Source organism: Lemur catta, chromosome 15, assembly GCF_020740605.2.
Source record: "Lemur catta isolate mLemCat1 chromosome 15, mLemCat1.pri, whole genome shotgun sequence".
Classification (NCBI taxonomy): domain Eukaryota; kingdom Metazoa; phylum Chordata; class Mammalia; order Primates; family Lemuridae; genus Lemur; species Lemur catta.
Genome location: NC_059142.1, coordinates 35,499,663 through 35,564,636, shown reverse-complemented (window position 1 = coordinate 35,564,636; position 64,974 = coordinate 35,499,663). Strand labels below are relative to the sequence as shown.

The window sequence follows — 64,974 nt, the reverse complement described above, 5'->3', positions numbered from 1 at the left end:
TCCTTTCTAGCGACACTAGAGCAAGAGGAGAATGAGTTGCGCTCAGTGGAACTGACAGATAAAGTCTGCGCCTTGTGAGTCAATTTTCCCCAGTGAACAGGCACATTCTTGGCAAAGTTCAAGAGAACTAAGGTATATGAAGTCTTGACCTTGGGCTGCTCCCTTCATTGCAGGTAAACGACCAGCTCCACCCTCCGAACTGCTCCTGTTTACCAAGCCCTCAAGGAGTGGCTCCATTTACCTAAAGGTTAATGTTAACTTGGGGAGAGAAAACTGACCCTGAATGTAACTTCTGGCGTTGCAGGTTGTCTTTGCCCTTTTTCTAGTCCTTGCCCAAGTGGTAAGAACAGGTTACAGCTGCTTATATTTGTCTGCCTCTAAGGAAAGATAAAAAGAAAAAAAACTGTCAAATTCTGTTTGTTCTTGCAAGAGAAGGCCTCAGGCACACAGAGCAAGGAACTGAGCCCATGCACTTTTAGGGGAACTGGTTAACCGTGGCATTCTTGCATACATTCCCTGGTATTCTAGGTTACCTATGACACGAGATCCCTTTGGGTGGCACCTAAGACAGGGGAAGATGACAGACAACTGTATTTGCCACATGTGACTATTTTTGCTTTGTCTTTGGTCCCCTTGCTTTCTCATCCCCCAGCCCTCCCCTCCCTGTTTAACCCCCAAGGCTGAATCCTGCTGACTTCTCGCCAAAGGACCCTGAGAGAGAATATATCCTTCAAAGTTTGTCTGTCGGGGACAAGCATACTGAGTCCAGCCTGCAAAATGTTCACGTGTTCCACAGTAGTGTGTGGTTATTGCTATGGTTGTTCAGTAGAAGTAGTTGCCAATAACTAGAAAACGCAGATTTCAAGCCGGGTGAGGTGGTTCATGCCTGTAATCCTAACAGTCTGGGAGGCCAGGGTGGGAGGAGACCTCAGCTCTACAAAAACTAGAAAAATTAGCCAGGTATGGTGGCATGAGCCTGTAGTCCCAGCTACTTGGGAGGCTGAGGCAGGAGGATTACTTGAGCCCAGGAGTTTGAGACTGCAGTGAGCTATGATGACACCATTGCACTGTACCCAGGGTGACAGAGTGAGATTCTATCTCAAAAAATAAAAGAAAAAGAAAAAGAAAATGCAGATTTCTCATAAAAATCTGGATTTCCATTTTTTGGGGGAAAGTAATTCTCCATTCCTTCATGCTGGCAATCAACCAGAGCTGAATAATGCCTTCTTTAGACATTTTTCAATCTGTCCCTATCTCTAACATTCCTTATTGCCTCCCTGACACAGGAGCCAAGTGACAGTTTACCTTGTGCTGTTATTTTTCTTATAGTAGCATTAAGAGAGAGGTGACATCTTCTTAAACCCAACCCACTTCTCTCATTTAAGCTACACACCTGACCCTGTAGACATCTGAATTGACCAGTTCTACTTCAGTGTATCTCTGGCCTCTAAATTGTCTCAGGTTAGAACAAAAGCTGCTTCCCTCACGGCTGAACGAAAAGCATTTTAACCTCCAATTTTCAGAACAAGAATTAGATCTGATCCACCTGAAGCTGGGACCCCCTAGGGCTTTTCAGATGCAGGCCTGATTGGGCTCTACTGAGACTTCTCTTACCCAGTCTTAGCGACCACTTTCCGCTCCCCTGGGAGTTCTCATGTCCTGCTTAACAATTTGGTCGGTGCCAGTTTTGTAGCCTTGAGGAGTAAAAGGAGGAAAGGCAAAAGATTCCAAGGACAAGGCCAAAGAGAAAACAAAAGAGTGAAGGGAGCTGCTGGCGGCATCCTGAGACACACGTACTTCACAGAGCAAGGCCCTCTGCAGTCAGCAGAGGTGACTTTAATTCACTTGTTAAGAGGCAGCTGTAGTGCAGTGGCTAAGAACGCAGATTCGGGAGTCTATCTGCCTGCATTTAAGTCCCAGCTCTGCCACTTCCTAGTTGTCTGACCTCTGACATTTTATTTAACCTCCGCCTGCTTTAGTTTCCTCATCTGTAAAGTGGCTTGTCCCAGTTATGGAAATTGACTTATTCATTTGACAAATTGAGTTCATTCATTTGACTTAATACAACACAAAGTTCTTAGAACTGAGCCTGGCACATAGTAGGTGCTCACAAAGTGCTAGCTATCATTATTAGCAGCGTGATCCTGGACTACAAGCTTGTTGATGGAAGAAGCTGTATCTGGCATTCTCAGCTGCTAGCATGGCTGCCATGGCACATGTTCATATGCTTCTTGAATTAATGGACTGGAAAAAAATGAATAAATGCACCAACTAATTTAGCCTCTCCAAGGTTCATTTTCCTTAGCTATATCATATAAGTGTTGTTGTGAGCATTAAGTAAAAATATTTGTTATTTACATTGTTAAAGCATCAACCTTGGGTCGTTTTCATATAGCAGGCACTTAAAATGGTTGGTTTCAGTCACTTACAACAATAGCTACTATTTACAACCGACTTACCAAGTAACAGGCATTATATAATACTAAAGCATTTATATACCCAATGTCTCATGCTCATAATATACTCTCTTTCCTCTATCACAGATGAGAGAACTGAGGCAGAGAAGTGAAAGTAAGAGGCACAGCTAGGATTAGAAGCATGTCTGTCTGACCCCACTGCCTGTCTGTCTTCCACACTCTGCTCACTGCCCTTTCCTCTCTGCTGATCACTCATAAACGGGGTGAACATAAAGTAACTGATCTCCTAATTCCCAAAACCAGTCTTGGTGACTTTAAACCCTTAAGAATCAGTTTGTCCAGCGGGTGTGGTGGCTCATGCCTATAATCCCAGCATTCTGGAAGGCAGAGGTGGGAGGACCACTTGAGCCCAGGAGTTTGAGACCAGTCTGGGCAACATATCGAGACCCTTTCTCTACAAAAAATTTAAAAAGCAGCTGGGTGCGGTGGCATACACCTGTAGTCCCAGCTACTCAGTAGGCAGAAGCGGGAGGATCACTTGAGCCTGAGAGTTTGAGGCTGCAGTGAACTATGATTGAGCCACTGCGCTCTGGGTGGCAGAGCAAGACCCTGTCGTGAAACCAAAAAGAAAAGAAAAAAAAATCAGTTGGTCCCACATCATTTTCATTAAAGTCAACTGCTTGTAAATTCCCATGTCCAACAAGGGGCTTGGATCTCCCCAGACTTGTCATAACTTGGGAACAGCTCTATTGCTCCTACTTTGTATTTATTTTTACCCTCTTTCTTTCCCTTCTTTTCCCCAATGTCCACATTATGCCAGGGCTCTTAGTAGGGAGATGCTTAGAACATTTTCTAAGCTCTTATGGAATTCCTGAATATTAGCGCCGGCAGGAATCTTGAATGTCTAATTCAACCAATTTACTTTTTAGAGGAGGTTTTGAATCCACACCCCGCTTCTCCCCCTCCACCAGTCTGGGCCAGGGGAGGGGACTTGCACATCTCCAGAGAGCAAGTCCTCAGAGCCACCACCAAAACCTGGGATTCCTGACCCCCTAATATCTGTCCGTTATGCCAGGTCAGTGGGCAGGCAAAGTGGCCTAAGTGCTTTGGAGAGTTTTAAAAAGAAGACTAAGAGTGGCACTACCAAAACAACAAACGCAGTAAATAGCATCTTCAGTTTTTCTTAAGAACACAAGAAACATTCAGTTCAGACGGGGCGGGGAGGAGGGGACGGGAAGAAAAATTAAAAAAAAAAAAAAAAGAAAAGAAAGAAACATTAATTTCATCTTTCCAAGAAGGATAGTTAAGACAGTGAAAAACCACTGGTGTTTCCTTCCATTTTAGTATGGGGTTTGATCTTGAGATCTTCCAAGCCAGAGGCTGTCAACCAAATCCTGATTAGACAGCATGAAAATGCCCTACACTGGCCACCAGAGGGAGGGAATGAGTGCAGGGATGGCTCCATGCAGACACATTGCCGGTTATTTAGAAAAATCTCAGAAGAGGGTCCATGTCTCATCTCCACTTCTAAAGGACTATACATGTTGACTATTCTTTTTTCCCCTGGAGGTGTTGCAAAGGGTGGAAAATGTTTGGTGCTTTCTTTTGCAAGACAATGAACATGGGTGTTCTATAAATGATAGGAAAGAATAATTTGGTGATTGATTAAGATAAGAACCATAGGGGAACATATTACAGGTTGTAGCCAACTTTTTTCATCCCTGACTTTCACGGCCTGGACTTTTCTTCCAGTCCATAGGAATACATACAGCACTAAAGGGCTTTCCCACTGTGTTTGCCTGTGACATCCTTCTTCTTCTCCAGGTAATAGGTTTTCCTTTACATATTCCCTTTTCTTCTTTTGGTCCTCATTTCCCTACTGGAAGCATCCCTCCAAAGGCCTCCAGGGAGTCTTGGAAAATGTCAAAGTGGATGAGGGAATAACAGATGCAGAGGTAAGATTTCTGGATCGTGCTTTCAGCTCTGCCCCTCTGACTTGGTGTGCCATCAGAAGCCAAGCAATTATTTCTTCTCCCACTCTTATCTTCTCTGTGATTACAGGACCATCAGGAAGATGAAAGCTTCACATCTAAAAAGTGCTTTGAGCTTTGATTCAGGCAGGATAAAATAAGATGCTTTGGGTGTTCTTTTGGCTTGTCATTCTAGTCACCCTTCAAATTTCAGCTCAGAGCTTGGCAGGATCCTTAGCAAAATATGGACTAACAGGGGAGGGGTGGGGACACCAAACTACTCAAGGGCTTTGCCAATAAGAAGTGCTGAGAATGACAGGCCACATTTAGTGGGAACAATGAGGATCTCGCTGACTCAGATGCCATCTGTTATTCTGCTAGAAATTGAGGAATTCTGCAAGATTGGAAGATGCAATTTTCAAGTTGGGCTCATGCCCAGCCATTTTCTCCAAAATACTCAGCGTATCACTAGCAAAGGCAGATGGATCTGGATCCAAATCCCTGCTCTACTAATTTCTAGATTGGTGACAGTGGGTAAGTAACTTAGTCTCTTTGTACCTCAGTTTCCTCGTAAATAAAATGGGTATGATAATATTAATCTCATGGGGCTGCTTAAAGATTAAATGGGTTAATATTTCTAATCCTCTTAAAGCACTGCTTTGTTCAAGATAAGGGCTACACTGTAAAATGAAAATATAATGGAAGGATTGCTGCCAATATCAATTAACTTTTTGGAGTGTCTGGCACATACCAGTGCTTAATAAACGTTAGCTCCTTTCCCACTTCAGGCTCAAATGTCAGCGATATTTTTCTTAGGGTTCAAATCCCAAAGGAAAACTTTCCTCAAACCTAGAAGAGCGTTCCTTCGGGAGGGGTGAGAAATAACAGCTGGACGTGAAGGAAAACGAGGCTGGAAAGAGTGTAGGGGCATCTGCAGAGGGCTGTGTCGACCGTAAAAAATGGGAAGTGTCTATCTGGAAGGTTTTCCAGACAAAGGAAGAAAAGTGATGAGGAGAAGGACCCAATGATGGGGAAGAAGGAGGTGAAGAGAGTTGTGAGTCCCAGGGATCGCTGGTATCTAAGTACAGCTCCTCGGTGGCACTGGGTTTAGGAAATCCGGGGAGGGCAGGGACTGAGCGTTAACAAGAGGGGCTGAGGAGAGACAAGCTCCAGAGCCGAGGGGCCGAGAGGGTGAGTGCTTGACGCTGTAGAAAGCCACTAGGGAGGGCAGAGGGGTGGCCCGGAGGAAGTGGGCGCCGTATGGGGTAAGGAGGCGCGTCGAGCCAGGTTTTCAGTGGGGAGGCAGCAGGAGGCTGCGGTCTGGGACCAGCACTGGCCTTTGGGGCGCTCTTACCCGCGGTTCCTACTCCCGCGTCTGGCCCCTGCTCTGCTGCCCGTATCGCTGGCAACCACACCTGCGGGCCCCCTCCTCGCAGGACTAAGGAGACACGGTCCCATCGTCTGCCAGACAACCCCAACCCCAACTCGCGCTCCTCCTAACTTCGGTCCGCCAGGCCCTCATATTTGCATATAGGGCCTTCTAGGCCTTCGATTGGCCCCTGCAGTGGCTGCCATGCCCCCTCCCTCCCGAATCCAATTAACCGCCCCGGCGCTCGGCGAGGGACGCGCCCAAGGTTGTCCCGGGAGACGCGCAGGACGCGCGGGCCGCGCTCCCGGGCGCGAGGGCCAGGCTACCGCTCGCCCTCCGCGCGACCCACGCCCGCCCCGCCCTACGCCGCTCCGGGCGAGCGGAGCGCCTGCTCTGGTCCACCCGGGCCGCGCCGTCGGGTCGCCGCGCGCAGGCGCGTCCGGAACATCTGGCTCCCAAGCTCCGGCTGTGCCGGGCTGCGGCGAGGGAGGGGCACCTTGAACTTAGACCCTGGAGTTGGGTAAATGTCCAAAACCAGAATCAGGAGGCGCCTTGGGAGAGCTTTGGATTGAGACCCAAGCCAGGATCTCAGGCATATTATTGCCTGTGTAACCTTGAGCAGTCCACATTGCCTCTCTGAGGCTTAGCTGCTTTAACAGTAAAAGGACTGTTGCAAACTCGTAATGAACCACTCAGGCTTATTGAATCGTGACTTCCCCTCCAGACAGTGAGGAATCATGGCCTACACTGAACTGATCAATCAGAGGGGGCCGTCCAGATCGCCTGAAGAGCCAGTGGGACTTAAGGGACCAGGGGTCTTGGCTTCTCACAGCCACCATTTGACTGTCCTCAGGTGGGGAATCTGTGATGGTGCAGGACCTGTAACAGTGACTGGATTCAGATCATTGGAGTCTTCCTTCCGTTTCCCCCTGTCTGCACCTACATTCCTGCCTGCCAGACTGCCCGCAAAGAACTGGCAGGCAGTAGGAGCTGTTTCTGCCAGGGTTAATTCAGGATTTGGTGAAAGATCAAAGAGTCAATTTTCAGTTCCTGAACCATAGTGTTTCTAGAAGACTTCCCTTATGAATTGAGCTAAAGACTTCTTGTTGCTTATGTCTCTCTTCTTTCTTCAGAATTTTCCAGGTGCTTGATTTGATGCAACTGAAATGTAGCTGCTCCTGTGAAAAGGGATTGTTTAGTCCCAAGGACTGAGACAATGAATCATCTGTTACTTTCTACTGAGGGTACAGCCTTTGCCTGGCACTTGAAGGGAGGCACATAAGAAAGAGGAAAAACAGTCCGTTCTCAGGAAACTGATGGAAGAGACAGGATCCACAGCTCTGATGCAGAGCCTGTTGGAGTTAATCCAGGGAAGTTTCCGGAGGATTCTAGCAGATTCATTGAGAACATTGTGCCCGTGAGTGTGCCCAGGACTTCATGTGTGCTGTGATAATGTACTGGGGAAATGGCAGGTAAAGGGACTAAGAAAAACCCCACCAGGATAGTATAGAGATTACTTTGAAGTGAAAACATTTGAGCTACAGCAGATGCACAAAGAAATCTTATCTGAACTTCCCTCAGCTGAATAAAGCAGCTGCCACGAATCCTCTATCCCTGTGAGGAGGTCTCTAGCTAGGGAGTCTTGGCCGTTCATACTGGGACTTTTTATAAAAATTGCATAAATAAGCCTCATCATAAAAACTGTCCATCCTTTGAAGCCCTAACCTACTCCCCACCCCCCACCCAGAATAAAGCTTGTATATAAACCTTTTACCTAGTTGTTTGGGGTGTTACTCACTGCTGAGTGCCTGTATGCATATGACTAAACTTTGTTTATTGGAACCTGAGTTGGTAATTTAAGTTCCTCCCAACACGGGAAACCGCCCGTTCACCTGCTGATATGCACAGGCAGGACCCTAGAGCCAAAGGCATAGCTTAGCCCCAAGCAGACGCTAGAAGCCTGTCATGTGATGCTGGAGTGAACAGAGGACAGAAGGTGGAACCAGTGACCCATCTGCTGCTCTTCCAGAAACCTCACTGCCATCCAGTCAGTCCTCTTCCCTCCTCCCTTGTCCCCTGCAGGTGGCCCTAGGCTATGCCTCTCCCCCTCTCCAGGGCCCTAAAGACCCAGGTGACCACCATCAACTGGCCACCCAGCAGATGCTTCCCTAAGACCAACTGTTCCAGCTCTGTTCTCCTCCCCCATCCCACTGCTTTCTTTCTCCAGTGTCCTACCAATCTGCTCTGCCAGGCTCACACTTCGGTATCCGGTCCCTCCGGAGTGATATTGTGATGGAAATGAGGGAAAGGATGCAGCAGAGAGCAGCAAAGATTTACAGCTTTCAGAGAGTTTCCATTAAAATCCCTGACAACTGGTTATTTATGAGAGGGTTAGCTGCAATGCGAGATAGGCCAGAGCCTGGCACCACTGTCCTTTCAGGGGCAATGACAGGAGCAAACACAGGGTGAACAGTAGAGCTTTCCTTTCTGTACAGCAAAGCAAGCTTCCACTATCAGGATATCCTCCAGGGTCAGGGAGACAGCTAGAAATCAGAGAACATCAGCAATCTGTGCCAGGCAAACCAGAAACAGAAAATCCACATTGGCCAGGCGCGGTGGCTCATGCGTGTAATCCTAGCACTCTGGGAGGCCCAGGCGGGAGGATCGCTTGAGGTCAGGAGTTCGAGACCAGCCTGAGCAAGAGCAAGACCCCGTCTCTACTAAAAATAGAAAGAAATTATCTGGCCAACTAAAAATATATATAGAAAAATTAGCTGGGCATGGTGGGGCATGCCTGTAGTCCCAGTTACTTGGGAAGCTGGGGCAGTAGGATTGCTTAAGCCCAGGAGTTTGAGGTTGCTGTGAGCTAGGCTGATGCCACGGCACTCTAGCCCGAGCAACAGAGTGAGACACTGTCTCAAAAAAAAAAAAGAAAGAAAGAAAGAAAATCCACATGGCAAGTGCCGAGGGACTTTCTGGGCCTGGGCATGCAAGGGCCCAGCACAGTGTTGAAGCGTCCTTCTAGTTGTCAAAAAATTTGGACTGTGTCCTCTCCTCTGAGCATGTGGGAAAAAAAAAAAAAAGCCCAAGACTGTTGTTTTCATTGTCATTTTGTTCCTAAGGCACCCACCTGACTAAACAGATAAATAGTAAAACAACAATGAAACCCTCAGAAGCCTGTTTGCTCTGCAGTTGACAGACTCTTTCTCAGTTTGGGCTTCTTCCTTTAAGTAACTAATGAAACAGAGAGATCCTGCTTCTGCCGCCTGAACCAAGGTCCCTCCCGGAAGCCCTTTCTTCCTGTGCCAGTCAAAACAAAGTCTTGATATATATACAAGGGATAGCATAGAGAGTGGGAATGAGGCAAGGGTGCTTAGAAGGTAGAATTTTGTGTACCTCAGATTTTCTTTTTTTGCTTTCAGTCTGCAATGCGTGAAAGAATGTTGTAAAAGTGCGTACAATCACAGAATCAAAATTCTTTTTAAATCTGAAGGGTTCTTGGAGATACCCTTTGGCATTTGTCTTGTTTTCAGAGGAGGAAATCAAGGCCCAGGGAAGTGAGATGGCTTGCCGAGGCCTTGCGGTGGGTTCATGGAGCCCACTTCTCCTTCCATGCACTGTTGCTGCTGCTATTAGTGAGATAGATATAGAAATTGCTGCCCAGTACCTCTTTTGCTTTCTCTCCATTTTGGTTTTGTTTTGTTTTTGTTTCTTTAGAGACAGGGGTCTTGCTCTTGCTAAGGCTGGTCTCGAACTTCTGAGCTCAAGCTATCCTCCCACCTCAGCCTCCCAGAGTGCTAGGATTACAGGCATGAGCCACCGTGCCTGTCCTGCTTTCTCTCCACTTTGATGTGTAACTGTATGTGATGGGGCTGAAAGAGCCCCCAGACATACAAGGGGCCACTCAGCCATGAGCAGTGGAGTTTCCAGGTTTCTGGGGTTTTTTCCTTTTTCTTTTGTTTTGTTTTCAGAGACAGGGTCTCACTATGTTTCCCAGGCTGGAGTGCAGTAGCTATTGACAGATGCTGTCATAGCTTATAGCTCACTGCAGCCTTGAATCCCTAGGCTCAAGTGATCCTCCCACCTCAGCATCCCAAGTAGCTGGGACTACAGGTATGTGCCACCACGCCTGGCTAATTTTTCTATTTTTTTTAGAGACGGGGTCTTGATATGTTGCCCAGGCTGGTCTTGAACTCCTGGGCTCAAGCAATCCTCCTCCCTTGGCCTCCCAAAGTGCTGGGATTACAGGTATGAGCCACTGCACCCAGCCCATGGCTAATTTTAAGGCATCATTTTCTTGGTATGCCTAGCCCTAGAGACAAGTTCCATAGAAAGTGCCCTGTATGCAACTGAAATAACAGACCCATGTCTTGACCCCTTCTTATGTGGAAAGCACTATGCTTGGGGCCACAGGAGATACACAGACACATGCACTAATACGTGTGTTACATGTAGCAAAAGGAGCCTCTGCGGTTAAAGTTGCCTTTTCCTTTTTTTTTTTTTGGTTTTGGTTTTGGTTTTGGTTTTGGTTCTTTTTTCTTTCTTTTTTTTTTTAAACAGTGTCTTGCTCAAATTTTTTCTTAATTAAGATGGAGTCTCACTATATGGCTCAAGCTGGTCTCGAGCTCCTAGACTCAAGTGATCCTCTGGTTTCAGCCTCTTGAGTAGTGAGAGTACAGTCCAAGTCAAAAAAAAAAAATTTTTTTTTTTATTTCCTACACATGAGTGAGAACATTGATTTTTGTCTTTCTGGGTTTGGCTTATTTCACTTAACATAATGTCCTCCTGTTTCATCCATATTGTTGCAAATGACAACATTTCATTCTTTTTTATGGCTGAATAATATTCCATTGTGTATCTATACCACACTTTCTTTCTCCATTCATCTGTTGATGGACACATGTTGCTTCCATATCTCGGCTATTGTGAATAGTGCTGCAATAAGCATGGGAGTGCAGATATCTCTTTGATACACTGATTTTCTTTCTTTTGGATATGTTACCCATCAGTGGAGCTGCTGGATCATGTGGTAGTTCTATTTTTAGTTTTTTTGAAGAACCTCTGTACTGTTCTTCATAATGACTGTACTAATTTACATTCCCACAGTGTGCAAGCGTTTCCCTTTCTCCACATCCCAGCCAGCATCTGTCATTGCCTGTCTTTTTGATATAAGCCATTTCAACTGAGGTGAGATGATACTGCATTGTAATTTTGATTTGCATTTCCCTGGTGATTAGTGATGTTGAGCATATTTTTCACATACCTCTTGGCCATTTGTGTGTCTTCTTTTGAGAAATGTCTATTCAGATCATTTACCTATTTTTAAATCAAATTCTTTTTTGCTATTGAGTTGTTTGAGCTCCTTGTATAGTCTAGTTGTTAAACCTTGTCAGATGGGTAGCTTGCAAATATTTTCTCCCGTTCTGTGGGTTGTCTTTTCATGTTGTTTAGTGTTTCCTTTGCTGTGCAGAAGCTTTTTAGCTTGATGTGATCCCATTTGTCCATTTTTGCTTTGGTTGCCTGTGTTTTTGAGGTCTTACTCAAGAAACTTTTGCCTAGACCAATATCCTGGAATATTTCCCCAATGTTTTCCTCTCAGGTCTTATATTTAAGTCTTTAATCCATTTTGGTTTCATTTTTGTAAATAGCAAGAGATGAGGGTCTAGTTTCATTCTGCTGTATATGAAGATCCTCTCCCCAATGTATGGTTCTTGGTACCTTTGTCGAAAAAGAGTTGACTGTAAATGCGTGGATTTATTTCTGGGTTCTCTATTCTGTCCCATTGGTCTATATATCTGTTTTTATGCCAGTACCATGCTGTTTTGGTTACTATAGCTTTGTAGTATAATTTGAACTCTTTGGTGGACACTACAAAGACCAGGGGTTCTAAGAGTCTTGACACATACAAAACTGTTATTTGATGCTTTCTATTATTGATGGTTCTTTTAGGAAGTTCCTAGAATGAACAGTGGATTTATTTGCATTTTTAACTTACTGAAATAATTGTCGTGTTAATGTAGAAAATAAGCTGTGTTGGTATAGGTGGTTTTGGTTCTCAGTGCTTTTAGAAAAGCTAATAAGTAAAATTAAGGGAAATCTATGCAGGATACTGAGGTCACTTGTCTCTGTAGACAGAGTTTAAAATGGAAGAATATTATTTTGGTAATTCAGAAGGTGATTTGAACTCTAAATAGATGCCCAATCCCTGCTTTACTCTTCATTTCCCACCATTCATTTATCTCAATTAACTGCCACCAGTTTTTCGAGGAGGCAGAATTAGGATTGTTCATTCAGGGGCCTGAAACCTAAAACTGCTTCAGGGGCATAAATACTCTGGTTAGATGGCACAGAAGTTTCTTTCCAGATTTAGAGTTCCTTCTTGGAGAAGGGGCACTTCTGAATTTAACCTTCCATAGACAGCATGTGCTGTGTTTAACTGGCATCTTCTGGATGTTAAAGAAAAAATTATTCTGACACTTGTCAAAATGGTAAGGAAGACTTTATTCAAGACCAAAGGGGAGAAGATTATGATCAACTCTGAATACAATAAGGACAAGTAGGGATTTATAGCCAACAAGCAGAGTGACAGGTCAGTGGATGGAAAATTACTAAGAGGAGACATAAGGGTAGGGGATTCTTATTAAACCAACTTAACAGGATTCTTGTTGAAGGCAGGCGAAGTTGGTTAGATATCAAGGATGGGAGATTCTATCTAAACTGACTTTGCAGAATTCTTGCTAAGTTTACTCTTAACCTCAGTAAAAAAAAAAAAGAGAGAGAGAGAGCGCGAGCGAGCATTACCTTGATAGAATTAACTCTAAAAAATGATTTCTTTATAGAAAGGGAACCATAAAACACACAAACCAGGGGACCCAAGATGACTGCTGGGTCTTCTTTAGAGACAGATGGGAGGCATGATTAAATGCCAAAGACAGTCTCGTCTATAGAGCCTTAGTGAAGTATTATGTTGAGGTAGGTGAAAAATGAAGTGACCTCTCAATGGCCCTTCAAAGGTATGAAGATTTCTCATTCAGGACTGAAAGCAATAGAAGTTAAAAAGAGAGAGAAAAAAAAAGTAGATAGTTGCTTCTAGGGGATGAAATAGGTTGACTGAGGTGAGATCTCTGCCTTGGACTGGGAAATGCCCTAAAGGGCGCTGACCACCTCTAGGGCCCAGGCGCCGAACACTACAAGTCCCAGCAAGCGCCGCGGCGGGGGCGGGGCTTGCTGCCCGCTGTGACGTTGTGGGCGGGGACAGGCGGGAACGGCTCTCCCTGGGGCTTTTAGCCCCGCCCCTATCCCATTCCCTGCCCTGTTGCTGTTGCGTTGCTGCTGGCTGCTACCCCTGGTGAGTCCTTCCAGTGGCAGGGGGCACTTCGGCCCTCGGGCTGCCCAAACTCTGACTTCTAGTCCTGAGAAAGGTCCAAGGGCGGGTAGAGAGGCGGCCGGTTTCGGGTTTCACCACAGTCCACCTTCTAGGGTGATAGTAAGTGGGAGAGGCGTGCTAGAGGCCCTGGAGGCCCTTCCGCGGCCTTGGAGGGTTAAGGGGCAGTTTTCTCTGAGGAGGGCAGGGCTGCAGAGACTGGCCGGATAGGAGGCTCCTTGGGACACCTCTGACACGAGGGTCTTGACGCGGCAGCCCCCTAGGGCCCGAGGTCGTGGATTCCGTAATCCCTCGCCTTGACGTCATCGCCCCTGGCTTCCAGGCAGAGGCGGGGCCCTGCCGCCTCGTCCTGGGCAAGTTACTTTCTCTTTGGGCCTCAGTTTCCCCCTCTACGAGTAGGTTTGACCCCCTGAAACACTTTCCCGTTTGCATTCTGCAGTTGCAGGAGGAAATGTTCTAGACAGCCTGGAAGGAAAGGAGGTGTCGTGCGCTGCTTCTTTACAGCTGATCTCCCGTTGCCCGCTCCCCCACCACCACCATTAGCCCAATTTAGTTTGGGGGCTAATGTTCCCACTCACGTATGATTTCAACACCACCGGGCATGTTAACTTTTTCCTATCGCTTGGATTCTTTGCTCCAGATGCAAGCCAACAAGTGGCCGTGGTTGGAGCTGAGTAGAATAATACAGATGATTTTTATAACTTTTCTACACTATTGCAAAAACCATTTAAAGCAAAGGACTTTTTGCAGTAGATCTTTGTAGCTTATGTAGAACACATGATTGAGGAATATCCAGATGGCTCATTTTCCCTGGTATTTTCAGGGGGCCTGGAAACTCTATCCTTTAGCAGACATGACAGCTGTGGAGTAGAAAAGACCTTGAAAAGGGTAGTCAGTAGTCCTGAGTTACCTGGCACTAACAAGTCATATTGTCTTTTGAGTCAGATAGTATATCTGGGGTGCCTTTAAAAATGTGGCTATACTTATTGGTAGACTATCTTGTATTCTTATTTTCTTAGATGAAAAGAGAGATAGTTAAAATGAACTCTTTCACTTCCTTTTTCTTTTACTTAGGATCATCGTTATAGCTGGAAAGGTCCTTAGAGATTTTCTAGCCCGATCCACACATTTTACTGATGCAGAAACAGAAGCCAAAAGGAAATAGTGTGACTTGGCTTATGCTCTCAGAGCTAATTGGTGGCAGAACTAAGACAGGAACCCAAGCCCCTTGGCCCCTAACCTAGTCTCCTTTACACCACACTTAAAACACTGTCATTGCCCATGTCACAGAGACATGGCATAGTAGAATCACCCCTTTTCAAGGAAAAAGTGGATAGTCTCAATAAAATGGAGATTTCATACATAGCTTTGAGCTTTTCACAGTTTCTTTCAGTTGCTTGCATCTCATGTCCCAGAACTACTTTTCTGTTCTCCCCTAGAACTGGTGCAGGTACTGTGGTGGTGTGGTATGTGGGATGAGGGCCTTAGGACAAACTGGACAGCCAATTGAAACAGTTGTTAACATGGAGTGTTAACGGCCTCCTGGGGGGCATAAAATTTTTATAAGGCACTCTGAAAAGTTTTAGGTAAGGAACTAGAATGAACTTGGAAATTTTGGACTAGAGCGAGTGGCTCAATAATTTTAGGACCAGTGATTGTGTCTTTGCTTTTGCTACCTGTCTCAGGGCCATCTCTACACACCCATAGTATCCCCTGCCAGTGTTCTGTAAGGGTAGTTATATGTAAGCATCTCTGCCAGGGCCAGGGAGGAATGGGACTCAAATCAGTTCATCCATTTTGCTAATTGCTGATAGTTTAGAAAGTAAAGTACAGAAGGATGAAGGAATTCCATTAAGTATGAGTTTGACTTATCTTTTTACTGTGCCCAAATGAGGAATTGATTTGCATTTCTCTCTTGGCTGTGGAAGCATTTCATTTCATTCTGTGAACTAATCCAGAGAAGCTACCTATAGTCTTCATTTCTCTTGAAATGTGCCCACTGGTATAAAAGGCTAATGTAAATATGTTGAGCATTTTAAAAATTTTCTGCTAAAAAACATATCAGTGTAGTTTACAGATTTGCTCAGAAAGAGCAGAAGTAGAACTGACTGTTCCTTTTCTTTGGGAAGACATAAGAGGATCTATACCCTTGTGGAAACAGTCCTGGGAGTAGTATATTAGGTCTGAAAAGCTCATTAGATGAAAATGTGTCAGGTTTTGTTAGAAGCCAGGAGCCAATTCAGGGGACTCATTTTAAAATACATTCCTCTTATTGCTAGCTCCTCTGAGGACTCTAATCTTTTGGAAACTAAGCTGGGAAAAAAGGTAACTACTATGTCAGATGCTGAGTAAAGTGCCTCTCACAGTTGTGGAATCTGCGGTATTTTCCTATGCTTGATCGTTTCATTTTTAAAAATAGCTATTTGTTTTCCCTGATTGTTCCTTCTTTGATTTGGGGGTAGGAGTAAGGAATTAGGTAGAATACCATTTCATAATTTCTAGGGGATCTAATTGATCCCACTGATTTTTCATAAGTCAGTAGTTCTCTGGGCTTCTAAATTTAACTTTTGCTCTTATATTTCTTCTCTCTTCCTTGCCTATATGAATTACTGCCAAATTAGAAGTGAATGGTGGACAGCTTCTATTGTGAGAAGGGTGGTTAAAGGAGAGGGACATTGATGCTTAAATCATTCCAAGTTTTTTTCCATATCTTCCTTCCCTCTGCCTTCTACAAACCCTCACTTCTAGACTGGTTTGTCAGAAAGGTGATTTCCCAGACCATGGTTGGAGCCCATTTCTCCCAGGGAATTTTATCACTGAGAGGAAGGAAAGACTTTAAGGATCACTGGCCTTAAAACTCAGCAGATGCCTTCCCTCCAGGAAAAATTGAATGGAATACTTCTCACTGATCCAGTTCGGATTGGTGTGGTCATGCTCTAGGTTTACCCATGGCCCATTGTGTCCTCAACTTGGTAAAAAGGAGAAGAAAGGAAGCCACTGTTGTTTTCCAATCTACCTGCCTCTTTAGGCTCTTCCCCACTTTTGGCAGAGGAGAATTTGAACCTTTATTTCGAGAATGGTTGTGTTTTGAATATCCAGAGTGCCATTGGATGTCCTCTGAGTCCCTTCTGGGAAGATGATGAGATCTGTGAAATGGGAAACTTCATGGAGTCTCTTGCATTTTTGATGTGCAAGGAACCAAAGCTGTTGACTTTTCCAGACAGTTGATTAGGTTTTCAGATGAATGAAAAGAGAGGGCCAGGCGCGGTGGCTCACGCCTGTAATCCTAGCTCTCTGGGAGGCTGAGGTGGGAGGATCACTCAAAGTCAGGAGTTCGAGACCAGCCTGAGCAAGAGTGAGACCCTGTCTTTACTAAAAAATAGAAAGAAATTAACTGGACAACCAAAAATATATAGAAAAAATTAGCCAGGCATGGTGATGCATGCCTGTAGTCCCAGCTACTCGGGAGGCTGAGGCAGAAGGATTGCTTAAGCCTAGGAGTTTGAGGTTGCTGTGAGCTAGGCTGACACCACGGCACTTTAGCCCAGGCAACAGAATGAGACTCTGTCTCAAAAAAAAAAAAGAAAAAGAAAAGAGATAGAGTTTCCTTTGACTAAACACTCAAGCCTCAGAACATGAGCGCCTTCATGTCATTTTGTATATATGTGCTATCCTTTCTTCAGTGCTCTGCTCATGAGCTGACTTAGATTGGTTGTTTTTCTAGTAAGGAAAGAGAGGCTGTACTAAGCCACCCATGCCCTCAGCTGGTCTTGCCTTTCAGAGTAGCATCCATTTGCAAAACAGCTTGCCAGAGTTTGACTGTGTGGGAAGTGGGTAATGGAGTGTGAATTTTGATGGGTTCTTAAGGAAATCAAATCTGTGCCTTTTTGTTTTTTGGCACCGTGCCACTTGAACCAGCCATGCCAGCTGAACCAGCCATACCGAGAATTGATTTAGCATTTGGAGATTATCATCTCCTCACCCTGTTTTAGAAAAGAGAAAGCTGAGAAACAGTAGCTTCCCCAACGGTAGACAACAAATAAAGACCAGGGCTTAAAAAAAAATACTCTTAGCTCCAGAGTCACCCTAACGTACAGAACCCCTTCCTTTTTCACAATTTGATGAATGATTTGCATATCTTGTTCATTCATTTATTCAACAAATACTTCATCCAGGATTACCATGCCTTAGGCATCGTGTTGTGTATACAGTGCTGGCAGTGTTATGAAGGAAGAGGACTGGGAGTAAGATTCTTAGGTTAACTGAGGGGCACGCCCTGAAGTCATGTTACCAAAAGCTCAGCACTTGCCCTTGAGACCACATCAGAAGGAGAAGAAGTGGCTTGAGGAGAAGAAAAGAGAAGTTTATTACTTTGCCAGCAAAGGAGGAAAAATGGCAGACACCCAGCTCAAAATCCAAATTCCTGTCCCTAAGCAGAAATACAGAGCTTTTAAGGGAGGGCCCTCAATTCTAGGCTATTGTCCTTAATAATTCTAATCTCAATTCTAATCTCTGCCAAAGACAAAGCCTGTGAGCTCTCCCTACCTGGGAGGCCAGAGCTGGGCCTGGGATGGAGCTACAGTTCAGCTGAGCTATCTCCTGTAACAGAAAGAACAAAAGATGTTCCCCTGTCCCTCCTGACCACCTGCCCAAGGCAGGATTGCAGACTTCAGTTCCCAAAAAGAGTGGGGGAAGTTTTAAAGAGACCGAAAACATCTTTGCTGTTTTTCCCCCCCAGGCCATTCCCTCTGTTACAGTCATTCTTATCTGAGTGTTCTTTATGATCCATAGTCAAAGGACAAATTCAGTCATTTTACAGGCTCAGATAAATTGGTGCTCCAGGCTTAGAACAGAGGGGACATGCTGGCCTCAGCATTACTGGAGACCACTAGGGAAAAAAGGGTCTGTAAGCTGAGAAATCTCTCTGCCCACCCTCCCATAGCATGCAAGAGAAACGCTCATCACAGTTTATGGTGGGGAAAAGTCTTGACTTGGACTGGAATGTGACTCCTCCTCCACTATCGAAAACTGTCTTGAGGTTTGAGGTTGAGGATGTGGCTAGACTGTGTCACTAACACGAAAGTAATGCATTTCTTAGTTCCTCAGCTCAATCCCAAGAATAGACAGTTCAGTGCCCTGAAGTCCCATTGTCTTCTTTGTGAAAAACTGACTTCTGGGGAGTTGGAAGTAATGAAGTCTTCATAAAAGGCCCTAAAGGACGAGGTTCAGGGAGCTTCCGGCTAGCTGAACATATGGAGGTTCCTGCAGGGTGGCGCACCTGGAGAGGGCGTGGAAGCCTGTGCTCCTTCTCCTGTCCCTCATCTTACACATCTCTTCACCTGTATCCTTTGTAATACCCTTTGTCATAAGCTGGTAAATGTAAGCGTTTCCCTTAGTCTGTGAGCCCCACCAGCAAATTAATTGAACCCAAAGAAGGTCAGTCGGAAATTCTGGAGGAACAATTGGCATCATGGGGGGAGGGACAGTATTGGGGACTGAGTCCTCAACCTGTGGGATCTGATGCTATCTCTGGGTAGACAGTGTTAGCATTGAACAGGAGGACGCCCAGTTGGTCGCCACCCTCCTCCTGTCACAGAAGTTTTTTGTGTTGGTGGTTGTTGTGGTGTGAGAGCAAAAGAAAATATGGTTGAGTTTTTCTAAACACCTAGTAAAACCCTGGGTTGAGATTCTTGGACTCACTAAATGTTAGACCTGCCAGGCATTTAGAAGACAGAGCATGTGATTTGTTTGAGGGGCAGGAAATATCAGGTGTCAATAATTGTTTTTACCTCCAAAATAGTTTTCTTTCTTTTTTTTTTTTTTTTTGAGAGACAGGGTCTCACTATGTTGCCCAGGCTGGACTTGAACTCCTGGCTTCAAGCTATCTCCCACCTTAGCCTACCAAGTACCTGGGACTACAGGTGCCTAGTTTCCCATTCTTGATCATATTTTATCTATACTGTGATCTAGAAAGGTGAAACACAGGTTCTTATCCCCATTTTATAGACACGGATCCAAACTTTCTCGCTGACTTTTAATCATGCTGCATTTTTCTAGTTCTTTGCTGTGACTCATGCTGTTTCCTTCACCTGGAATGCCCTCACTCACAAACCCACATGTCAAAATCCTAATCTTCTTTGAGGGCTAATCTAAGATTCTACTCATTCCTGAAGCTTTTTTTAAGTTTTTCTAACCAGTTTCATCTCTCCCTCTTTTGAACCCCAGAGCATTTTTCACTTCTTCTTCCATTCATTTGGCAGTCACTTGTATACGCATCTATCTTCTGTATTAGATTGGGATCTGTTTTAGGGCAAAGACTGTACTAGTAATAATCAGTAACATCTGTTATACCCTTTCTTTGTGCAGACTCTGCTAAGTACTGGAGTGCCTACTATATGACAGGCACTGATTTAAGGGCTGGACACTTTACATTATTTCACGTAGGCCTCAAAAAAAAAAAACGAATGTGATTATTATTAGCCCTATTTTACAAATGAGGAAAAAAGCACAGAGCCCAGTCGATTAAGTAAATTGCCCATCACGAATTTAGTAGATGGTGAAGCTGGAATTTGAACTGCACCATTCTGATTTCAGAACCCATGCTTGTCACCACTGCATGTCAAATAATCTTCTCTCATGTCTTTCTTCCCCCTCCCATCCTTAGCTCCCTGCGGAGTGTTTACTTATGCAAAGGCCTAGTAATTATAGATAAATGGAATTGAATGGAGAAGCTGAACTCCAGAGAGATTGACTTTCCTAATAGGGCTTGTTGGGATGAAAAATCTAGAATTTAAGTCTTATAATTCCCAGCTATTTTCTCTTGGCTGCCTTGTTTATTTAAGACATTTGGAGAAAGGGGGACAAACTAGTTACAAGCAGAGAGTTAGGGTATGTTAGGGTAGTGGTGCCTGTGGTGAAGAGGTCAAAGATAATCTCAGAAAATTCTGATAGTGTAGGAAGTTATGAATGCAAAGTGGCTCAAAGTGAAACAGAAAGCAAGTTCTGTGATCTCAATACTTGTCAGGATTTTGCTTCTCATGAGTTGGCTTTGAACAGAATGTTCCCTGGATGAGAGCCCAGAAATCTCCAACATTTCAGACAACGCTTTTTGAGCCTTACTCTTTTACATATTTCATGACAGGACCCCCACCATGGAACAGACATTAGAAGACCCCCCCACATCGGCTGTCTTGCTGGATCATTGTCATTTCTCTCAGGTCATCTTTAACAGTGTGGAAAAGTTCTACGTCCCTGGAGGGGACATCACATGCCATTACACCCTCACCCAGCATTTTATCCCCCGTCGAAAGGATTGGATTGGCATCTTCAGGGTAAGTGCTTAATTTATTACCAAGTGATCAGGACCTAGAGGTGAATCTTAGTTACCTGGGTGTGTGACCCTCTGTGTGTGTTATAAGCATTTTGTATATTATGTGTGACCAATTTTAAAATCCTAAACTCCCTAGACCTTCACTCTTAACACACCAATGTGTGCTGTGGGACTCCAGTTTTAATTTCAGTCTCAAGTGAAATAAGATGGCAAATGATACAATCCCCAGGTTTTCTTATGCTTTTGAAAACCAAATAGAAATGCTTTTAAAATGATCCTATTTTGAAATATTTATGTGTGACTTGACTGAGATGGGTGACCCCTTATGTAATTTCCATGACGTTAAACATTACTTCCTTACTTGGTACAGTGTTTAGTTTGTTTTAATACAGATATCATAAATCTGGAAAGAATGTTGAGAAGTTATCTAGTGTAAATCCAAAAAGTTTATTCCTGAATAAGTGTGTCTCATGGCTTTGTAAAGATTTCCAAGGACAGAAAGTTTATGATGAGCTTCCTCAGTGACCTCTTCCAGTGTCTAATCACCCTGTCAGTTCAAGTACAGAAATGATATTTTAAAATTTTAATTAACTTACTCTCTGTGTCCCTTTCTCCCTGCCAGCCGTGTCTCTCCCTCTTACACATCTCACACGCACCATAGTGACAAATGTTTATTTCCAGAGACAGGAAATAAAGGTCAAACTTAAGTAATTTATACTGCTGAGTCCCAACGTCAGTGACCTTTGGTTTGACATCTCAGTATGTCATGTGCCTATTTGCCAATGCTGTTCATCCTGAAACCAGACACCATTCTTGACCGCACTGGGAAGGAGCTGTGGCTCATTTACATCCCTTGTTGAATGCCTTTTCCTTCCTTAATTGTTTGGAATATCAAGCTTATTGATGAAGGAATGGAAGCTGGAAGTAACAAGACTGGCGTGTGGAGTAGGGATAGTGGACAACCCATAGGACACCGGTAGGTGTCATGACGGCTCCCGAGACTGCAGGATATCGAATCATCAGACTGGAGGGTATTCTACCACAAAAAAACTGACACACTCAGAGTGTTTTCTATCTTGGAAAGTAGATGGTAGTTGTTGTTTTTCTTCTTTCCCATATGTAGCAAAGCACATAGATCAGCATTGCCTGGTAGAATTTTCTGCAATGAAGCTGTACCTTTGCTGTCCAGTACAGAAACCACTAGCCACATGTGGCTCTTAAGCACTTGAATTCTACCTAGTGTGACTGAGTAACTGGATTTTAAATTTTATTTAATTTTAATTAATTTAAATAGCCTCATGTGGCTAATGGCTATCATATTAGACAGTACAGATATAGATAATGAAAAGGAGAATGATTCAGAAATTCCTAGGCGTTGAAATGTAGTCTGTAACTTTTTTTTTTGAGACAGTCTCACTCTGTTGCCCAGGCTAGAGTGCCATGGTGTCTGTCAGCCTAGCTCACAGCAACCTCAAACTCCTGGGCTCAAGCAATCCTACTGCCTCAGCCTCCTGAGTAGCTGGGACTACAGGCATGTGCCACCACACCCAGATAATTTCTTTCTATTTTTAGTAGAGACGGGGTCTCACTCCTGCTCAGGCTGGTCTTGAACTCCTAAGCTCAAGCAATCCTCCCACCTCGGCCTCCCAGAATGCTAGGATTACAGGCATCAGCCACCCCGCCCAGCCTGTGATTTTTTTTTTTTTTGGAACACAGTTATATTTCTGTTTTGCTTAGACCAGTTATATTCCCCAAGCACTTAGGAACTGCCAGTGAGGACTTCACCATAAACCAAATGAAAATCTTATACTTTTAAAAAACAAGAGTTTAAAGCATTAAAAAAAAAGATGCATCTATATTTGGAACATTTCATGCATTTCAGAGATATTGCCAAACCCCAGTAAGGAAATAATGGTTAATGTAAAAAAAGGCCTCATTATTCATTGTCCATAAAGCTGTTGACTTGAACATCTACTCTGAGGACATACTATGTGCCAAGCCTTTATTGAGGTTGTTTATGTATGTGTATGTGTGTGTATGTCTTCATTTCTCACAGCACAGTAGCCCCCAGAAGTGGGTAGTATTATCTCTTGTGCACAGGTGGGTAAAATGAGTATCTTTGAGAGATGGTGACTTTCCCAGGGTCTCACAGTGAGTAAGTGGTAAAGCAAGTTTGACTCCCAAACCTCTGCTTTTTCTCCTCTGCTCTGCTGAATTCATTTGAATGACAGATGGTAAATTAGAGAATGAAGAGTTGACTGTAAAGTTTTATCCTTCCTCTCTCACTTCTAAAGCTCTCCCCAGTGTTCTTTCAGTGTAGCCTTAATCAGACCATTCTTCAACTCCTCATCTCCCCTAACACTGGTAATTCCTGGCGCCAAATAGGCACCCAGTAAATGTTTTTTAATACGTGAAATATGTTACATCTTCTCAGTATAGTGAAAGCTACCAGCAGTGATGGAGCCTAAAGCAGGTTAGGAGTCAGCTTTCCTTCCTTCAGTGTATAATCCTGTGCTCCATACTCTTGACCTGGGCATTTAAAATCTTTCCAAGGCAGCCTGGGACCAGGACTACTCAAGTGAAACAGCCAAGGACAGAAATTGCAGGTGGCTGGAAATTGTTTCCTTGTTCTAAAACAGTAATTTTTAGGCCTTCCCAGTCACAGTGCATTAAGAAACTCCAGGATGTGAATGAGGACTCCATAAAATTCCTGCTTCCTATACCACTGCAGGCTGCAGGGGCTCAGAGATGCTTACAGCAATGGGGTGTGCATTAATGAGACTCTAAAACATGCCCTAGTATGTTCTGATGAGCTTTTGGTGTAGCCTTTTCAACCCTGTTCTGATTCCTTAATATATAAAACTGGAATTTATTTATAGTTCTTTCTCTTCCCACTGGGTTCAGGCAGGGTCAAAATATGGCTATAAATGTAATTTTGCTTCTCATTTGCTGAGTGTTGCCCCCTCAAAGACACAATGGCTTCCTTTCTATTCTCTGGTGTGCTCTTACCTTCCACATAAGATTTGAGCAATCTTTTACCCCCTTCACATTTAGTGAGGATATTTTCCACTTAGCCAGCTTTCTGCTCCGAGGCATATTTTGCTGTATCCTTACATCTTATGATTTATTGCATTCAATACCTAGAAGAGGCCTTTACAACTACCAGATTGTTGTTAATATCTTTATCACCAAAAAGCCTTCATTACGTGTTCATTAAGAAAAACACTAGAGAAAGAAAACTATATAGACCTGGACTCTCTTATCTGATGCCTCGTATTCTAAGAACCCTCTTGTCCCTCTGCCCCAACACACTCATTATTCAAAAGAATGCATATTTTAAATGCAGTACTATAACCAGGTTGGTATATGACAAGGCTGAATTGGACGCAGTAGAAGACAAACCAGTGGGAAAGGTGGGTCAGAAGAGCTTTCTGATTTATTATAGACGTTCTGAGAACACCATGTCAGAGGATCAGGGCTCATAATCCCAGACGTTTTACCCCCAATCACTCTCATCTCTATGTCTGACTTGGAGATACAATTTTTAGAGTTCTTGTCCTGGGTGTTGCAGAGCCAGTTCTCATTTTCTTCCAAGACTGGTATTTTGAACTGTGTACGTGCACCCCGATTTTTAGTTGTGTCAGATATTTTCACATATATAGTTGTCATAAGTCAGAAAACAAGATTTGAGCTGTGATGTGCAAATCTTGTCATAATGAACTCATTCTATTGTATCATTAACACATACACATAAAAAGTAAGTGCATTTTAAGAAGATACAGCCCAAATAAGGATTTTCCCCTGAGCCCTTTCAAGTGCTAAATGAGACCCTCTTGTCATTGCAGGTGGGATGGAAGACAACCCGTGAGTATTACACCTTCATGTGGGTTACTTTGCCTGTTGACCCAAACAACATATCAGCCAAACAGGAAGTCCAGTTCAAAGGTGAGAAAAATACCAGATCAAAGATGTTGAAGACTGTAGCCAAGACTAATTAACTCCCATGAGCTTGAGTTTTCTGAGGCAGATAAAAAGACTTCCAGAATTTTACTTTTCTGGGAGGCTTTTAATTTTAGTACTTTTAATTTTGTATTAAAAATCATGTTTGTGTTTTCAGCTTATTACCTGCCCAAGGATGATGAGTATTACCAGTTCTGCTATGTGGATCAGGATGGTGTGGTCCGGGGAGCAAGTATCCCTTTCCAATTCCGTCCAGAAAATGAGGAGGACATCCTGGTTGTTACCACTCAGGTCTGTAAGCATCTCACCTAAGTCCCTTTCTGCCATTAAGAGTGACAATTCCAGGATAGAGTGGAATTTGAGCCAATAGGGCTTTATTGAATATTTAACAGATATTGTTGAGAAAAATTTATGTAGTAACCACTCACACCCACTCAGGAATGACTTAGAAATGTTAGTTAACAAGAGTCATAACAATAAATGATTTCTTCCTGCTCTAAAACTTTTGTAACTCAATTGGCATTCAGTTTTCCCTTCAACTTTTCCGGTTAATTTTTGTCATCTGCACATCTTAGCAGCACAGTGAATATATATAAGCTCCTTTGAGCAGAGAAGCACCAAATATTCTTCTTTTATCTCTTTCAGTTCTGACCCAGCACCTGGCATACATGAATATTAGATCCATTTACTTTCTCAGTCTTTTAACATGACACCTTCTTTTCATCTAGCACGATGATAAGTGCTGGGATGTGAGGAAGAATCAATTCAAACACTGTCCCAGCCTCAACTAGCTAAGTCTGTTGGGAGAGACAAATAATACTAAGTGTCTGCAGAAAGAATCTATGCTCTTCTATCCCCTTTTAACTTTTTATGGCCTTAATTTTTGCTTATTTTTCTTGGTAATGGCAGACTTAATGCTGCAATTATATAGACATACCTCTCTCACGCCCTTACCTACGTACTGAGAAGATGCTCCCATTGGGGTAGACAAATGTCACTTCAGTGAGTGGGGAATCAGTCAGACCCTCACTATCCAGCCTTTTGGAATTTGCTGCTAGAGGGACTTAAATATAGTTCATGGAATGTTCATTTGTAGGGAGAGGTGGAAGAGATTGAGCAGCAAAACAAGGAGCTTTGCAAAGAAAACCAGGAGCTGAAGGACAGCTGTGCCAGCCTCCAGAAGCAGAACTCAGACATGCAGGCTGAGCTCCAGAGGAAGCAGGTACAGCTGCTGGTTAAAGGTGAACTTGGAGCATGGAGACCAGAATTGGATGGTGCCTCTCATCCAGCACCATTTTCTGTTTTGCTTATCATCTCACTCCCTTATACCAGTATTTTTGAACAGGCATGGTGCTAACAGTTTTATATGGATTATTTTATTTAAACTTCATGGCAAACCTTTAAGATAGGGGCCATCATTATTCCAGTTTCATAATCTGAGGCTTAGAGGGTTTAAGTGATTAGTGATGGGGTCTGGATTCAAACCCAGGCAGTCTGACTACTTCTTCCCATTGCCTGTTTATAGTTTGAAATATTTGCTTTGATTAGCTAGAAGGTAGACATTGAGAGAGAAAAGCTAGTATTGCTGTATTGCTGGGCATGGTGGCACAGGCCTGTAGTTCCAGCTTCTCAGGAGGCTGGGACAGGAGGGATCGCTTGAGCCCAGGAGTTCTGGATTGCAGTGAGCTGTGACAATTGATTGTCTGCACTAAGTTTGGCATCAATTTGGTGTGGGAACCACCAGATTGCCTAAGATGGCCCAGGTCAGAAAAGGAGCAGGTCAAAAACTCCTGTGCTGATCAGTAGTGGGATTGCGCCTATGAATGGCCACTGCACTCCAACCTGGCAACATAGCAAGACCCTGTCTCTATAAAAAATAATAAATTAGCCAGGCTTGGTGGCCCACACCTGTAGTCCCAATTACTCGAGGGCTGAGGTGGGAGGATTGCTTGAGCCCAGGAGTGTGAGGTTGCATTGAGCAGTGATCAGGCCGTTGCACTCCAGCCTGAGTGACAAGCAAGACCCTGTCTCTAAAACAAAAAGATAAAGTAAGGTTGCTACTTCTCCTCTTTTGAATCATCCTTCAAATCAGCAGGTGATGAATGAGAGTTGATAATGCTAGAAACTAAGCTAAGAGGGGATTTTTCTCTAAAGACTATAAACAAGAAATTTGAGAAGCTTGGAACTAAAAGCAAGGAGTTGATATTGATGCACAAGGTTGACTTCAGCATAGAATGAAATTGAGAAAGAAAAAAAAATGGCTAGGACCAGTATGAACACTTGAAATGCGGCTTTATTTAAACATGCTGTAATATAATCATAAAATATAAATATATACTGGATTTAGTATGAAAAAATATAAAAGATTTCCGTTTACATGTTGAAATTATATTATAGCTATTTGGGGTTAAATGTACTATTATTAAAATTAATTTATCTGTTTCTTTTTACTTTTTTTAATGTGCCTACTAAAATTTTTAAATTATATATGTGACTTATTAATTTATTGGACAGCACTGTTCTAGGAGAAAAGTAGCTTTGTCTGTTTTGTCTATTGGTTTGTCTGCAGTGCCAGAACAGTGTCTGGTGTGTAGTGGGCACTCAGTAAATATTTGTTTGATGAATTAATAGACAAATACAAGCTCCAGTGGAAGAGAAATTAAGGTAGATGCATGTTTAACATGGGAAGAACATATTAAAAATATTTTAGTATGGAAATCCCTTTACTTGGATATTTCACTCACTGCTGTGTCATGCTATACCTGACATATAGTAAGTGCTCAATAAACAAAAAGTATCTTAGAAATGATCTGTCCCTTTGATGATGTTTCAACCTACAGGAGGAGCTAGAAACCCTCCAGAGCATCAATAAGAACTTGGAACAGAAAGTGAAAGAGCAGAAGGACTATTGGGAGACAGAGCTGCTTCAGTGAGTGTGTCCTGTAATTCTCGGATGGGAGCAGCTGCTATATTATAGCCACCCTTACGTAGAGTCAGATTAGATTTCTGGAATTCATTAGAAAACACTGTCAGGGCAATGATAGGTATGATTCTCCCCCTTTAAGTCATGAGCTCTTTAATTCTAGGTTAGAATTGGTATCAGAATAGTCAGTAGAAATGATCCAAATTCAAGTATTAACTTTAGGCATTGAACACTTGCAGTTGTTTGGGGTCAGGAAGCCAAAACAGGACTACAGGAGACTAGTGGATTTTAAAATAACTCTGCAGGCGTAGAGCCAAGCCAGCCTTAAATCACTTAAGGCCAGAGGAAGCTGACCTGGAAGCAGTGAATGTTTCACATGGTCATCTCCACCTCCACAGACTGAAAGAACAAAACCAGAAGGTGTCCTCAGAAAATGAGAAGATGGGAATGAGAGTGGATCAGCTTCAGGTAGGTAATGCCATACCTTTGCCAAAGGATATTTTCTTAGCCTTGCAGTCTCTTCAATTTGGTGGCCTAGAAAGACGCATTTCATTGTAGTGAGTGTGTAATGGCATCCCTTTCACAGCATCAGACTAGAGTTCCAGGTTGTGTGTTTTCGCTCCTTGGACCAGGTAATCCTCTTACCCATTCCATTTTTTTTTTCATCCCGTTTTTCCATTCCCATTTTTTTTTTTTTAACAGTCATGGTCCACAAGGAACATAATAAATTGTTCAACTTATATTTATCATGAGCTCTTAAGATAGATGACAGTCTATATCAATGATTAAACCCTCATTTTTTTCAAAAAATCTTACTCAAAAGCCTAGAATATAAAGCAGACAGAAGAACTACTTTCATTCTTAGGAAGCTGTGCCTTAGGGGCTTTAAAGAGTGGTTCATGGGGCCAGACATGGTGGCTTACGCCTGTAATCCTAACACTCTGGGAGGCCCAGTTGAGTCTGAGATTTTAGGGTATAAAATAGAGCTGAAAAGTAAAGGAGTTTTAAGGGGATATTTGGGAGTTGCTAAGGAAACACATCTCTTTGTGTTACTGTACATTAAAAAAAAAAAAAAGGCATTGTTCCTGTTTTGTTTTCCTTCTTTTATTTTATTTACTTATTTTTTTTTTTGAGACAACGTCTCACTCTGTTGCCCAGACTAGAGTGCTGTGGCATCAGCCTAGCTCACAGCAACCTCAAACTCCTGGGCTCAAGCGATCCTCCTGCCTCAGCCTCCCAAGTAGCTGGGACTACAGGCATGTGCCACCATGCCCGGCTAATTTTTTCTATATATATTTTTAGCTGTCCATATAATTTCTTTGTATTTTTAGTAGAGATGGGGTCTCGCTCTTGCTCAGGTTGGTCTCGAACTCCTGAGCTCAAACAATCCGCCCACCTCAGCCTCCCAGAGTGTTAGGATTACAGGCGTGAGCCAACGCACCCGGCCTTGTTTTCCTTCTTTTATGTCTTGGTTATATTCTCTGTTTTTGCTTTAGGCACAGCTGTCAACTCAAGAGACGCTTGTTCAGGAAGCTCAAGATAAGACCGAGCAGTTAGAGCATCTGAAAAAGGAAAATGGCCAGCTCTTTCTCAGTTTAACTGAACAGGTAGAGTCATGGGAGAAAGTAACATTGTTAGGCATTTGCAAGAAAACATACATCGTTTCTTTCTGTACACTTGCATATCACTGGCTCTGAGAAAGGTCTCAGAGAAAGCCATCTGAAAGGAGGTATCTCATGGCTTTGCTCAGAAACTAACAAGGGAAGACCTGCCTCTCCCCCTGCATCCTGCTTGCTCCTCAGCTCCCCGGTGCATGTGTGCATGTGTGTGTTTTCCCAGCATTGGTACTGACATCTGTTTTTGTGCAGAGGGAGCACCAGAAGAAGCTGGAGCAGACAGTAGAGGAGATGAAGCAGAAAGAAACGGTTGCAGCGAAGAAGCAACAGGAGTTAATGGCATGTCTGTCTTTGGATGGCTATGTGGGAGGGAGCCTGAAGACAGGAGGGACTAAGGGTCTATTTTCAGTGATGGAGAGGATAAGTAAGGCAGTCTGGAATAGCCTTCACCTCTGGATATTTTGCTTTCTACCCAAAAGGACAGAGAATCTACCACACACAAAATGTTTAGGAGAGGCAGGCGTTTCCAATGTGTGATGAATGACAAAGGAATATTTGAGTATTAAATTTTTTAACAGGTTGTAGTAAACAGATCCTTGGACTGGGGATCACACAGAATAGTCCCTACCCCCACTTATAGAGTTACTATGGGAGCAGCAGATGAATGGTTATAAAGAGCTCTACAACAGGAAAATACACCACTCAAAGAAAATTCTGTTATAATTAATGTATTAGCAATTATCATTATTATAAATTATCCTGAGTTCAGTAATACAGTAATGAAAGCCTACTCAACTAATAATTTCCTGTAATATATTGTTGGAAAAGAGGCCTTGTGGTGCTAAAAGGTACCTGGAAGCCCCATTTTCTGAATTGGTCTCAAGGCATGAGAAATCCTGCTGTCTGTGGGATACCCAGCTGCTGGGATTGTAACTCACATCATATATGCATCGTCCAGTCAATTACTATTCAGTCAATTATTGAATACCTACTATATATAAGATACTGCATGCTTTAGCGTGATATAGTAAAGAGTAGAACAAAGTTTGAAAATCAGCAGCTCACAGGTCAAGTTCGGCCCACAGAAATGTTTTATTTGGCCTCAATGATATTTTTGTAGAAATGAGTTACCAGCGTTTTATAATGGGAATATTTCCCATAAGAATTTTGTATTTCCAGCTTCTTTTGAAAAATGAGAAGATCTGGCCACATTGAGCCCATGTTGCTTCACAGCAGCAGTATCTGGTGCTGGGTCGCTGCTGTGCCAGTTAGAGGGGTCATGTGTCCTCCATTTAGCTGCTGTCTTCACTGCTTCATTGCATTCATCTCCTTCACTCGATTACATTACTTGCCTGGCCCTATAGGCACATTCAAGTTTGTGACATCTGATATAGCAAAAACATTACTGTTTTTAAATAATCTGTAATCATTCCAAGGTGTGAACCTCCTTGTGACAGGTATGGATTTCCTTGGTTTTCATAGAATATTTTGCAGACCTAGAGTCCCCACCTGGCTGATAGCAATTCTTTATTCCTCATGCATCCCAAAGGCCTCTAACTATGGGGACTATGTATCTTATGCTTCAGGAGCCTAAGAACCAGAAAACAGCAGTGGAGGAGCAGTTAGTGCAAGAGGTGGAACGCCTAAAGGCAAAAGTAGAGGCCGGGAAAGCCTGTTTCTTAGAGAAGTACAAAGAGTGTCACCGACTTCACAAACAGATCAGGCAACTCAGGGCGGCTGTAATGGTAGGTGCCAGAGATAAGGGGCCCAGGAAAGCATGGGATGTGAAGGTTTGTGGTTCTTAGATCAAGCCCAAAAGATTGTACACCCTTGTTAACGGAAAGAAATTTATCTTTCCGCTAACAAGAGGAGGGATGTAGTATGAAGCCAGAAACTATTAATAGCATGGGGGTCCCTGGAAGTGTAGGCCTCAGCTCAGCCATGGGTGTCAGGGAAGGTTTTTGTAACCATTGAGCTGGTTTTTGTGCAGACTCAGATAGCCTTTTCTCATTTCTGCCTTTTGAGGAAGTGAAGCAGGACCAGAAGAGCCCGCAGGAGCCAATGGGGATGGGGAGCAAGGAGTCTGCAGTGAGCACTGTCATCGGGTAGCCCCTCTCGCATTACTACCTCAGGGTCAGCTAGAAGCACACAGCAGTTTGGGCACCAGCGTTCAAATAAAAAATCATGGAACAAAAACCACAACTAGTAGGATTAGCTTAAGTGTGTTTGTGAGGTGTGCGCATGCGTATGTACGTAGGTAGGAGATGGGAAGAACTGAAGCTTGAAGCTAGTTAGGGCAGCCCATCACATGGGGAAGCTCAGGACCCCAGTCTGGGCTCCTCGTGGCCTTGGACAAATGCCTTCCAGCGTTCCTTCTTTCTCAGTGTAACTTGAGTCCACATGCCTGTCCTCACGCTGTGGGAGGGAATCACATCCCCCTAAACCTAAGTGCTTCAGGCTTCATTGAGTGAGGTATTTATTTAAAACAAAAATGATTGTTTTCATGGTTGGGTGGGATTAAACAAGGCTCCATTGATCCCTAATCCTGAGAAGTTAGTCTTGAGGTGTTCTCCAAGCTTACTTTTTCTCTCTCTGATCACTTATACTCCCAGCTAAACCAGAAGAAACCAGCATCTTAATGCCAGCTCATGCCTTTGGGCATTTTATTGAGTCACTTTCTATAGTGCCCCATCCGTGGTACCTTCCTTCCAGGTGCCTTCTCCCCCATCCCAGCCCCACCCGTTTGGAAGGCCAGATCCTCTATAATCTCCCACCTTGGACCCAGATTGAATATGTGATCCTAATCCTCATTTTTTATCGTTGACAGGATGAGAACTTTGACCTGTCAAGAAGACTGGGTGAGACCAAGATTATAAGTGATGCTCTGCAGAGAGAGAAAGAGAGAATAGAAAAAGAAAATGATGTAAGTGTATGAAAGAAAGTAGAAAACCCCAAGGTTTTAAGGGGAAGGAGCAGGGTGGCCCAGAGATGTAGTGATAAAAAGTTAAATAAAAGGGCTCTTTTTGGGACAGTGGGTGAAACAGTTGCTCCTAAACAAAGAGTAAATTTAATCTGGTTTCCTGATTTACCACAAAACCCTGTCTTTGTTCTACAACTGAAACTTGTTTGGCGTAGCAATAGTTACCTTGAAAGGAGCAGCATTGAGGAAGACCTAACTTATTTTTGCTTTTAACTTCACATCTATTGTAAGTATTGCCTTGGGGGATATAACATCCTATATCACTTTTATGCTAGCTGGGGGACCCCTTTCCTTCACGACTTTTTCCTTTTTCTCTGCTGCCAAACTAGGAGCAGAAGTGGTGGTCTATACCAGTGCTGAACCCATGGTAGGCCCCTAATAAATGCTGTGTATTCATTCATTCATCAGTTCGTTCATTCATCCAACCAGTATTTATCATCCAACACTAAGTTATTGTTAATTGATTGAGGATGATATGGCAGCAAATAAAGTGGTTGCACTTGAATTCATGCTCATGCTTTTGCCCAGCATCAAAGGATACGTGTCTGTGCACTCTGGTGGCTACCTCTCCGTCTGTACTCCTGCAGTTCTCCATCTCTGCTCCCTGTAACATTTCTAGGCTATGCTTCCAAGTGATCATTTCTGCTTTTTTTTTTTAATTGTGGTAAAAACACATTACATAAAATTTACCATCTTAATAATTTTAAAGTGTACAGTTCAGTAGTGTTAAGTCTAGAACTTTTCCATCTTGAAACACTGAAACTTCATACCTACTAAACACTAATTCCCTCGCAATAATTTCTACTTTTGATTATATCATTTATGCCAATGTTTGTCATGATTTTTTTTTTTTTTTTTTGAGACAGAGTCTTACTCTGTCACCCTTGCTAGAGTGCCATGGCATCAGCCTAGCTCACAGCAACCTCAAACTCCTGGGCTCAAGAGATCCTCCTGCCTCAGCCTACCAAATAGCTGGGACTACAGGCATGTGCCACCACACCCAGCTATTTTTTCTGATTTTAGTTGCCTGGCTAATTTTTTTTATTTTTAGTAGAGACAGGGTCCTGCTCTTGCTCAGGCTGGTCTCTAACTCCTTACCTCAAGCAATCCTGCCATCTCAGCCTCCCAGAGTGCTAGAATTACAGGTGTGAGCCACCATGCCAGGCTTGCAGAAGGCTTTTGGGATATTTCTGGTATTGCCTTTTTTTTTTTTTAAGAGACGAGGTCTTCCTCTTTGCCCAGGTTGAAGTGCAGTGACACTATCATAGCTCACTGCAGCCTCCAAATCCTGGGCTCAAGTGATTCTACCTCAGCCTCCTGAGTAGCTAGGACTACAAGGGCATGCCACCAAGCCCGTCTAATTTTTTAAATTTTTTACAGAGATGGGGTCTTGCTATGGTGCCCAGGCTCCATTCTCTTGATTTAGATAAGTATACCTTGAGTTTGAAATCCCTGTTTTTCTGGATTAGTCTGGTAGTGAGGGACAGGGTACACGCACAGTTTGCAACACAACGGAAAAGATTGGTATTTGGAAGATTTGATAATAACTATAGTAAAGTTCTCTTAAACATTAAGGGAGGTTTACTGATTTTATTTCTTTCTAAAAATTTTAAATGCTGTCTGTGCCATTCGTATCTTGTTCTCTCCTCTCTCATTCTTTGTCTTTCTCATTATCTTCTCCTGCCCTCCCTTCCTTTCACTCTTTCTGTTGCTTTATCCATTTGGTGGGATAAAACAAGAAAAATTCTTTCAGATGAATATTTACATTGCATAAGAAAATTGTTATAGGAAGGAAATTGAAAGAAATATTCTGCTTTCAATAATATACCACAGTTTCAGTCTTAATGTAGCTCTTGCCACCCTCATTTATCCACACAACTTTTGTCCCCGCTTCAGTTGTTATGTATTCAGAGATTTAAAATTCTATTTTGTATTAATATTTTAAAAATTCAGTAAATATGTTTAAATTCAGATATAAAGAACTCAGATCTTTAGAATATGGAGGCTGTTGCTTTCCCTTTTGAAGAATTGTGGATTATCACCTATTGAGCTTCTCTGGTGCTACATTGCTAATTGAGAATTACTTATAATGGGCATCTCTTAGCCAATTCCTAGTGGCCATTCTTGATACTGTCTGTCAACATGTCTATAAATACTCTATCCTTAGCTTTTGAAGAAGGAGAACCGCAGATTGCTCAGTTACATGGGTCTGGATTTGGACTCTTTGCCCTACCAAGTGCCCACTTCAGACCAGGAAAGTGCAGAACAAAATCCAGGACTTGTCTATGGGAACCCCTATTCTGGTAAGACAACCTTGCCATTCTAACTGGAAGACCCCTGCCTGCATCCCTTTCCCCCACTAAATTTTTTTTTTCTCTGAGATGCTAATTAAGACCAGTCGCATTGTTAAGACTTGCTGGGCAGGAGCTGAGGACCCAATAGAAAGATTGCCAGGCGAGAAGTGTTAATTGAGAAATAAATCTGAATCCAGAAGACGCAAATCAGATCATTCGCCTAGAGGCAGCAGACACAAATTGAGTCCCGCGGCTATATTCCAAATGTATAAATCAGAAAAATGTCTTTATGTAGAAGATATACACATACAAAGCTGAGGAAGCTAATTAAGGCTTAGCAGTGGAAGCACGAGGGGCAGGTTATGCCACCCAGCCACTCCGATGGCCTGACCCAGGGTAGCAGGAGCGTGCTCTGCAGAGACTCCTGGGTGGTAGGACAAGAAATGGGGGCAAAACTGTGCTTGTCGCTCAGGGACTTTTGTGGTAACATGTCCTTGCCAAACAGGGAGCTTTTCTCTTTTGCCTCTAAAAGCCATATAAGATCTCATTTACTTTTTTTAGACAGTTTAAGGCTGTAGAATTATCTTAAAAATCACAACCAGATGTTTGCAACAGGCAGGGGAACAAGTTTATTTTTTCTTTAAAAATATGTCTAAGCGTTTAATTTGAAAAATAAGTGTTTTCGTGGATGCAGTCTTAAAAATCTATTCTCAGACTGTTTCCTTGTTAAATTGTTATTATTTTTATTAAAATCTCATTTATTTTCCCACTCTGAAAATAGGTTTATTGTGTTTTCTGATTATATAGCACATATATACATGGTTATTGAACATGCCATTTCATTATTTTTTTTCTTTTCTCCTTATCTTTGACCTAGATCCCCTCTATTAGAAGTAAATATATGCACATGGGAAAGAGGCAGGCAGTGGGGAGAAAGGGAACAGTGAAAATTACAGAAGATATCTACCAGAACACAGGTGGAAAATCTAGGGATGATATTTTTTTATTGAATGGAATCTTTTTAATTTCCCAGGTATCCAGGAAAGTTCTTCCCCCAGCCTGGTAAGTGTTTGATTCATGAGATTGCTCATATTAAATCAAAAGAGAAAATTTCCCTTTCTGCTCCAGTTCATGGGAGAACCGTAGGGAGACTGGTTCATTTTGATAACTCCAGAGGTCACCTGGATCAATTTGTTCTGGGCCTAAAGCTGAGCCAGCCTACTGAGGTGGGGAGAAGAAAGCCCAGTATCTCCACCTCTGAGCTGAGTTCGGTAGCATGGGAAGGGAGGACATACGAACCAGGTGGCTAGCCAAACGAGGCATGTCCAGTGCCCCTTCCAGGCTAGACGCTATGTTGGCTGCTTCAGCAATATTTGCCCTTTTTAATCCAAGAAGTATCTCCATATGTGCATTCTGTTTCATCCACTGATGCTAGGCACTGAGGATACAGTGGAAAACAAGATGAACATGTCTCTGCCACAAATAACTTATATTTATACTGACTGTTTGTTCTTCCTCCCAGCTCTCCATCAGGAAATGCCCCATCTGCGAATCAGACTTTGCTGATGGCATTTGTGATCACATCTTGGAGCAGCAGCAGATGCTGACCCCTTGTTTGAAATGTCCAATTTGTGACAAGGTCTTCCCGGAAAGAGAGAAGCAGATCTTTGAAGACCATGTGTTCTGCCACTCCCTATAAGTGTCCCAGCCTCTTGGGTCTATGCTGTACATAGATTTTATAGAGTAGAACCTGTAGCTTCTACTATGAGTTATGAGTCAAAATCCTACCTAACCTGAAATTATTGGGGATTTCCTCTGTGTGCTGCTGCCCCTACAGGTGGAGTCGTGTCGATCATCTGAAGGATAGTGTTAAGGGCTACTACTTCCATCCTTGTGGGTTACTAGCTTTAAGTCATGTAACTCTAGATGTACCATCGTCTCACCTGTAGTGCCCATTTTTCCAAGAGTCTCTAGTACAAGGGTGGTGGGATGGAATGACCTGGGTATTCACAACAGGCCTGACCTGATGATACTAAGTGATTAGTTTTCTAAGTTGTACTGCTATTCAAGGTCAGGCCTTGAGAGTATTTGAATTCAGTCCTCAGTCTTAACCCTGGGGCTGGAGATGATCGCAGGTTGAGAATTCCTTCCTTTTCCTTGGACCTCTTTTTCCAGTTGATTGCATTAGACTAGCCAAAAATAGCACAGCAAAGTACCTGGACATCCAATCTGGATACCAACGTTTTCTCATTTTAATTTCTCAGCTCCCAAAAGAAGCATCTTCTTCCTCAACCATGGACAGAAATCATATTTCAATCACAGAAAGCCTTCTTTCTCTCTGCATAGCTCTGATTGGCATTTTCGACGACTCTTTGATCTTTCCTATGCACGTTATTTTTATTGTCATAAGTCCTTTTTTAATGGTTTAAGTAGAGATGTTAGAAGCTCTATGGGTTTGCCACTTTCTGAGCAGGTGAGTTTGAATATGGATAAGTCAGAATAATGAGACAACTATTGTTAATCTCTTTAATACTAAAAATAAATTACTCTTCTATTTCAGGGACTTAGGTAGTTTAAAACAAACCTTCAGTTTATGGTTTTATTTTTAAGATTATGGGAAAAGTGTGATCAAAAGGACTGTGAGAATGGCAGACCTCACCGATGATTTCTCTTTACCTGTCTTATCTATTCAACAAAAGTGTCCTGGCCGTTATCTTGAAGTGGGGAGAGAGGTGATGAAGCATTATTTTGAGAACCCTGGGGCCCTGACTTCTTGCTCTAACTTTCCATGCATTTTTTGAAAAGGAGCAGTGTGGATTTTGGCACCTTTTGTGAACTAAGTTCAATGCCCTCTGTCCAGATCTGCCTAATAGAACTATAAGAAAGTAATTCCATTTGCTTTCCCCTCAGGGACTGAACAAATGGGAATGACTCCCAGGCAGTCTACCAGCTGGTCACTAGAAACTTTTACAAAAACTTTTGAATGATGTGAAATATGATGTCATGGATAAGGTTGAGCCAACTATAATCAGCATTCCTACTACAGTTTTCCCTGATATGATTGCGAGTTATGCCCTAGACTAACTCCATTGTCCTTGTCACAGTTCCTTGCTTTGATTTCACCCTTGATAAAATAAAGATGAAACTGTACTACTCCTTCTTCTGTATAACCATTGCAATAAGATGTCTCTTGGACTCAAGCCTTTTGCCCCCTTGAGAATGAGATGTGACATTAACACTGATTCTAGAATGGAAATATAATAGGGAGACGGTAATAAAGGAGTTTTTCTGGCACGCACCCTCCCGGCAGAATTTCTGTTGCTCCCCAGATAGTTCCAGTGAAGAATTGCAGTTTCATTTATTTTGTACTAGTCAGCTCTTAATTAAGCACGTGAATGGAGAGGAGCAGTGGTGCACATAATCCAAATCAGTGAATGCCATTTTCTGGTGAATTACCCACCCCTTTGCCCCTGCTACCCTGAGGGTTACCATGATTATCAACAGCAGCAGGAGCCCTTCCACAGGCTTGGTAAAAAAAAAAACAACAAAAAAAACAGTTGAAGTATTAATGATCCTTTTTGCTGAATGTAAAACAAAGCATCTTTAACCACTGTTCATTATCCCCAGCTGCTCTTACCAAGGCTTTAAAGTGGGAAGTTATGTTCAGACAGCCACTAGTGGTGAAGGAAACAGTCATTCTTATCTAATCCACTGCCCACCCTGGCCTTCTCCCTCCGTCCCCCTTGCACCCACACATTTTATAGCTGTACAATTCCTGCAAAGAAGAGCAGGAAGTTATGGGAGCAAATAGTATTTATATCTAAATTGGATTTTTAAATTTTTGTACTTAATATGACATCAGGTTTTCCTTCCTAATTCATTTTCTCATGGTCTAATATTAAAATATTTTTGCATTACCTTAGCAAACTTACATGATGGCTGGGCAGGAAGAAGTCACCCTGGCACACATAAGTATGAAAGAACGCTAACCTAAAATTTAAAAAAAAAAAGCTGGCAAGATATTTGGTAAACCTAGCCCCTTAACACCTATAGCTTCAGCCCTTTTCCTTGGTCTTGGTAAAAATTGATATGAAATGTGACTGCCTTGACATTCGAATATCATTCTGCTGTGATTTGAGTGATTCCATACAGTGGCAGTGGATTGCACTGAGCTAAGCATATTCTAACCTGGTCTCCTAGCAACAAATGTGGATGAGATGATAGGCCAGGGCTGAGAGATGCAGTCCATTACCTAGAAAAAAAGCAGAATGGACTACGTAGAGATGAGACCGGGGAGATACCTAATTGCCCTGAGTTAGCCAACAATAGGCCATAAGCTCAGGGAAGTTAGGCTGGCCCTTGGGATCATAATATTTATACAATGTTACATAAATATTAAAATGTCTTCACAGTCCTGTAGTGCTTTACGGTTTAGAATGTATTTCATATATTCCCTACATACCCCCCACAATCCTCTGAGAAAGGCAGTTATTAACTCTCATTTTTATAGAAGAATACGTTGAAACCTGCAGAAATAACTTGCTAAAAGTGGCAACAACCCAAATGTCCATCAGCTGATGAATGAATAAATAAAATATGGCATATCCATATAATGGGATATTTTGTGAATAAGAATGAAGTACTGATATATGTCACTATATAGATGAACCTTGAAAACATGCTAAGTGAAAGAGGCTAGTTACAAAAATCACATATTGTGTGATTCCATTTATATGAAATGTCCAGAATAGGCAAATCCACAGAAACAAAATAGATTAGTGGTTTCCTAGGGCTGGGGGTTAGGAGGGAATGGGGAGTGACTAGTAGTAGGTTTCTTTTGAGGGGGTAAGAAAATGTTATAAAATTGATTGTGGAGATGGTTGCACAACTCTGACATACTAAAAACCATTGAATCATGCAGTTCATGCCATGTGAATTATATCTCAATTTGTCATATTTTTGAAAGGTTAAAAAATAATTTAGTATGGTCATACATTGGCTCATAGAGGATTCTTAAATACAAATGCAGAGTTGAACTTCAGTAGATTACACTTGTTTGGGTACAACCACCACAACTGCATTCAGTTCTCCCCCTATCTTGGACTGGAGGCAGCAACTTCTGTTGTGATAGAATCAAGATAACAGTCAGAGCAATTAGTGGTAGCCCACCATTTGGCCAGCAGCATTAGTGGTCTCTGTTTGCTAATATCTATTCCGTGGAGATGGATGTAACCAATAAAGTTGGGGGAAAGAGTCGCCAGCTCACAAATCCCAGGTAATCACGTTAAGAGATCCAGCCTGCTCTGCCTAATGTTATTACTTTCTCCCTGCGGAAAGAAAGAATATGACACTCTGGGGGACTAAAGTTTATTGTTTATACAGTCAATCAACATTTATTGAGCACCCACAGTGTGCAAAGCTAGTATCAGACCAGGGTTTAAGAAGTAGAAGACAAGTTCTTCCCCGAAGGATCTACAAGATTAATGAAGACATTCTCTCTGCCCTCGGGGGGACTCCCAAACTGCAGGGGGTAGGGGGATTCTCAGGTTTCAGGAGTCTCCAGATCTGATGGGGAAAGGAGAAAACCACCCATAAAAGCAATTTAAGGATAAAAACATAAGGAAAGTCATGTTGCAAATTAAGGACATAAGGGATGTGGGAACTCAGTGTTAATTAAGGTGTTTTCAAAGCCCTTTGGAAGAGGCAGAAGGACCGACCGAGATGGCAGACGGACATTGTGTGTTCTGTCTGAGGTTCTCTGCAAAGGGAGAGGGAGAAATGAGGAAAGAGAAGCAGCCCAGAATGCAAAGGACTTTCAAACAAAAATTCTAGAATATAGAAAATCAGGCCGGGCACAGTGGCTCACGCCTGTAATCCTAGCACTCTGGGAGGCCAAGTCAGGAGGGTCCCTTGAGCTCAGGAGTTCAAGACCCGCCTGAGCAAGAGCGAGACTCTGTCTCTACTAAAAACAGAAAAAATTAGCCAGGCACGGTGGTGTGTGCCTGTATTCTCAGCTTCTTGGGAGTCTGAGGCAGGAGGATCACTTGAGCCCAGGAGTTTGAGGTTGCTCTGAACTAGGCTAATGCCACAGCATTCTAGCCCAGGAGACAGAGGGAGACTCTGTTTAAAAAAAAAAGAAAGAAAGAAAGAAAGAAAACAGACTCAGAAAATGAGTTCAATAGTGTCATACTAATAGGGTAGGGCTGAAAAGAAACCTTTGATTTTAGGAGCTTAATGCTAACATGCAGATAAGCTTGTTTTCTCTTCTTTTGAAAAATTTATTTCCATTAAAGAACATTTGAAATGCATAAAGTAGAAAATTAGGCCGGGCGCAGTAGCTCACGCCTGTAATCCTAGCTCTGGGAGGCCGAGGCGGGTGGATCGCTCGAGGTCAGGAGTTCGAGACCAGCCTGAGCAAGAGTGAGACCCCCGTCTCTACTAAAAATAGAAAGAAATTATCTGGCCAACTAAAAAATATATATACAAAAAAATTAGCCGGGCATGGTGGCTCATGCCTGTAGTCCCAGCTACTAGGGAGGCTGAGGCAGTAGGATCGCTTAAGCCCAGGAGTCTGAGGTTGCTGTGAGCTAGGCTGATGCCACGGCACTCACTCTAGCCCGGGCAACAAAGTGAGACTCTGTCTCAAAAAAAAAAAAAAAAGTAGAAAATTAAAATCAAGTACAATTACATCAACCAAATATAATCACTAGCATTTCCATCCAGTTGTTTCTATATATAGGTGAGCTTTCAAAAAAAGAATATATATGTGCATGCCGGCCTTGATTTTCAACACAGACATCCTTTAAATCTGAGGATCCGACTCCAGTTAGGGAGACCAAGTGCTGGCCCTGGGAAAGCATGTGGGGACAGGGTGGGTGACCTCTGGACCTAGGCACTTTCTGGCACCTCCTCCCACGGAAGCGGCTGCACCGGTTTGGCCTCTGCAAACACCAGGCACTTTTCACTGGGTCAATATTTCACATCCGTTGTCAGGGTCTAATCCATCTTCAACATCTGCTCCCTGGGATGTTGTTCTCTACCCCGCCACCTGTGACCCCTCTTGGTCTTTTCTCCAAAAAGAGAATCTCTACGAGCTCCCCAGGGCTTTCTCTACCTTGATGCTTCTTGGTGCTTTTTACCTTCTGTAAACCCTCTAATCTTTGCCTGAGCCAATAATCTCCCTCACATACAGAGAGAAAGCCCTTCTGCCTGGAAGGCTTCCCTGGCTCCTGAACACACAGTGGCCTGGTAAATGCTGTGACCTCGCATTGAATTCTGTGATCCTCGCCCTCCAGTGGGCCCAGAACATGTCCTGACCCCGTGTCCTGACCCCGTGTCCTGCTCGCCACCTTTGCTTCCTGACTTCTGCTTCCTGCCGACAGCCTGCGGGAGCCCTGGGGACACACATTCATTTGAATAACATCCCAAAATAGACCTGGAAGAGGAAAACCAATGCAAATAATGTGGCAAAATATACTGCAAGGGGTAACTAGAAATTGTTTTCAAGATCGGTGCTTTTGCTCCTCACCATTGGCTAGACAAGGCAACCAAGTACATTTCTTTAGAAATGTGCCTGTCCTGTTCCTCTAATTGGCTCCCAAGAACAGGGACAGGCTCTGTTCTGTTCCTTCCCTTCAGTGTAAATCTCAGGTCCCAGGATTCGTCATTTATTATACTATTCAAACCCAACATGTACTGAGTGCTCACTCTAAGTGCTGTGATTAACTCTTTTATAGACGAGGGAGCCAAGACTGAGTGAGGATAAGGACGTGAGGAAGGTCGCACAGCTGCAGGAGGCCAGGCTGGACCAGGCTTTAGGTTTTTAACACCAAACTGTTTGGGGAAACAGCAAACCCAGCTGTGGCGGAGTGGGAGGGGTGAGTGTGGAGCCCAAGGCTAACTTCCTCCCACCCAGCATTGCTGTCCTCTCTGCAATAAAGTTCATAGTCCCGGAAATTCCCAGCAAGTGACAGTGACTCAAACTTTCCTCAAAATAAGAATTGCCAGGCCACAGCCTCACTCACCACTTGCCATCCTTCAGCTGACGCTCAGTAACACCTTCTTTGCTGATAGCCTGGCCTTGCAGCTCACCTGCAGGCCAGGACAGATCCCCCAAAAGAGGTCCTGGTGACCAGCCAGACCATTCCCCATTGCCAGGGAACCCTTCCTACTGTGTCACCCAACCGCACCTCCCTCCCTTCCTCCCTTCCTTCCTTCCTTATGAGAGTTTCTGCAGTTCAGCTCCCACTGAGCAAAAGAGAAGCAAGTGTTAAAGATAAGCAGTTGGGAGATCTGGGTCAGGGCTCCAGGTGTTACCTTTAAAAGAGAAATTAACTCAGGTCCAAGAAACAACTATAAATGAGGGTCTTGGACAGGCAGGCACTCACCTCCCGATTATAAACCCCAGCCAAGGCCGGACAGAGCATCTGAAGGTGTTTATCAACTGTGATTCAGGAAGCCAAACAGACCTGCCCATGACCGGGGCATCTTGTCCGGGCTCCGGCCTCCAGAAATGACCACCCCTGAGACGAAAACCTCTCTTGAGAAGAAACTGAGGAGGGACTTTTGCAATCTGCTCAGAGCTTCACACCCTTCATTGTTGGGAAATTCTTCCTATAGCCAACTTCAGTCTCTGTGAATACATTCTGAGTGAATTATTTTTGCTGTTGTTCCACATCTGTTATATAATATCTCCTTTTCCTTTATGATTTTTTTCTTTTCTTTTCTTTTCTTTTTTTTTTTCTGACACAGACTTGCTCTGTTGCCCGGGCTAGAGTGCCATGGTGTCAGCCTAGCTCACAGCAACTTCCAACTCCTGGGCTCTAGCGATCCTACTGCCTCAGCCTCCCGAGTAGCTGGGACTACAGGCATGCACCACCATGCCCGGCTAATTTTTTATGTATATGTTTTTAGTTATCCAGCTAATTTCTTTCTATTAGTAGAGACAGAGTCTCGCTCTTCCTCAGGCTGGTCTCGAACTCCTGACCTCGAGCTATCCTCCCACCTCAGCCTCCCAGAGTTCTAGGATTACAGGCATGAGCCACCTCGCCTGGCCTTATGATTTTTTTCTGAGTTAATTTTTTTTATTCTGGCAAGAACACTTACTATGAGCTCTAACCTCTTGACAAAATTTTAAGTGTAATATCTCCCTCTTATTTGGATAAAGTAATAGGCATTGAGCACTTATAATATTAATCATTAATGTATGAATAGTTAACAACTAAAGGGCCAGGCATGGCAGTTTACACCTGTAATCCCAGCACTCTGGGAGGCCAAGGCAGGAGAATTACTTGAGGCCAGGAGTTCGAGAACAGCCTGAGCAAGAGCGAGACCCCTGTCTCTACTAAAAAATAGAAAAAAATTAGCTAGGCAACTAAAAATAGAAAAATTAGCCAGGCGTGGTGATGCACGCCTATAGTCCCAGCTACTCGGGAGGCTGAGGCAGGAGGATCACTTGAGCCCAGGAGTTTGAGGTTGCTGTGAGCTAGGCTGACACCACGGCACTCTAGCCTGGGCAACAGAGTGAGACTCTGTCTCAAAAACAAAAAAACAACCCAATTAAAGGTATTATTAATATACCCATTTTACAGATAAGACACAAAGACTTAGAGAATTTGAGTAAATTACCCACGGGCATGCAGTTACAGAGTTGGGATTTGAACTCAGGCAATCCAAGTTCAGAGCCCACACACTTAATCACAAATACTCTGTGTTCCCTTTCAGCTTTCCTTTCTCCAAATGGGATCATTCTACTTCCATAAACCAGTCCTTATTATTTCCCTTTGGTCAGGAAACCTAGGACTGGTCCCAAAGACCCTGAATAGATTTATATTAGGGACCACAGCTGAGAAAGTTTTTCTTTTCCATCACTTAATCACTTCATCTCCGACCAAGTCCGCACCTGCTATTCCCCCGGTTCAGCCGTCTTGCTCATATCCTTCCCAACAGAGTGGTTCCTAACCCTCTCTAGAGGACTGGGTAGCCTCTATTCAGGCAGACCAGTGGCCCTGGCCACAAGAGGAAAAGGAATTGTATCTGCTAATTAAAAAACACTTCAACAAAATCCTTCCCCCTTTTTTTCAGAGACAAGGGGTGATGGTTGCCCAGGCTGGTTTCAAACACCTGAGCTCAAACTGTCCTCCCGCCTCAGCCTCCCTAGTCACTGGGACTACAGGCACGTGCCACCGTGGCCAGCTGTCAAAATTCCTGTTAGGGAAACGATACTTGGGGAGATGTTATGCTGTCCGTGGTTTTGATAGCAACTCAGCCTTGAATTCCTACTGTGGAAACCACAGAGGAAAACACTGTGAACATCTGTGATTGGGTTCATGTTCCACCTCCCTCACACACCTCACCTGCCACTGCATCCCTCCCTCCCATTCTCTACCCCACCACTCCTGTCACTGGCCCTGGGTTTTGACTGCCCCATACCTTGTCCCTCCAGAGAGCAGGAGGGCTAGTGGATCATCACGGTAAAGAGCGCAGACTCTGGAACCAGACTTGTCTGGCGACAAGCTTACGTGAGTTAGTTAACCACTCTCGGCCTCGGTTTCCCCATTTATAAAATGGCAATGATAATTGTAGTTCCAGTTTCAGCTGGATGAGTTAAAATGTGTAAAGCATTTAGAACAGCGCCTGACACATTTATTGTAAGCACTCAATAAACATTCCACTCTGCCACTTAATTCACAGCTGTACGAAATTGGGCAGGCCACTCTGAAAGAGGGTATGATGTAGTGGTTAAGAGCACTGGGGCCAGACACTGTGGCTCATGCCTGTAATCCTAGCACTTTGGAAGGCCGAGGCAAGAGGATCACTTGAGCCCAGGAGTTTGAGACTAGTCTGGGCAACACAGCAGGACCCCATCTATACAAAAAGTACAACAATTAGCTGGGCCTGGTGGTGCACACCTGTAGTCCCAACTACTTGGGAGGCTGAGCAGGAGGATCACTAGAGCCCAGGCGTTTGAGGTTACAGTGAGCTATGATAATGCCACTGCACTCCAGCCTGGGTGCCAGAGTGAGGCACTGTCTCTAAAAAGAGAGAGAGAGAAAGCATTGTGTTTGAAGTTAAGACAACCCTTAAGTTCTGACCTTCAACAACTTACATAACCTCTCTGAACCTCAGTTTCCCTATCTGTAAAATGAACTTAATAACATTTACTGCTCATTAGGGTTACTGAGAGGATGAAACAAGACAATATAGATAAAGGGCTGAGCCCAGTGTGTGGCTCCAAGTAAGTGCTCAGTAAGTGGCCCATTATGATCAACTCCCTGAATTTCAGCCCCTCTATGTGTAAATTGGAAGCAGGAGTTGTGCAAGGCTCGGAGGGCTTGCCATTGGCTTCCCTTTCCTTCTCTTCTGCTCTTTTAGAACTTCACCTACTGCCTGTGAGACACTGCCTCACCTGACTAGTCAATTAAAATGCTGCCTCTTCCCAGAAGCCTTCCTGGGTCCCTGCCCAGCACTGAAGAGTCCCTGACTGATTCTGACTTGAATTCTGAGACAGTAGGTTCTGTCCTTGTCTCCTGTCCATTCCACCCTGAGCCAGGAGTCCAGGGGCCAGGGCCTCTTCCTATTCAGTGTCTCCCCCGTGTGGAAACTTAACTGAGTGACACACCACCCCTCTCCCAACTTACCTAGAGACAGGAAGGATGACAGTTGTGGGCAGCCTGTGCTACTGAATGTTGTCATCACCGCTTGGCTCCAGAGCCAACTGCCGGAAGAGAGGGCTGGACCTGCAGCTTGGGGCTCAAGCTCACCAGAGCTTACAAAGAGCAGCACCCAGAGCCCTCTGCTGGGCAGTGTGGGGCCCGGTTCAACCCCCCCTTCCACTCGCTCCCTCCAAGGGCCTTTCCAAGGGAGTCAAGAGCCCTTGACACTTTAGGAGTGGCCACATCATGTCACAAATCTTAAGATGCACTCACATCCCACATGAAATGCAGTTTACACATAAACCATACACAAGTTGAGTTGCAATTGATTGGTTAATATTTTGTTTTGTAACCATTTATTCCAATCTTTATCTAATTCTATTTTGCAAATTTTCTGTTTCATTTTGAAAACGATAACTTTTTTCCAGGTTTGAATCATAGTCCCTTGGCCCTATGTCATTGTGTCTAAGGGATGAGCCAGCAGTGTCTCCAGTGCCTCAGTCAGCTTGGTTAGATTCCTGGGTCGCAGAGCTTGTCAACGCCAGAGCCCATCTGGACTATGCCCGCTCTACCTCTCCATCCAACTACCCACCTACACATGCACTCATCCATCCATCACCCACCCATGCACCCATCCACCCATTCGCCTATCCACCTTTCTGAGCTGCCTGTGGTAGGAAAAAGCACGTGGGCAGAGGCTGGGGAAGCCAAGTGTGGTGTGAGACTGCCCTCTGGGGATTGCTCCAGGAAGGTGCAGGTGCGGAGCTCCCTCTTCTTCCAGGCTGAGCTCAACGCCACCGCTCACTCACATTTATTGAGCACCTACCTATACCCGCCAGCAGGGAGGTACGTAGAGCACATTCCTGTCCTGCAGGAGGCCGCCCTGTTGTATCAGAGCTGCAAACACATACACACACAATTACAAGTCAGCGTGATCACTGCTGGAATAGATGTGTGCACCGAGTTCTATGGGACCACTGAGGAGAAGGAAATGAGTCTGGGGCAACAGGGGAGGTCATCACAGGGAAGGTGACATTCGAACTGAGCCTTGAAGGATGTGTAAGAGTTTGCCAGGAAGTGAGGGGAAGGAAAGGCGTTTTGGGCAGGGGGAACAGCACTGTAGAAGTGCAGGCTTGTCTGGGGCGGTAAGAGGTGTGGCAAAGCTAGAGCATGCGTAGTGACCTACCAGTCAAGACTCAGCTAGAGAGGCAGGTGGGGCCAGATAGTGAGAACCTGAGCCAGGCACCGTGGCGCGCACCTGCAGTCCCAGCTACTCAGGAGGCTGAGGCGGAAGAATCACTTGAGGCCAGGAGTTCAAGGCCTTAGAGCACTATAATTGTGCCTGTGAATAGACACTGCACTCTAGCCTGGGGAACACAGTAAGAAAAAAGAAAAAAAAAAAAAAAACAGGACATGCAGCACCTAAACCCAAGAATCGCTGTTTCTTGTAGCAGTCGTTTAAACAGAGGTGCCAACAGCACTTTTGGGGGCGGTGGTCATGCCCCTGCAAGTGAATTTGGAGGTCAGTGCTTGCTGGAGCCAGAGGCTTCAGCCACCCAGTCCCCCCCCGCCCCCCCGTCAGCCCCAAGTTGGGGCCCCCAGGCAATTGCTGTGCCTGACGAGGTCATTGGGCAGGCACTCAGTGGAGGTTTGCCACTGCAGTCACCCGGTCCCCCTCCCTCTTTCTACAGACCCAGGCACAGGCACCTGGAGTCCACTTGACCCAGATCATGAAGGTGAAGGAGATTGCTGCCAGCAAGTGCTGCAGGCCACAGCCAAGCTGTTCCACGACTCCAAGGTCAAGGTCCTGCTGTCCCACCAGGTCCTGCTTGGCCAGCTCAAGCCATGCATCACCACCAAGAGGCCCAACACCTTCTTCTAGGTGCAGGGCCCTATCACCCTGCCCAAATAAACTCCTCAGGAACACCAAAAACAAAACAAAGAAACAGGACGTGATGCTCTGGCCAAAGCTCTGTGCCAAACAAGAGGCCTGCTCCAGCCACACAGAGAGTCCCAGGGCGAGGGGGAAGGAGGCAGACCCAGGACTCGCACACAGGCACTGAGACACAGCGGCTGCCTCTCACATGGTCTCAGCTGAAGGCATCGGTGCTGAGAAGATGGGGGCTTGCTGGTGGGAGTAGGGCTGGGACAAAGAAGCAGAGTGCACAGAAGAGTTGGAAAAGCTTCCAGAACACCTCTGTCCTCTGTGCTCCTGCCTCCCTGACTATCCCCTGCTCAGCCACGACTTTTCTGCCGGGGCGGGAATCCTGGCTTCACTGTCAACTGGCTTCAAGACTTTGAGCAAGTCACTCAATGACACACAGCCAGTTCCTCATCCTTAGAGGGGAATATAATGGTAGCACCCACGTATCAAGGTTGTTTGAGGATTAAATGAGGTGAAAGCACGGAAAAAACATACTTAACTCAATGCCTGGCATATAGAAGTCCAATAATTGTTAGCAAGCTCTCCATGAGTCCTTTTTTTTTTTTTTTTCTTTTGAGACAGGGTCTCACTCTGTCACCCAGGCTGAAGTGCAGTGGCATCATCAAAACTCACTGCAGCCTCAAACTTCTGGACTCAAGGGGTCCTCCTGCCTGAACCTCTTGAGTAGCTGGGACTACAGGCGAGCACCACCACACCTGGCAGACTTTTTAATATTTTGTAGTGATGGGTCTTGCTATATTACCCGTTTTGTAGAGACGGGTCTCGAACTCCTGGGCTCAAGAGATCCTCTTGCCTCAGCCTCCCAGCACACTGGGATTACAGGTGTTAGCCACCACGCATAGCCTAGTTTACTTTTAAAGAAGATAAACTTGACTTGGATTCTATTACACACAAGCAAAGAGCCCTAAAGGGCACAGAAATGAGAGCCAGAGTAGAGTTCATATAATGAACCTCAAGGGAAACCGTGGACTTGGCTGAGCCAGGGAGAGGGGTGCGAGGGAGGACTGTGTGACAAAAAGGGAAGCTGGTGGTCCTTGCTCTGTGATAGCCCAGCAGTTGCTTAAGCTCTTCCCTGATGTCTTACAGTGCTCAGTCCATGTGTCCACTGAGACCCAGGCTTTAGGTGATTTTATAGCAAAACAGAGTATAAGGTGCAGGCAGAGAGACAGGCTGTTAACCAGCGCTGGTCCGACTGACAAAAGATAGTAAATCCAAGGGCTACCTAATTGAGATTGTCACACTCCTGATCAAGAAATTAGGCCGGCATCAGGCTGAATGGGGGGTCCAGATTCTCTGATTCTCTGTGCCTCCTCCACACCCAAGACTGAAGCGATAGTACTGATTAGCAAACTGTCAGATCTTAGCTGTTGCAATAAGGGTATTGATTCATTCACTCAACAGATATTTACTGAGCGAGCGCCTACTCCCTGCCAGACGCTGTTCTAAGCATAGTGAACAAAACAGGCAAAGATCCCTGCCCTGGGCCGGGCGCTATGGCTCATGCCTGTAATCCTAGCACTCTGGGAGGCCGAGGCGGGAGGATTGTTTGAGCTCAGGAGTTCGAGACTAGCCTGAGCAAGAGCGAGACCCCGTCTCTACTAAAAATAGAAAGAAATTATCTGGACAACTAAAAATATATATAGAAAAAATTAGCCGGGCGTGGTGGCACGTGCCTGTAGTCCCAGCTACTTGGGAGGCTGAGGCAGGAGGATTGCTTGAGCCCAGGAGTTTGAGGTTGCTGTGAGCTAGGCTGACGCCACAGCACTCTAGTCCAGGCAACAGAGTGAGACTGTCTCAAAAAAAAAAAAAAAGATCCCTGCCCTGGAGGAGCTGAAATTGTAGAAGAGATAAAGATGATCAATAGTAAACATAACAAATGATTGCATTTGTTTTTTATAGTTAGAATGTGCTAGGAGGTGCCAAGTACCCTGGAGGATATAATAAAGTGGGATAAGAAGTTTAGGAAGAGCGGGGGAAGACAGGATTGAGATTTTAAATAAGGGAGGTCAGGCAGGCCTCATTGGACAGGCAAGATTTGAGCAAGACATGAAAGAAGCGAGGGAGTGAGCCCCGTGGGTATAAAGGGGACGAGCAAGAACATGCCTGGGGTGTTTGAGTCACAGCCAAAGGGCCAGTGGCGATGGACAGTTGAAAGAGAGGAGGTCAGAGAGGTGATGGGGGACCAAATGGAGTAGGGTTTAAGGACTTGGACTCTGAGAAAAGTGGGAAGCCATTGCAGGATTTTGAGCAGAGGACTAACATAATGTCTGTCTTTGTTTTTTTTCAGTGGCCATGCTAATCTTCTGCATATCGTTCCAATTTTAGTACATGTACTGCCGAAGTGAGCACATCATGTACTTATCTCTTAAAAGGATCTCTCTGGTTGCTGAACTGAGGATAGATGATAAGGAAGTAACTGAAAGCAGGGCCAGTGTTAGGTCTCTGCAGTAATCAGATGAGAAAATGAAAGGGGCTCAGCCCAGAGCAATAGCCCTGGAGCTGTAGAGAAGCGATCTGGCCCTGGATGTATTTTGAAGAAAAAACCAGCATGGTTTCCTGGGATTGAATGTTCGGTGTAGGAGAAGCCAGATTTGTTAAAAAAACAAACAAAAACAAACAAACAACAACAACAAAAAACCCACCCAAACCTCAGGTCTCTCCAAAGTATCTCCCCGTGAGCTCCCTCTGCTGGACAAGTATGAAATTGCTTTTCCTTTTATATTAATAATAAAATCCACAGATAGTTGTGGAATGCAACAAGGGTGCAGGGTGAGCCTTCCAAAATGAATTAAAGGAGAAAGGCTCCCACTAGGCACCTCCACCCCTACTATTCCCCATCCATACCCTGAGGCTAAGGCTGTTAACCGATGAGGAATTGGGATTCGTGAGCAGAGCTGCCTAGGCCCGGAAATTATCAAAGAAACGTAAGATTCTTGGTTTGGGCTTTTTAGCAGAGACCCCCCCCCCAAAGGAAACACTCGATCAACCAGATTCTTAGGAATTATAACACCAGAAAAAATATATAATGCTGGCAAACAGAGGCCTGAGATTTTCTTCAGCCAATGTTGAAGGAAGACTCAGTCCCAAACACACATACAAAGGATAGCAGGAAGATCCAGCACAGCTCCTGGACAAATGACCAAGTATGGTACTTTCCTAGGGGCACCCCTTTTCTCAATAGTAGTTATTGTGATTGTCCTCTCTTTTTTGTTGTTGTTTTTGTTTTTTTATTAATCCCATTTTACAGATTTTTTTTTTTCTTTTTTGAGATAGGGTCTTACTCTGTTGCTCAGGCTGAAGTACAGTGGCATCATCACAGCTCACTGTGTTAGGTGTGAAGTCCATACGCGAGGGAGAAAGAATTCTCAGACAGTGATCAGGATATACAGAAGTAAAAGTTTATTTATTTCTCTGAGAAAGGAAGGAAGGAAGGGAGGGAGGGAGGGAGGAAGGAATGAAGGAAGAGAGAAGGAGAGAGAAAGAAAGAGAGAGAGGAAAGAAACTCTGGGTGGTGAGGAAAGTTGTTTGGTGGTTTTAAAGGGTAAAAATTGCTTTTTTTCCCTCTGCTTCAGCAGACTGATAACAAAAGTGGCTGCAAGATGTCAGGGAGTTCTTTATTTCTTTTTTTTTTTTCTGTGACGCTGGGTTATCTGAGTCCTTGTTTTGGTAGGAACTGAGGCAGAGAGTTGGCGCAGGAAGTTCAGGTCCCTACTGTCCTTAGGGCTCTTCAAGGTTGAGAAAGAACTCAGAGATAACAAGTTAGATCACACGTATTTTAATTAAACAAAGGGTAGTTGTGTTATGAGTTTATTTCTCTTACTTTGATTGTTTACCTTTCTCTGTTAGGTATGTTATTAGTAAGACCACCTTTCATTCCCCCCCCAGTTTGGTAAAAAAAAAAAAAATTCTATTTAATGAACTCAAAATCTGGCAAATATGGGCGAGGTCTTACCTTCACCTTCTATAGTTGCTTCCTGTGGACATGGAGGTTGAGAGGCCCCTACCTGAGCTCAGAGTTCATTTGGGTTACGAAGGACAAGGGAGTTGGTAACTGACAGCCTTGAAAGTAAGGTTAGAGGCAGAATGGGGGTTTCACTGAAGAGAAACAGGTAGAGCTTGAATTCGGCTTTGTATGAATGTTGCCAGATAGCGGAGAATGTAGGGTCTGAAAATGAGAGCTAAAAGCAAAACCACTAGAGGCCCTAATAAAGGAGTTAACCAAGAGAACCACGACCACACATTGGATTTAAAATCCCACCAGCCATACCCACTAGAGGTTCCTTGTTCATGAAGTGTATTAGTTCTTTTTAGAATGTCTTAAATGTTAGTTTATATTTTCTTTGACTGGTTAATAAAGAAATAGCAGGGCCGGGCATGGTGGCTCATGCCTGTAATCCTAGCACTCTGGGAGGCCGAGGCGGGAGGATGGCTCCAGGTCAGGAGTTCGAGACCAGCCTGAGCAAGAGTGAGACACCATCTCTACTAAAAATAGAAAGAAATTAGCTGGACAACTAAAAATATATATAGAAAAAATTAGCGGGGCATGGTGGCGCATGCCTGTAGTCCCAGCTACTCAGGAGGCTGAGGCAGGAAGATTGCTTGAGCCCAGGAGTTTGAGGTTGCTGTGAGCTAGGCTGACGCCACGGCACTCTAGCCCAGGCAACAGAGCGAGACTCTGTCTCAAAAAAAAAAAAAAAAAGAAACAGCAATCTTCTAGCATAGCATAGGTACCTCTATGATTAGCAGCTAAGAGATCAAGAGCTCACCTATTTTGCAAAACAACTCCTACCAGGGAATTTATTTGTTACTGTAATCTACTAATTTGTTGGGCTGAGTCCATGGCTGTTCGGCTTATTTCTAAAGACAATCTTTGTGCTGTAAAGATTGGATTAAGTAAGCCAGTGGTGTCAGTAGCAAGCCCTGTTATCACTCCAATTATTGTATACCATAGCATACTATTATTAGAGCTCACAGTGCTGAATTTTTTTGTTGGGTGAATTGGAGTCTGGCATCTGAGATGGGCTGTTAAGGGTCGGTCAGCAAAGTCTCAGGGCGTTCGTGGTGGAAGAAGGCTCCTCTGGAGGATCTGTAGGTTTTCGCCACAAGAGATGAATCCAGGATGGAATTCTCAGTAGTTTAGCTGCAATGGGAGTAGTAAGAATTACTTGAAAAGGGCCCTACATGAGGGTTGTAAGGGGCCTGTGTGTTCTGGGAAATCTGAGTAAGATCCAGTCTCCAGGCTGTAAGTGTTGTGGTCCCTTTAAATTCAAAGGTTGAGACTGAGGAAGGTGTGTGTCTGCATATTCCCTAAGAAGCTGCCGGGTCAGCTCAACTGCTGGCAAGTAAGTGCTGAGAGGGCTTGGGGACGTCTTATGGGTATAAATCTCTTTCCTCAAAGTTTAGTTTTAAGTGAGTTTTTAGTGTTTACATTGTTGCTAGAACTAGCTGTTTCAAGTGACCTTGAATTTTTGATAACATAGACATAGACAGCTTTATCTTAATGCCCGGTAACTTAGCAACCACAGCTTGGGCAGGCAAAAGATAGACAGTTTAACAAACTTTTCATTTTAACTCTATAGTGGCAGATGGACCCTTTGAGTGCTGAACTTTTGATATATTTTGCCCATTAGTTTAAACATGTGTACAAGAACAGAAATTTCAGAAGTTTCAAACATAAGTCCCATAACTGAGAACAGGAAATTTTGTTGTTTCAACCGGAAATTAAAATTATAGGCAAAAAAAAAAAAATTATGGCCACTTGATCACATACAAAATTCTTTTTTTTTTTTTTTTTTTGAGACAGAGTCTCACTCTGTTGCCCAGGCTAGAGTGCCGTGGCGTCAGCCTAGCTCACAGCAACCTCAAACTCCTGGGCTCAAGCGACCCTCCTGCCTCAGCCTCCCGAGTAGCTGGGACTACAGGCATGCGCCACCATGCCCGGCTAATTTTTTCTATATATATATGTTTTTAGCTGTCCGTATAATTTCTTTCTATTTTTAGTAGAGACGGGGTCTCGCTCTTGCTCAGGCTGTTCTCGAACTCCTGAGCTCAAACAATCCGCCCGCCTCGGCCTCCCAGGGTGCTAGGATTACAGGTGTGAGCCACTGCACCCGGCCTCACATACAAAATTCTTTCATAAATTCCTCTCCACGAATTCCATCACACCCTACACAAACCATCTGTGACATGTTTGAACTTTCTGTTTTTGTCCCAATTTTTCCTTTTTTAAAGCATGGGCCAGGTCACATCATCTCTTACCTGGATTATTACAACCTCTAACTGGTGTCTCTGCTTATACCCTTGTCCCCCTTTACCCACTCCAATATTCTATTCTCAGAATTATCCTTTTAAAACATAAATCAGACTATGTCACTCCTCTATCCAAAGCCCTCTAATAGCTCACCATTTCACTCAAAGGAAAAGCCAAAATTCTTGTAAGGCCAACAGTTGCAAGGCCTCCTCCCCCACCCCAGCTACCACCCCCACTGTCTCTCTGACTTCATCTCCAATAACTCTCTTGCTCTTGCTTCCTTTTCTCTACCCAAACTGGCTCCTTGCTGTTCCCAGAACAATGTGTTAATCATGTGTCTGCCCCAGGGCCCTTGCACTAGTAGTTCTTTCTACCTAGAACACTTTCACTTCAAATATGTTCATAGTTTACTTCTCCTCCTCCAAGTCTTTGTTCAAATGTTACTATCTCAGTGGAATTTTCCATTGTAGATAAATTGTTTTTCCTTTGTGGTAGCTTTTAATATCTTGTCTTTGGGGAGTGGAAATAGGTGTAGATTTTTCCTTTTTATAATTATCCTATTTGTGCCTAGTTGTAATTTTTAAACCTGAGGATTCATATCTTTCGTTAGTCTGGAAATTTCTCAGTCATTACATTTTCAAATATTGCTTCTTTCCCATTTTCTCTATTCTCTCCTAATATTCTATTTAGATGGACGTTAGCTCTCATTCTGCCTTCCATGTTCCTTAACCCCCTTTCCTATTTTTGATCCTTCATTTCTGTTCTTCAATCTGAAGCCAAGATAGTTTTTTTTTTTTTTTTTCAAAGTCTACCCTTCAAAGGGTGTAGGCTTTTGAGGATCTTTATTTGGAAATTTCTATTCAAACTCCCTATCTTGTACAGGCCCCAAACCTTTCTGTCCCCATAGGGAATTAAAACTCAAGCCACTTAATTTCTGTGACTGACACCTTTCTTTCTTTCTTCCTTCCTTTTTTTTTTAGACAGCATCTTACTATTAATATATCACTCAGGCTGGTCTCAAACTCCTGGCCTCAAGTGATCCTCCTGCTTCAGTTTCCTGAGTAGCTGGGACTACAGGCATGCGCCACCATGCCCAGCTAATTTTTCTATATGTATTTTTAGTTGTCCATATAATTTCTTTCTATTTTTAGTAGAGATGGGGTCTTGCTCTTGCTCAGGCTGGTCTCGAACTCCTGACCTGGAGCAATCCTCCCGCCTCGGCCTCCCAGAGTGCTAGGATTACAGGCGTGAGCCTTTGTGATTTTATACATGTTGTTCACTCTGCCTGGAATACCCTTATCTGTTCTCACCCTTTCCCTTGAAATATCTGGCTAACGTATATTTATCCTCAAAACTCAGCTCAGAAATCACTTTTATTCAAAAAGCCTGCCTTATTTCTCTCTAGATGGAGTTAGTTCCTCCCTTCTTTGTACTTTGCAGATAGTGTTATTGTGATGCTCATTAACATAATAGTTTTAATTATTTGTTTCCATATTTATTTCCCTGCTAATTTTAAGTTGCTTTAGGGCAGAGATTGGTCTTATTCATCTTGAGTATTCCCAGCACCAAGGACAGTGCTTGGAATGTGTTAAGTGTTCAAAAATGTTTGTTGAATTGAATTCCTGAAGAGTAAGGAACTGGGCTTGAAAGAAAAGAGAGAAGATCTGAAATAAGACTAGAGGTGGAAGAGGAAGGTCTTAAAAGAAGAGCTAGACATGGCTTCAGAAAAAGGGACCTGCTGCCTTATTATCTACAAGTTTGCCCTTTGCCTTCTTCATCAAAAGCATTTCTGCCTACTCAGGAATCTTCTCAGATCTCCCACAGAAGCCGTCTGGCCTCCGCCAAGCCAGTTGGTATAACTCCCAAGATATCAGGCCTAAACTTAAGGCTTCCCAACTACCTGCCACTTCGCACATCCTCTCCTGTTTACCAGGATGTCTTCCTTCGATAATAAAAAGAGCTCTTCTGCATATATTAATACTATCTCATTTACTCCTTTTAACAGTCCTGTTGAAAAAGGGATATCCCCATTTTACAGATGAGGACACAAAGTCTTAGAGAGGTTAAGACTCAAATCACAGTAGTAAGTACTAGTGTCAGGATTTGAATCTTGCTTGTTTAACTCCAAAATTCACATTCTAAACGTGGCACTGAACTTGCCTGCTTTCCAGGGTCACAGGGTAAACTTGATGACTTTGCATGTAGGCTTCGTGTAGAGCTATGTGACAGATATATATGTGGAAAAAAATTAATACAGGTAGACAAAGTCAGGAATGATCCATATAAAAATATAACTTGCTCTAGAGTAGTAACAGAAAGGGAATATTCACTGACCACCAACCTGTGTCTGGCATTTATTTTATCTCATATTTCTGCAAGGTAGGTATTATTAACCCTATTTTATAGGTTCCCCAGTTTTGTGGAATGGTTAAGAGCTTGTCCTTTTAGACTAGGCACAGTGGCTCACACCTGTAATCCTAGAATTCCCGAAGGCCAAGGCAGGAGGATCTCTTGAGGTCAGGAGTTTGAGACCAGCCTAACAAGAACAAGACACCCCCCCCATCTCTACTGAAAATAGAAAAAATTAGACGGGCATGGTGGTACATGCCCGTAGTCTCAGCTAGGGAGGCTGAGGCCAGAGGATTGCTTGAGCCCAAGAGTTTGAGGTTGCTGTGAGCTAGGCTGACGCCATGGCACTCTAGCCTGGGCAACAGACTGAGACTCTGTCTAAAAAAAAAAAAAAGCGCTTGTGCTTTGGACCCAGACAGACCTGGGTTCAAATTTGAGAACGATATTCCGTAAAATGGGATAATCTGTAAAATGGGGCTAATAATACCCCAAAGAGTTGTTGTAAAGGTTATATCATCCAATAGGTGAAAGTACCCAGCACAGTGTTTGTCATATGGTAAGATCTCAATAAATGGCAGCTTATAACACTAAAGCCAAGACAGACTTAATAATCTGCTCAGAAGTACATAATAGCAGTTATGTGTTAGAGCCCTGATGGGAATTCAACGATGTGTGATTCCAAAACTCCACACGCTTTCCATTATACTATGCTGGCAGGATGTTTTAAGTCTCCATATATTTTTTTTCCTCTAGAAACAGAGTCTTGCTATATTGCCCAGGTTGGAGCACAGTGGCTATTTACAGGTGCGATCATAGTGCACTGCAACCTCTAACTCCTGACCTCAGCCTTTCAAGTAGCTGGGACTACAGGTGTGCAACACCACACTTGGTTAGTCTCCACATATACTGTTTTTCTAAGAGTCCAGAGTTCTTTCTTGCCAGATTAGTGTAATTTTTAATATTTTTCTATTATAAATTTAATCCATACTCATAAAGATATAAATAAACTGTATCACATTCTCCAGAATTAACTATTAATATTTATTTTCTGGCCGTGCTCATATCTGTAATCCTAGCACTCTGGGAAGGGGAGGTGAGAGGATCACTTGAGCTCAAGAGTTGGAGACCAGCCTGAGCAAGAGCAAGACCCCATCTCTACTAAAAATAGAAAAATTAGCAGGGCATTGTGGTATGTGCCTGTAGTCCCAGCTACTCGGGAGGCTGAGCAGGAGGAACAGGAGGATTGCTTGAGCCCAGGAGTCTGAGGTTGCAGTGAGCTATGATGACACCACTGCACTCTAGCCGGAACGACAAGGCGAGACTCTGTCTCAAAAAAAATTTTTTTTTAATTTTCTTCCAATGTATATTTTTTCATAATGCTATACATAGTTTTGCATTTTTCATGTTTTACATTATAAAAATTTTCTCAATATAAGACACTTTTCAAAAACGTGATTTTATTTCATGTTTGTTTCTGCTTATTTCATCAAATGAACACACTATAATTATTTCACCATTTACCATCAGTGGAACATTTATTTGTTTCCAATTTGACAAATTCTGCAACGCATATCCTTTTGAAGGAACCTTTGCATTTCTGATTATTTCTCCAGGATAGATTCCTAGAAGGGTTATTACTGGGTCAAAGTGGATGGACCATTCAAAGCCTTTGAATAAAAATAAATATTGCCAAGTAGCTTTCAAGGAAGGTTTTCTAATTTCTACTCTCACCAGCAATATAGGAAAGCGCGCGGCTCACTAAGAACTCTGTCTGCTCTTTGGAACAGTGCAAAATGGTGCGTTTAAACTTCTGTTCATTTGATCAGCAAGGCTGAACATTCTTTCCTGCAATTCGTATTTCTTCCTTAGTGAATTGCCTGTTCCCATCTTTTGCTCGTTTTTCTACAAGGGTATTGTTTTACCCTCACAGCGTTGTTTTAACAATATAAAAGCATTTTTTGAGAAACCATTTGGTTGCTAGTCCCTGACTGCTGAGCACTGGCAGAGACCCACAAGAACGCGCTCACCACTTGGGAGCTTTCCAGCCGGCTTCTATTCTCCATGGCGGAAGCAGAGGTTTCCACAAATCACCAGGGTGGGAATTACTGCAAAGGCGTCGGCTCTCCCTCCCGGAAGAAACATCTCGCGGGATCTCAGCTGTCCTTGGGGCCTCCGACAAGACTTCAAATCCCAACATGCAACGCACCCCGAGGCCCGAGCACCCGAATGAAGGCCCAGAGTCAAGGTCATGTGTCTGTCTGCGTCGTGCGTCCGGTCATCTCTCCCACGCCTTTTTCTTCGGCTTCCACCTTGGTCGCCATTTTGTGCGGGAGGTTATGGAACCTTTGAGTCCCACCGACTCTATGGTCGAGAGAGGTTCGGGGATCAACCAATCGTAATCCAGATCTCGGAGGAAAACCCCGCCTCTACCCGCTTGGAGGCGGGAATTGCCACGAAGCTCCTGTGGAGAGAGAGGAAGGAGCTATGGAGAACCAATAGAAAAGGAGGAATCGATGACTCCAACCAATGGAGACGCGGGGGGATTGCGGCCAATGAGAGTGGAGGGGCCCCAGGACACGTGGGTGGGGGAGCGGAACGCTGAGACCAAGGGCTAAAGCGGAGAGGTGAGTCAGTCACCTTGAGCAGGGCGAGCGCTGGTGGGCCGAGCAGGGGCTGCAGGGCAGAGGGAGTGCAGGTGACTTGAGGCCAGGAGCCAGCGATCGGCAGGGTTGTGGGCTGGGCTGGGCTGTGTGGAGGGGCATTTGCCCCCAGTGCGGGGAGAGGCGATGAGATCCTATATATACAGCCTGATCAATTAATGTTAGTTACCAACAGTAATGAGCGATTACTGCCCCGGCTGGGGCGCGTCGAGGACAGCTGTGTAAGATGGGCAGGGCCCTACGCGACATCTGCCCAGTGTCGGCCTCCAGTCTTCCTGGGAGACCATCCCCTTTCGCAACATTTCCCTCCTGGGGCTCGGGCCTCCTTCCTTTACTTCTGATCTCCATGATTTCCCGTGCAGACCGGCCGCGCTGTCTGTCTGACCTCTAATGCCCTCTTCAGCTGGGGCACGGTGCAAGGAAGAGCGTGGTCCAGAGAGGTCGGCCGGGGGTGAAGGGGACGACCGAAGGTCGCCACTATCAGCAAACAACCAGGCTCCCAATGGAATTATTATTACTTTTTTTCCCCCTCTGCAGACTGAAAAAATGCAGACCACCGGGGCACTGCTCGTTTCGCCGGCTCTGGTAAGCTGCGGCTCCGGGGTGCTCTGTAGTGCCAGCTGTGGTGTGGGCGCCATCAATGTTTAATGAATGAACTGAGAGAAGCTTGGCGTCCTGATGATGTTGGCTCTTTGGGGAATTTGTAGGATGTGATGAAGGTAACCCTTGTTTATTTGGGCCTGTAAACCAAGCTGTCTTGGCTTTAGAATGTTGTCAGAGGGCCTAGATTTGACTTTTACTCCCCAGCCTGGCTTGGCCATAGCGAGACAGCCCACTAAATCAGCGGTTCTCAACCATGGCTGCACATTAGAATCATCTAAGCAGCTGTTTAAAATCCTTATGCCCAGGCTGCACCTCAAACCAGTTGCATCAGACGTTGGGAATGGGGGTGGAACCCAGGTATCTATACTTTTTAGGACTCCCCAGGTGATTCCAATGTGCAGCAAAGTGTGAGAACCACTGCACTAAAAAGCATTTGAAGAAAGCCATGTTACAGATGACCCTTGTTGAATGGCTGTTCCAGGAGCGTCACTAGGCTTAGCAGCCCATTCCATTCAGGGTGTGCGGCATTAAATACATTTTAGCAAAATAAAATGTCTCCTTTTGATTACTTTGGCGATCTGGGTACAAACTCTTTTTATACCTGCTTTGATATTAGTGTGGGTTTCTGTTCTGGGAAATTGATTAAGCCTCTGCCCAAAGAAGTGAACTTTGGTACATGGTTTTGAATGGTGAAGGTTGCCACTGCTGACTACACCAGGCTCTCAGAATAATTGTCTCTGGTGTGGACCTACTTGGTAGAAACAGGAATAATTGGCCTTGAAATACATTGGACTTTCTCTTGTTTATGATGTAGTCATTTTTGACAGACCTTGGCAATGAGGATTTTTTTTTTTTCTTGCCTGATTTGGTGGTGGGATGTGTCTTTTTAATTTTACAGATTCGCTGTTGTAGCAGGGGTCTAATCAGACCTGTATCTGCCTCCTTCCTGAATAGGCCAGAGAATCCATCTAAACAGGTGAGGGAGGAAGGGCCCTCTTAGGAATGTCCCCAGACAGGGCTCCTTCAGGTTGAGTTGCCTTTAGGCCAAACTGGGAGAAGAGTTAGAGAATCTGTGGTTCTTTTATAGTTCTAAGTCCCCCAGGGTGAGCATTGTATGTGAGGTTTGCCTAAGCCACAAAATTTCCCTAGCCCTGTCTAAAAACAGACCCTAAAACTAATTTCCAGCATACTCTGCAGTCAGAGCATTCTTTATTTGCCAGGCTGTTTGCCAACAGTTTGAGAGCTCAGGTGGGTGGGGTGGGAGCGTGAAATCAGCCACCTGTCCTTGTGCCTCACTATCCCCTTGTGCTCTCTCCTTCTTTACTTCCCCTCCTAGCCGTCCTATAGCAGCTCCCCACTCCAGGTGGCCAGACGGGAGTTCCAGACCAGTGTTGTCTCCCGGGACATTGACACAGCAGCCAAGTTTATTGGTGCTGGGGCAGCCACAGTTGGTGTGGCTGGTTCAGGGGCTGGCATTGGAACGGTGTTTGGCAGCTTGATCATTGGCTATGCCAGGTAAGTTTGGGTGGCCCAGAGCATCGCATCTCCCACTGTAAGTTTCACCCTATTTGGGGGAAGTCTCGGCAGGAGGGGATCCCTTCAGGAGCCATGTCCAACCTGGCTCACTTAAACTTACCAAGTTGACCCACTCTGCTTGCCCATCCAAACCCTCAGGATGTGTGCAGGCTGGACCCTCTCCCAGTCATAGCCCTCCCCATTCACCTCACCCTCCTGTGTCCTCTGCCTGGTATCCGTGCCCTCACCTTGTGCTGGCATCCATCTCTGTCCCTGACAGGAACCCGTCTCTCAAGCAGCAGCTCTTCTCCTATGCCATTCTGGGCTTTGCCCTGTCTGAGGCCATGGGACTCTTCTGTTTGATGGTCGCCTTCCTCATCCTCTTCGCCATGTGAGGCTCCATGGGGAGGTCACCTACCCGTCCCTGCTGCTGCGACTCCATGCCATTCCTGGTGCTGGGGTGTGCTAAGCTTTACCATTAAACACAAGTTTCTCTAAACCCATGTCTGTGCCTCTGTCCTTCGACCTGGGGAGGGCCTTGGTGGAAAGATGGGAAGAGGAGATTGGGTCAGCCATGGGTGATCAGGAACTTCTCAGGGCTGAGAAGTAGCACTGCCATGGCTGTTAAGGACACAGAGGGGTCATGTCATCTCCCAGGCGGAATGTGGATTTATCTGAGTAATGATAGTTGTTGCTTTTTCCCCTTCAAATTTAGTACAGTTGGCCCTCTGTATCCATGGGTTCTGCATCCGTGGATGGTTGTGTCTACACTGAACATGTACAGACTTTTTTTCCTTGTCTGTATTCCCTAAGCAGTACAGAATAACAACGATTTATACAGCATTTGTGTTGCATTAGACATTATAAGTAACCAAGAGATGGTTTAAAGTATATGGGAGTATGTGCATAAGTTATATGCAAATATTAATACTACCATTTTCTATAAGGGACTTGAGCATCCTTGCATTATTGGTATCTGTGCGGAGGTCCTGGAACCACTTTCCCACAGATACCAAGAGACGACTGTATATTGATTTGTAACATTTTTGAAAGGCTTACTTTGCACCAAGTGTTTTACATTTATGTCAACAACCCTATAAATTATAAGCACAACTATTGAACTGATTCTACAAATGAAAGACCTAAGGTTTAGGGAAGCAAAATAACTTGTCCAGTATCACAGAGCTGGTAAGTGGCAGAGTTGGGAATTCCCCCCCAAGCCAGCTTAAACTTGTAACTGCACTGTTGTCCCAGCTTTTTTTTTTTCATTTTGGTCGCACACTATTAAGGTAGTGAAAATAGAGAAACATACTCCCAAAGAAGTTGTACAGCATGTTAAAGGTGGAGGAAGGCCTCTATCTGCCTCTGTTGTAAGTTTCATTTTCATTATCAATGAGCCTTTCTTAGAGAATCTAAATGTTCCTAAATAAAGCAGATAAGGTACACAACCTCTGTTCTTGGAGAATGTATAATCTTAGCTTTGCTAGGGATAAAAAGGGTATTTTCAGGGGATGCGCCAACTAATGAATTGTTTAGAGAGCTTTGTGCAGCATTTTCCTTGTGGTCTCAAAGTTTATGCCTACTCTCCCCGCATGTGGCTAAAGTGGGACATGTAACCCAGGTAAAATACAGCTAAGCTGACGTATCAACAGCTGCTGCTTCTCTAAGCCCTAGGGGGAGCATGGACACAAAATTACTGCAGAGGTGCTGGCTTTGCTTCAAATTGGATAGTTTCAAAAGGAATAGTAACTTATAAATGGAACCCATTTTGTGAGAATCTTATATCAATCTAAATGCAAAAATTCTGCGAAATAGTGAAACCAAGAACATTCCTAATCAGCGTTAAGAACACCTTCCTGGCCGGGCGCGGTGGCTCACGCCTGTAATCCTAGCACTCTGGGAGGCCAAGGCCGGTGGATCATTTGAGCTCAGGAGTTCAAGACCAGCCTGAGCAAGATTAAGACCCCATCTCTACTAAAAATACAAAGAAATTATATGGACAGCTAAAAAATATATATATAGAAAAAATTAGCCGGGCATGGTGGCACATGCCTGTAGTCCCAGCTACTCGGGAGGCTGAGGCAGGAGGATTGCTTGAGCCCAGGAATTTGAGGTTGCTGTGAGCTGGGCTGATGCCACTGCACTCTAGCCTGGGCAACAGAGTGAGACTCTGTCTCAAAAAAAATAAATAAATAAAATAAAATAAATAAAAATAAGAACACCTTCCAAAAAAATGTCATGCAGGTAAGGTGCTAAGCACCTTTCTAAGGGCCTAGGGGGAGGCAAAGAAATCTAAAGTCCCTGCCCTCAAGGAGTTTGGGGCATCAGCAAAGTGGAAACAGTGGACAATACCCTACATTATGGTATTTGTGGGTACAGAAGGTATGTGCTATACAAGTTCCAAGAGGAAAAAACAAGGAGGCTAGTGTTGTGATAACATGGGCTAACATTTGAGCACTTGTGTGTCAGGCCCAGTGCTAAGCATTTTCCATGGTTAACTCCCAACATCCCTAAGTCATTTTATGGATAAGAAAACAGGCTCAGAGAGGTGAGGCATTCTGCCTAAAGTCACACAGCTGCTTGGTAAAGCTGGGATTCAAACTCCAGAACCTGTGTTCTTATCTCTATGCTGACTCATCCAAGGTTTGCACAAGTTCAGTGACTTGCCCAAGGTCATACAGTAGGCCGGTGATTCCAATCCTAGTCCATCTGACATCGATTCAACAATCAGGGCCTTTCTACCACAGGATTTCTCAACCTTGGCATATTTGGGGCCAGATAATTCATTGTTATGGAGAGGACCCTCCTCTGCCAGGTATGATGTTTAGCAACATCCCTAACCTCTACTCACTAGATGCCAGTAGCAGCCAACACCTCCCCTCAAGTTGTCACAACCGATTGCCATATGTCTGATATTGACAAATGTCTGCTGGCTGGAGGGCACAGCCATGCCCAGTTGAGAACTGCTGTTCTGCCATAATCTGCTGCTTGTCCTCTTAGCCTTTTCACCTTAAGTAACTCCCTCAAGAATGCCTGCACCAAGCCAGTGAAAGAACCTGAAGCAGAGCCCAGGAATCTCGGTGCCAAAGAGAGAATGGGACTGAGATTGGACTGGCAGCTGATGTGTCGCCAAGGGAGCAATGGATTAACTGGTAATGCTGTTACACTAACAATGTCATAACCCTGTGGGATGTCGTGCTGGCATCCTAGTTGGGTAACTATCCTCTGGTGGTAATCAAGAAGCAGCCTCCAGGGAAGCTGGTTGCATTTTCCTTCCTATAAAACTCCAGGAATCCAGGTTTTACCAAGAGGCTGGTAAGAATTTCCCTTCATTGAGGGCTCCAAACAGCCTTGGAATGGATGGATTTACAAACCCCAATCAGCAGGGTTGGGATTGTGGTTGGTGGGCCCATTGGAGCCCTAGCAGGTCAGGGGACAATGCTCCTTTGCCAACCAGGCTGGTTAGTCCCATCATTTTATCATTAAGTTTCCTTATCTAGGGTCTATGGACTCATACATGGATGATGGGACCTGTAGCTTAGTGCAAAGTATTTGTGAGTGGATACAGAAATGCATTGTTCTTGGAAGAGGGTCCATTGTTAAATCAATATATTTTCAAAGGAGTAGTGACCAAAAACAATTAGGAACCACTGCCTTAAGAGTTCAGCATGGTGGCAAAGAACATGGGCTTGGGAGTCAGACAAAAGCACAAATCCCAGCCCTGTCACTCCCTAACTAGGATGTTAATTGTCCCC

At 44.1% G+C, this 64,974-nt stretch overlaps 2 protein-coding genes, 1 non-coding gene and 1 pseudogene across 4 annotated transcripts; 3 read left to right on the top strand and 1 right to left on the bottom strand.

The window, feature by feature from the left end:
• The first annotated feature begins 12,997 nt into the window (after positions 1-12,997).
• On the top strand, positions 12,998-37,393 carry CALCOCO2 (calcium binding and coiled-coil domain 2). Its single transcript, XM_045526262.1, has 13 exons — positions 12,998-13,104; positions 20,282-20,471; positions 24,316-24,415; positions 24,588-24,721; positions 25,527-25,652; positions 27,271-27,359; positions 27,752-27,821; positions 28,850-28,960; positions 29,222-29,308; positions 31,797-31,892; positions 34,117-34,252; positions 35,277-35,305; positions 35,766-37,393. Exons 2-13 carry the CDS (start codon positions 20,292-20,294, stop codon positions 35,940-35,942), a joined length of 1,335 nt encoding a protein of 444 aa, XP_045382218.1. The 5' UTR covers positions 12,998-13,104; positions 20,282-20,291; the 3' UTR covers positions 35,943-37,393.
• A 9,919-nt stretch (positions 37,394-47,312) lies between these two features.
• Positions 47,313-47,423, top strand: LOC123621391. The gene has a single exon (XR_006729119.1). It is a non-coding gene; the product is annotated as a small nucleolar RNA SNORA68 (small nucleolar RNA).
• Positions 47,424-50,096: 2,673 nt separating this feature from the next.
• On the bottom strand, positions 50,097-50,191 carry LOC123621368 (annotated as a pseudogene).
• Positions 50,192-58,995: 8,804 nt separating this feature from the next.
• ATP5MC1 (ATP synthase membrane subunit c locus 1) lies at positions 58,996-61,718 on the top strand. Of its 2 annotated transcripts, none has more exons than XM_045526261.1 (5): positions 58,996-59,065; positions 59,639-59,686; positions 60,603-60,680; positions 61,041-61,219; positions 61,500-61,718. In XM_045526261.1, the coding sequence occupies exons 2-5, from the start codon at positions 59,648-59,650 to the stop codon at positions 61,612-61,614; spliced, it is 411 nt and encodes a 136-aa protein (XP_045382217.1). In that variant the 5' UTR covers positions 58,996-59,065; positions 59,639-59,647; the 3' UTR covers positions 61,615-61,718. The 2 variants fall into 2 exon arrangements, with proteins under 2 accessions (XP_045382217.1, XP_045382216.1); XM_045526260.1 differs by having other exon boundaries at positions 59,012-59,136.
• Positions 61,719-64,974: the final 3,256 nt, after the last annotated feature.

Bases quoted from the DNA above. Each gene is read 5' to 3' on its own strand.
- CALCOCO2 (XM_045526262.1), top strand. From the start codon at position 20,292: ATGGAACAGACATTAGAAGACCCCCCCACATCGGCTGTCTTGCTGGAT. The intron at 31,893-34,116 runs GTAAGTGTATGA...CTCTATCCTTAG, and splicing joins GAATAGAAAAAGAAAATGAT to CTTTTGAAGAAGGAGAACCG. The intron at 35,306-35,765 runs GTAAGTGTTTGA...TCTTCCTCCCAG, and splicing joins AAAGTTCTTCCCCCAGCCTG to CTCTCCATCAGGAAATGCCC.
- ATP5MC1 (XM_045526261.1), top strand. From the start codon at position 59,648: ATGCAGACCACCGGGGCACTGCTCGTTTCGCCGGCTCTG. The intron at 60,681-61,040 runs GTGAGGGAGGAA...TTCCCCTCCTAG, and splicing joins CAGAGAATCCATCTAAACAG to CCGTCCTATAGCAGCTCCCC. The intron at 61,220-61,499 runs GTAAGTTTGGGT...TGTCCCTGACAG, and splicing joins TTGATCATTGGCTATGCCAG to GAACCCGTCTCTCAAGCAGC.